The following is a 72089-nucleotide window of genomic DNA, read 5'->3' as shown; positions in this document are numbered from 1 at the left end:
CCAGAAGCGGCTTAGTCATGCTGGCCACATGACCCGGAAGCTGTATGCCGGCTCCCTCAGCCAATAAAGCGAGGGAGGCAACCCCAGAGTCGGCCACGACTGGACCTAATGGTCAGGAGTTCCTTTACATTTTAGACTTGCTAAGTTGTATAAGACTGAATCAGATAAGTGCTGGAGATGCAATGTGGTTGAGGGTATGTTTTTACATATGTGGTGGACCTGTAAAAGGGTTAAAGAGTATTGGGAAATAATTTATGAATGGAAAAAAATGTTTAAAAGCACCTTTCAAAAAAAAAAAAAAACCAACCAGAGTCCTTTTTGTTGGGGATAATTCAGATGGAAATTCCCATGTGTCAAAAAAGGTTATTTATGTATGCTGCTACGGCAGCCCGTGTTTTGTTAGCTCAAAAATGGAAAATGAGTGTGGTCTCAACCAAAGAAGAATGGCAACTTAAACTGATGGAATATGCACAGCTTGCGGACCTAGCGTATAGAATAAGAGAGCAAGAAGAATATACGTTTAAAGAAGATTGGAAAATGTTTTTTGAATATATGGGGGGAAATTGTGTACACTTGAAAACGCTGGCCGCATTAAGATAAATTCGACAGTGTGAATAAGTTTTGATGGAAGTAATAATGGATTACTGAATGGTTTAGTTTATATAAAATATGCAGGGATTTTTGCTATGTAAAATGAAGCATGGACAGAGAAGAAGGGAAGTTATTCATATTTTAAGGTTGTATAAATGAATATTCTAAATTGCAAAACAGAAAATTTAATAAAAATTATATTTTTTAAAAAATTAACTTGCTATGGCTGTGGGATTTTTTTTATTTTAGAAACTGAACAATGTCATGCATCTTTTATCTTGGGGGTTGTATATTGGGGGATTCCTCCCAGGATGGTGTAATATCCTTCCCCATCATGTGTTTTTTATAGATTGTGCAACAACATTACCCCCTATTACTTGGAAAATCTCCCTGGAGCCAAGATCTGACCTCTCTTTTCCATGGGATCATCATTTTGGGACTGTGCTACTGCAGCAAGCTTTTTCGACAATCTGGCTGGCATCTCCCTGTCTCGAAATCCACTGATGAAAACTGAAAAATCTAGGTTGGCAGGATACATATGACCCGCTGACAGACTATGCATATATTTCATTCTCTTCCAGAAGGGAGGCATCAAATAAATTCTCCAGGGTTTATGAGGAATTGCAGTAAATGTCAATGGCATAACGAACAAAAAAAAAGACAATTGGGGAAGAACTAGTTGGCGAATGCGACTTCTGTCTTCTTAAATAAGACGTAGATGTTTCAGTATATTATTAATCACCCTAGTGGAGCCAGGAGTGGAGATGGGGAAATAGGAAGGCTGTGACTGACACTGTAGGCATTTCTTGGAAAAAATCTTAAGCGTCTGCGTTACATTTCAGCAGGTTGCTCACTAATTGAAATTTCTTTTGATCCGCATTATGTGTCAGTTCATGGTGATGCCTTGCGTTAAGGGGAAAAAACAAGCACACAACCTGTGTCTTTTCATACTTGAATCTTTCAGGCACAACCACACTTTCTGAAGGTTTCTTTCTTTTTTTGGAAAACATTTTTATTTGTTTTTTGCAAGTCGGTACATAGAAAGGATTCTAGATTCCAAAACAGCTGACGTAATTTTCCTCTTTTTTTTGAAATTTTTGATGGCAAGCCTAATTCACAATAAGGGGAAGAGAACCCCAACTCTCTCCCCCCTTCTTTTCAAATGTCACAATCACTGTATCTGAAAGGAGCATGCCAGGTGGGTTGCTTAGATAGCATGGAAGTGCTTTATCAGAAGACATCTGCAAATGGAGTAAAGAGAGATTCACACTGTCCATTTAAAACGCGTTTTTAAGTGTATGACCCCCTCTAAAGAATCATGGGAGCTGTAGTTTCAGCCTTGCAGACAGTTTCTAGGATTCTTAACTAACTTCTTAACTAACATTACTCCTTTGTGGGTAATGTCATGTACTTTAAATGTATTTTGTGGTCATGGATGATGTCCAACGAAGGTGGAGTAGGCCCATTAAAATCAATGCTCTTCCACTGATTTCAGGGGATCTGTTCTGAACATGACTAACGTTGGGTGTCGTACAATCAATATCATCAAGCCAAAATTAAGAACTCTTATAAAGTCTCATTGGTTTCAACTGGAGGGACTTAAGAATGTGGCTTTCCTTTCCAATTGAAATCAAGCACTCATTAATCCTTAACTTTGGTTGGATTGTGCTCTAAGTGGTTGCCTCGCTCGTGGTGTTGGACTTGCATCTCCATCTTCTCTGACCAACAGTCTCTTTTTAGAGTATCAGACTATTGAAGGAGCTTGTGATGACCCTGTTCCTTTTCCTCTATGATATTGCACTTCAGCTGAAAGTCCCAGCTGGAAAACCCTTTGTTGTTGTTTAGTCATGTCCGACTATTCATGATCCCATGGACCAGAGCACACCAGGCACTCCTGTCTTCCACTGCCTCCCACAGTTTGATCAAATTCATGTTGGCAGCTTCGAGAACACTGTCCAACCATCTTGTCCCCTTCTTCTTGTGCCCTCAATCTTTCCCAACATCAGTGTCTTTTTCAGGGAGTCTTCTCTTCTCATGTGGCCAAAGTATTGGAGCCTCAGCTTCAGGATCTGTCTTTCCAGTGAGCACTCAGGGCTGATTTCCTTAAGAATGGATAGGTTTGATCTTCTTGCAGTTCATGGGACTCAGAAGAAGAAGAGGAGTAGTAGTTTGGATTTGATATCCTGATTTATCACTATCCCTTCCTCCCCCACAACAAACACTCTGTGAGGTGAGTGGGGCAGAGAGACTTCAAAGAAGTGTGACTAGCCCAAGGTCACCCAGCAGCTGCATGTGGAGGAGCAGAGACGCGAACCCGGTTCTCCAGATTATGAGTCTATCGCTCTTAACCACTACACCACACTGGCTCCTCTACCACAAGAGTCTCCTCCAGCACCATAATTCAAAAGCATCAATTCTTCGGCGATCAGCCTTCTTTAGACAACCTTCATCTTATGCCCCTGTGAATTGGAAAGGACATTTAGATCCAGCATTGTTAGATTCATTTTGGAACATGGTGTTTGGAACCCTAGCTAATAATTTCAGCCTGCTTAAGGCAATAGACTGTCCTGTTGTTTGCATTTGCTAACATGATCAAGGCATGCTTGCTTCACTTCTAACAGAAGCCTTGTCTGATATATAATCAGCAAAATCGGCAGCCCAAATGAGAAAATTTAAAAACGAAGCAGGATACATGAAACTTGATTTTTCAAAGATCAAGTGATAGTAATCTCAACATGTCCTGTACAATTTCAAAAAAACAGCATCACTGGAAAGCCTCAGAATTAATACGCACATGGCTTCTGTGCTAAATGTGAAGACTCAGCAGAATCGATTGTCCCCATTTCTGTTGGCAACCTGTGCTAGTAAACTAAACAACCTTAATGGTTTGATTGAAATCAAGTGATCACGCTGTTCTAAATTATCTTAGAGTGCCTATTGCCTTGTCTTGATTTCCAGGGGTGAACTATCTGTGCTGTTTTATGGCATTTCTAATGTATGCTGGCATAGAGCTGGATAGGATGTTAGTGAGATTGCTCTGAAATAAGTGGTATCTGGACAGCAGCCAGGGGCTTTTCAAAAGAGTCTACTATGAGTGGTAAACGAAACATATTCCACCGAATAAAATGTCCGCTTGTTCATTGTCCCTGGCTCACCCATTTTGAAATAATACATTATTCACTTAGTTTCACATTCAGCGACTTCCTTGTGGCCTCAAAAACTCTCTGTGTTCCTGAAATTCCACACATTAGATTCCTAATGAGAGCTTGATGAGTTGGAAGCCATTTCAAGAAGAGCTCTGAAATATACCTTCTTCTTCTTTTGCAATAACTCGTAGCTCAGTAAGATTGTCTTCCAAAACAGGGTTTTAGCAGTGAGTCCATAAGTGACTGTGGAGGTCAATTTGGGATCCACACGGAATATTGTGCGCTGTCCAGACCCAGTTAAGAATTTGAGTATGCAAGACATAGGAGACAGGAAGTTGTTGAGATTGGGAAACTTCATAGGATCATAGAATTGTAGGGCATTGTGACATCACACGGCCCCAGGCCCCCTCAGCCTGCGCCGCATTCAGATGCATTTGACACCTGTGTGGCTACAGACTCCTATGTATGTGTTGTTAAAAAGAAGGAGCATAGAATGTAAAACTGACCTAGGCCAGGACACCTTGGTTTCATCTTCAGTATTGTTTATTGGCAATAGATCTCCAGGGTTTCAGACCAAAGTCTTTCCTAGCTATACTTGGGGGTCTTCTTCTTTGGCAATCCCTCGTAGCTGAGTAAGATTGTCTTCTATAAACATGGTTTTAACAGTGAGTCTGTAAGTAACTGTGGAGGCCAATTCTGGATCCACCCATCCTTCCACAGTGGGGACATATGTTTCTGGGCGGGAGCTGATCACGGTGTGCATTTGCCAAGTGTGCTTTCCTCTTAGCACGTTTCTCCCTTTTGTCCTGAGTTTGAGCCTCTTCAAAACCCATGACACCTTTGGTGAAGGCTGTTCTCCAATTGGAGCGCTCGCAGGCCAGTGTTTCCCAGTTGTCAGTGTTTATACTACATTTTTAAAGATTTGCGTTGAGAGAGTCTTTAAACTTCTTTTGTTGACCACCACCATTACACTTTCCATTTTTAAGTTCAGAATAGAGTAGTTGCTTTGCAAGACGATAATCAGGCATCCGCACATCATGACCAGTCCAACCAAGTTGATGTTGAAGAATCATTGCTTCGACACTGCAGAGGGGTTGTTTTGTACTTGTTGGTGCAGCACTTTGGTTTTTTGGATGTTGATCGATAGACCAAGCTTTCCATAAGCTCCGAAATATACCATGTACCATGGTGCATGTCAGATATTTGCATGCTTAATCTATGGGGATGTTACAAGCATCAACAAACTCTCTGGATACCTCTAAACCTTGGTTTATTACCCCTCTTAAGGCTCCCAAACTATCTGAATTCCTTAACTTCTTTGGCTCATAGATATGCCTTTGTAAAGGCAAGATTCAACACCTTCCCATCGAACGTGCTGAGAAATAGATTCTCCAATGGACAGATATCGCTCTTATGTGATTGTAATTGTGGGGCACCGGAATCGTTGCATCACATAATTCTTGATTGTGCTTTTCACTTATCGGCCAGGAGCAAGTTTCTTGCTCAATATCTAAAGGGAATTGCCGATGATACGACTGAAGCCAAACTGAGATATCTATTAAATGATGATGACCCCCTAAGATCACTCATGGTTGCCAGATTCTTGATCAGTGTCCTATCCCTAAAGAAGAGAAACGGACTCCTGTGTGGCTCGGATAATCCCTTTAAACCATGATCTATGTTTTAGGATGTAATTAGGTGATATCACCATTGATGTCTTCTGTTAATTTATGAGCAGAGGGCGATGTTTATGTTACAAATTTATTGTAATGTATGATGTTGGTCTTTTGTTTTTGCTTTGCTTTGGTTCTTGTCTGTTTTTTGTAAGTTTTGGCGGTTTTAAATTTGGAGGTTCAAGTACATTATGGTGGTATGGGAAACTGTCGTGTGACGGGCCAATGGCCGTAATAAAGATCAATCCAATCCAATCTCTGGATGATACGTAAGGCACTGGTTCAGATCTACAGCACTGGTGATCAGCGGTAACTGAGATGGGCACTAGACTACCTGGGTTTACATCAGGGGTGGCCAGTGTGGTACCTTCCAAATGTTTTGGAGTACTACTCCCATCACTCTCAGCTAGCATGGGAAATGGCAAAGGATGTTGGGAGTTATAGTCCAAAACATCCATAGGACCCCACATTGCCTATCCCCGGTTTAGATCATTGCTTCAAGACTACGTAAACTAGGTGGCCTTAAGGCAGTGTCTGTCCCTTAGCTTATCAGCTGTCAGGGACTGGGCAGAGGGGGAATGGTGGAGACTGCCTCCCCATCCAAGGAGGAGGAAGAGGAAGACAGTATAGATTTACAACAGTTGTTTGCGGGAGGTCACAGCTCAGAGGGGGAAAGTTGGGAAATAACGGGAGAGGAGGAGGAGGAGGCAGAACTGGAGCAGCAGCTGGCTGACGCATTTTCACTAGAAAGCATTCCAGATCCTCCATCTCCCATAACCCGGTGAGCCTTAAAAGTAGAAGAGCAAATAACTCAAAGACAGAGGGCATGTAGAAGCACCTGTAGAGGAGACAATGAGAATGGCGAATGAGAAAGTAGGAGAGACGGGAGGTGGAGATTCATTCGGGACAACACCATTATCTAAGAGGTTGGGTTCTATAGCCTCTCTCTGTAAATATTGAAATAAAAAAGGACAGCAGGAAACCTTTCTTTGTATTTATACTTTGCTGGGAAACCATTGAAAGCATCACAACATCAGCTTTGTTGTGTGGATATTGCTTCTTGCAGTGGCTAACCAGATATCCACTAGCAGAGCATGAGTGGAATAGCCCTTTCCTGCCGTTGCTCTCCTGTGAATGGTATTTGTAGGCATGGTGTCTCTGATCCTAAATGTAATATAAATGTAATATATTAGGGATGGGTGAATCTGTTAATTTCAGTTTCTCCCAGTTTCTTCTTTTTCCAGTCTTCAGTTCCACTTTTCTACTTCAGTTTGCTTTTTTTTTTTTTAATGGAAGAGTCCTTGTGGAAATTCACCAGCACTTTAGAGTGAATTTTTCCTACTATGGACAATTTTTAATGCATTTTTTTTTTTTTTTTGCAAAACACTTCCATGTATCAGAATGCATATTTGTTGCCATTTTGCATCCTCCATAATGACCTAGAGCTAATGTCATTCTGGACATTGTGTGACACATTTTGTGTCACTGCCACAAGAGAAAAAAAGGGGGGGGGGAGTTTAAAAAAAGTGGACTTCTCTTTCTTGGGGGATGAGATAAAGAACAAAATGGAGGAATTTTCTTAGGGAAATCAATGCTTTCCCAGAAATTTAAGCTCAGGTCCAGTCTTATGCTGACAAATTCTGCAAAAAAATCCCCACCCCACCAAACTTTTGCATTTTGCCAACTTGGCAGAATATCTTTTTGATTTCAAAATTCTAAAAACTTAGAATGCTAAACCATTTTCCAGCGCATTGGCTAGATGGCTACCTCACTGGCTACCTCAAGAAAGGTAGGAAAGAAAACTTGATGCTCAAAACATGGTAGTTTGATTTTCTGGCAAATTCCTCATTTTGATTTGTTTCTGATTAAGACTGAATGGAGATCCAGATCCTTTGTTTGAAACTGTACACACACACACACACACACACACACACGCTTTGTGCTACAGCAGATATTGCTGAGTTTCTTAATAACAAAGGAAATATGGCCAAGGACTATAATAATTTGCGATCTCATTGAACACCTCATTAAAAGCAGCTCCATTCTCTCCCCACATTGCTCTTAGGGGAGAGACGAAGGTGTGCATTAATCTTTTAATTAATAATTTAAAGGAAAAATGATTTCCTCCATGTAGATGAGCTTTTTTTCAACAGGCGATCAAGATGAAACGCAGGGAATCGGTAAGCATTGCAAAAGTAGCTGGCACAGCACGCTACACCTGTACTTGGAATTTGATGCACATTTGCCATGCAATTAAAATTAATTGCACTCTTGTCCAGGAGCTGATTTAAGAAGAGCTTCTTTAGTCCACCCGTAAGGGGATTTCCCAGCATGATGTACTTTGCCACATTTTTGTGTATGCCCGGAATCTGGATAGTGCTGAAGGCTAACATCTTTTGTCAGAGGTTAGCATCCCCCTGAAAAAAACACCAGTCTCTTACATAGTTTGCCATGCCTTGCAGAAAACAAAACAGGATGGTGACTGACTGCAAATTCCCATGTCATTTCCAGTGATGCCCTTTCCCCAACTGAACTGTAACAAAACTTAACAAAAAATATGTTTATGGGTGGCTTTTCTGCAGAACTTGCACTTTCAGAAATGCCACATAATGTTTGTTCAATGCGGAAGTACAGTGGTACCTTGGGTTAAGAACTTAATTCATTCTGGAGGTCCGTTCTTAACCTGAAATTGTTCTTAACCTGAGGTACCACTTTAGCAATTGGGGCCTCCCACTGCTACCGCGCGGTTTCTGTTCTCATCCTGAAGCAAAGTTCTTAACCCGAGATACTATTTCTGGGTTAGCAGAGTCTGTAACCTGAAGCATCTGTAACCTGAAGCATTTGTAACCCGAGGTACCACTGTATCTACATTGGAACTCCCTGCCCAGTGATATTAAGCAGGGACCTTTGTTATGTTGTTTTTACCGCCTGCTCAAAACATCTTTGTTTAGGCAAGCCTCCCCAGATGAAAAGATGTGACCTATATTTTTAACAGGCATTTTTCATATAAAAACTCCTGTTGATTTTATTTATACTTTGAATTTTGCTTAGGCCAACTTGCTTTTAACACCTGATATTATCAGTGTTTCTAAAGCATATTTCCTCTTTATTTTATGTAAACCACTTGTGATGATTAAACAGTATATGAATCCTGTTCAAAAAAGAAGCTGCGTTCCATTACAAAATTCAGAGAAGTACAAATTTCAAAGGACGGCCGTGTTTTGGTTTGCATATTATTTCGGAAAGTGCAAATTAGATAAGATCACCTTTAAATGCAAACTGGGTCCAATTTCTCCCCCATCCTTAATGCTGATGTCTAATTGCTCTTAGCTCTGCTTTATTTTACATTCACATCTATGGACTGCAGTAACAACAACAACAACAACAACAATAATAATAAAACTGTGGGAGGCAGTGGAAGACAGGAGTGCCTGGTGTGCTCTGGTCAATGGGGTGATGAAGAGTCGGACACGACTAAACAACTAAACAACAACAACTGGCTGGGTTTACTCCCCCAATTTGTACAAATTTCCTTTCTGATGGATGTTGTAGATTTAGAAACCTGGTTGGTTTTCTTCCAGATAGCCCCTAGCGGTGGATCTGGGTCCCCATTTCGCCCAGAACAAGATTAACTTGTTTTTGTTCTTCGTAAGCTCATTAGCATGCCATAAAGCAGAGGTGCACCGCTGATCCCTGCTGGAATACGTACACGTGCCTGTGAAAAGTTTGTGGCCAAAGAGCAGCTGTTGTTGTGGGGATTCTTTGTCTGGAGAAGCTGTGCTCTGAAAGTAACAGCTGTGTTTCCTATGGGGAACAAGGGCAAAAGAAAACATGTTTGCCTTTCTGCCTCATTCTGCTGAGTGCAGCAGTGCCCCAGGTGCTTCATCAAAAGTCCCTCTGCTGACCTAAAATGCAACTCCGCTCTGAGACAGCCTGCCCTGCTGCTGTTTCGCACTTGTTTAAAGATGCCCAGTATGGTAAAGGGAGTGAATGTTTTTGAGACAATGTTTTTGGGATATAATAGATAAAGCGGGTGGTGCTGTGGTCTAAACCACTGAGCCTAGGGCTTGCTGATCAGAAGGTCAGAGGTTCAAATCCTCGTGATGGGGTGAACTCCCATTGCTCAGTCCCTGCTCCTGCCAACCTAGCAGTTCGAAAGCATGTCAAAGTGCAAGTAGATAAATAGGTACCACTCCGGCGGGAAGGTAAATGGCGTTTCCGTGCACTGCTCTGCTTTCGCCAGAAGCGGCTTAGTCATGCTGGCCACATGACCTGGAAAAACTGTCTGCGGACAAACGCCGGCTCCCTTGGCCAGTAAAGCAAGATGAATTCCACAACCCCAGAGTTGTTCATGACTGGACTTAACTGTCAGGGGTCCTTTACCTTTTTTCTTATTTAATAGATAAAGCAGCAAGTCTTAACTGACCAAGGAAGAACATTATGTCCGTGTTTTTGATGTTTCAGTGTCTACTGTAATTTAAGGTGAACAAGACGGCAAAGCCCTGCAAGTGAAGCCCTACCAGCTTGGGTAACATTTACAAATTATTTATGGAAGGCACCCTGAATGCCTTGCCTACCGCGTTCTTAAAATAATACTCCGCTATTCTTTGTCTGAGCAGTAGGAGGGAGATGGTCTTCCCTCTAAATGATCTATTGCAATTCATGGAACCAAGGATGAAAAAGGAGAGGCAGAAAAAGGACAGTCTAAAATGATTCTTTAACTAGTTCTTTCAAATTGCACTATATGGATGCCCTTTTAGGGCTCCCCGGGGGGTGGCCTGTAAGCACATGCCAGAAATAAACGGCTGACCTCGAGAAGGAATTTCTTCCCCGTGAACTTCCTTGGGTTATGGGTTTATGACTGTAACGAGTTGTGGAAATCAATCTTCTGTAATCTCTGCCCTTTCTACTTTTACTCAAAGGGCTACCTTCATGCCTATAAATAATCCATCGGTGGTTCTGATTGAAGATAAAAAGAGTTGGCATGCAAAAGGGGAGGGGGGAAGAAAATGGTTGTTGGAGGTGAGATGGTGGTTTTGTACTGTGTTCTCCGGTTAGTTATACAGGAGTAAATGTACAAGCCCCAGAACAATTTGGATTCGTCTTATTGACTGACTTCCTGTTGACTCTTTCCGAAAGCCTGCTAAAATTGATAGTGCTTGCAAGACGGGACTTTCGGCAGAATCAGGAATCCCAAGGTATATCGATTTCTTAAATCTAGCGGAAGAGGCATATGCCGGAAGGCAATGAACCAGTTACTGAGACTGCACGAAAGAATAAAGAGAAGCCTGTATGCACATTCGGTTTGAACTTCTAAGGGTGTATAGTAAGCAAACTGCAACAGCACATGAATCTTTTACCTCACACTAAGTCCACACCCACACTTTTCATTTAAAGCACTATTAGCGTATTGGCCTGAATATAAGCCCACTCCCCCCAAGTTCTGACTGTGAAAAATTAAAGTGCGGCTTAAATTTGTGACCTTACAAAAATTGCCTATTATGATATCGCAGCTGAAACAGACATACGGTAAAACAGAATGGGTGTGAGTGCCTGCAGAATTTTAAGGGAGCGGCTTATATTCAGGTATGTCTCTCCCCCCCCCCCCGAATTTTAAAGGTGTGGCTTATATTTGGGTGTGGCTTATATTCGGGCCAATATGGTATATCACTTTAACAGTCATGACTTCCTTCAAGGAATCCTGGGAGCGGTTATTTGTGAAGGGGGCTCTGAGGTGTTAAGAAACCTCTTCCCCCTCTTCCCCTCACAGAGTGACTGAACAATCTTGCCGGGGAACTTTTGGAATTGTAGCTCTGTGAGGGGAACAACTCTTAGCACTCTTCACAAACTACAGTTCCCAGCAGGGGCACTGACTTGGGTCCCAGATTATGGGTGCCCACTGGTGCGCGGTTTAACGTGACATCATGTTGCGATGTCGCCCGTGCGGCAGCGGCAGCTGGGGACCCTGGAAGTCACGTCTAAGGCCCCACGAGGCCTCAAACACCACTGTTGTGGCCCCGCAAGGCATCCACTATACCTGAAGGAGCGTCTCCACCTTCATTGTTCTGCTCGGACGCTGAGGTCCAGCGCTGAGGGCCTTCTGGCGGTTCCCTCACTGCGAGAAGCAAAGCTACAGGGAACCAGGCAGAGGGCCTTCTTGGTAGTGGCACCCGCCCTGTGGAACACCCTCCCACCAGATGTCAAAGAGAAAAACAACTACCAAACTTTTAGAAGACATCTGAAGGCAGCCCTGTTTAATGTTTTGATAGGTTTTAATGTTTAATAGGTTATTGTATTTTAGTGTTCTGTTGGAAGCTACCTAGAGTGGCTGGGGAAACCCAGCCAGATTATTATTATTATTATTATTATTATTATTATTATTATTATTATCAGATAGGACACCCACTGCTTCGGGAGGCACTGAAAGCCACACCAGAGGCCTCGCGATGGGTGCTCGGGCTCCTAGGGCCCCCTATGGTTGGCACCAGTGGTTCCCAAGACTGTTTGTGGGAAGCTATGGCAATTAAAGTGATACGTGACTAAATGTGAAGTGTGGGTGTGAGCCAACTTTTCACTCTTCAAATGTTCACACCAAGAAAGGATCCCGGGGCACAGGTGAGGCACATCTCTCTTAAGCAGCTCATTTATCTCCTTGATAGCACAATGTCCACCGTGGCTCTGAATGTTTTTGCGTTGAATAAGAACTCTGCTTTCTGAGCGTAATGTATCTCTCTTCTCCCACGTCCCCCCACTGGTAGTTCTGCCCAGCGAAGGTCAAGGCAATCTATAAAAAATGGAATGCTTATTTGACTTGTAGTTCAGCGGGCCTAAACAAATCAGTTTTGATGGCACGGGTTGCATCATTTCAGGATCGTTGCCTCCCAAATGGAGAAAGAGCCCTGAGATATATATGGGGTGGGAAAGAAGGGGAGAAGAAAAAAATATGATATTTTTTATTTTAAAAATGCAGAGCTTCACAGCAAAGGAGCCTGAAAGAAAACATAACACCAAATTGTTTGCAACGTTATTGCTATGAGGTAAGGCCGAAATCTCCATAGTGTGACTACTAAGAAAATGAGCATAAATTGTGTTCTGTTTTTTTAAAATATATATATATTTATTAAGGTTTTACAGAACGAAAAGGGGTTACATAATAAATGACATACAAAAGTGAAAATAAAGAAAGAAAAAGAAAAGAAAACAAGATGAAAAAATACAAAAATACAAGAAAAAACAATACAAAATACAAAATACAAAGATTTTTTTTAAAAAAACAAATCCATTTTTTTCATATCTTATACTTCATTAAATTGTGTTCTGAACTTTGTTAAGAAGTACACACACACACACACACACACACCACCACCGACAACAAAATCCCAAGCAGCCTTAAACACGAAGAGTGAAGATAACAATGGTTCTCAGTTTTCCCCCGAGGCGTTAATGAGGCTTCCTGCAAAATATATAATTGGATATGTCATCTTTTTAGGGTGGCAGCAGTAGTGCCACCTTTTGAATGCTGTTGTATTTGGTCAGCCATGGGCGGTAAGTCCCATGTTATGAGGGTGGTCTTTCTTTACCGATTGCATTCCTTAGCATGAACAGCTTGAAAAGTGTCAGAGTTCCCTGGCTCATTATTTCTATGAAACTGGCATAGCAGCCGCGTCCTCGGAGCTGAATAGAGCATTCCTGGGAGAATCTGACATCGTTTCCCACCTAAATTTAGAGCGTTTGGGAACCAGCCTCTGTCTGTTCTCAGAGCCTCCAGCGAAAGCTAGGGGTGCATCCCTGCGACATTTCAAACAGTAGTTAGATAACACTTCTAAGCTGCCTTATAGCTAGCCAAGCCAATGCATTTTTATAGAATATCGGGCTGTTCATTGAAATTTCAGTCAATCCTGATTATAAGTCTGCTCATTTAATGTTATCAGTGCCTTGCTTTATGCAACAGGCTTGGGCGTCTGTTGTTGTGTTGTTGTTTATTGGTTGTCTCATAACACAGCCTTTCTTGTGACATAGGTAAAGGTAAAGGGACCCCTGACCATTAGGTCCAGTTGTGACCGACTCTGGGGTTGCGGTGCTCATCTCGCTTTACTGGTCGAGGGAGCCAGTGTACAGCTTCCGGGTCATGTGGCCAGCATGACTAAGCTGCTTCTGGTGAACCAGAGCAGCTCACGGAAACGCCGTTTACCTTCCCGCCGGAGCGGTACCTATTTATCTACTTGCACTTTGGCAGGAGCAGGAGCAGGGACCAAGCAATGGGAGCTCACCCCGTCGTGGGGATTCGAACCACCGACCTTCCAATCAGCAAGCCCTAGGCTCTGTGGTTTAGACCACAGCGGCACCCACGCTCTTGTGACATACAATGACTTAATAAAGACACCTTTTGGGGGAAAGTGATTGAGAGGGTTATGCCACAAGTGCTCTCAGATGAAACCGATTATCTTGGCCCATACTGATCTGGGTTCAGGCGTGGCTATGGGATGGAATCGCGTCTTAAAGCATTTCATTCCCATTCCCTCAGTTTTATTGTTTTGTTGCAAACCGCTTTGAGGAGGGTGTTGTTTTACAAACAAGCAGCAAATAAATTCACCTCAGTGTTCACTAGGCCTAAATATGAGTAAATTGCATCGTCTCAGCTTTGTTATTTTCCTGTGTGTGCCCCCCCCTCACACTTTAACCACATTGGATGTTTAAAAGAGCAATAGATTGTAACAGAGTGTATTACAGCAATAGGGCCTTGGAGAGTGATCTCGTTCTGAAGTTTTTGTAAAATCACATCGCCGTCTATTATAATGATAGTTAAAACCAGAGAGAGCGCTCTAATAAATCTCTACTCGTGCATCTGGGATTGTGGTTAATGCTTAATGAGGGAGAGATAGAGAGGCAGGATTTAGTGTTTCTGAAGGAATGTTCTGAGAATTGCAACCATATAAATGCAGAGGAAGGAATAGCCAGGCAGTTAATTCCCATATTGCATCACACGGTTAAAAAAAAGAGAAAATACTGACAAGATGAGAAACAGTAAAAGAAAAGAAAAGCATAAAGTCCTCTGGCAGCATTAAAATATTGCAGGGCATTTCAAGGTTATTAAAACAAATTCCATTCACGTCACTAAAGCTGTTTCAAAATATTCAAGTCAGCAAGAAGCTTCTTCAATGTTTTACAACCCCGGTCGTCTTTCCACAGTTATTCCTGCGCTTCAGTACTTGAGTTTAGTAGATTGGGGAAGGGTGGTGGTGAAAGCATTTTCTTCTGTGGCTAACCTGAATTTGTTAATCAAGAATAAACCGAAAAGAGAGTAAAATGAAAGGCAATCTATCATATCATATAGAACAATGAGATTATGATGCAACAAAAACATTCAAAGCTTCGAGTGGCATTATATGTGTCAGGCAGGAAAGACATTGCAAAGTAATCATGAATTAGGTTTATCCCCTCCCTCCTTGTCATTTGGTCCTAGGAATGCTTTATTACTTACATAACTTCACTTTGATTAAGAATTTTTAGCTCATTCACCTTGACCTTTGAAGCAATGCAAAGAGCACACCCTTGTTCTGGGTGATGGTCTACAGAATTTATTTATTTTTTAAAGTATAAAGTATAAAGTAAAGGTAAAGGGACCCCTGACCATTAGATCCAGTCGTGGACGACTCTGGGGTTGCGGCACTCATCTCACTTTATTGGCCGAGGGAGCCGATGTACAGCTTCCAGGTCATGTGGCCACCATGACTAAGCGGCTTCTGGCGAACCAGAGCAGTGCATGGAAACGCCGTTTACCTTCCTGCTGCATTGGTACCTATTTATCTACTTGCACTTTGACGTGCTTTCAAACTGCTAGGTTGGCAGGAGCAGGGACCGAGCAACAGGAGTTCATCCTGTTGCGCAGATTCGAACTGCCGACCTTCTGATCAGCAAGCCCTAACCTCTGTGGTTTAACCCACAGTGCCACCCGCGTCCCTTTTTAAAGTATACTTTCATCCAAAAACAAAACAAAACAATTTTGTAGCATGGTGGCTGTCGAGGCTCATTGCGTGGCAGCCCAAAATACACCCAGAGCCAAGCGGGGAAGAGGGCACCTTTATCAATGAATGGCCAAATTGTGTTTTGAAGTCTTCAAAAAACCAGATTCCCAAACACTGACATGCCCATGTAATCAGTGCAAATCGAATTGTGGTCAAATTGTCAAACTGTTCACAAGAAAAGGAGACTCATAAATACCTTTGGTTAGTGAGAGTCACTTTTTTTAAAAAAAAGTTTCCATTGCTAAAATAAAGAAGAAAAGAAAAAAGAAGAAAAGAAAAAAGAAAAGGGAGAGAAAAAGAAAGTAAAAAAGTGTGAAAAATGCAATGTAATGATATAATACAATAAATATCCAGTTACATTTCTATACATGTTGTTGCTGCTGCTGTTGCTGTTGTTTAAATTCGTATACCCGCAGGTCTCAGGGTGGTTACAACATAAAATCACAATATAAAAACATATAAACATAATAAAAACAACCCAATAACCCCCAAGAGATAATATTATTGTCCTAATACACATATGATTATTAATACCCTACTGTATTCTGTATAAACTCATTCTAAATATCAATATATTTATCCAAATAAAGTCTTCATCTATAAATAATACGTTCATATGTTGCTAGTGTTGTCATGTCATCAATTATGCTGTAAACCGCTTTGAGATTTTTCTTAAAAATATAAAGCGATATAGAAATGAAATTATTATTATTATTATTATTTCACTGATTAAAGGAGATCCTATTTTTATTTAATATCAATCTTTTGGCCACAGTTAGGGAACATAGAATCCATTTTCATTGTCCAGTTGTCAACTTCCATACAACAGGTATAACATTGAAAATAATATTTTGAAAATTCAGCTTTTTCTGCACAATCATATTTATATAGCCCAGCACTTTCTCACAAAACTTAGTGAGTATAAGGTACCACAAATACATTTCCTAAACAGAGAGCTCATCTTTTGGAAATATGTTCCGGCTATAAAAAAAGGTGAGAGTCATTTATTAGGATCCAAAAACGTTGCATATCAAGTGTTAGGAGGATATCACTGCTGTTGAGCCTGAATGGTACAAAGTAGATGATCAGATTAAGTAGGGTATTTATTTGTCCCTGAAAGGTTATGTGAGGGCAAATGGATGGCTTTGTTTTCTTCTGCAAATAAGTAAATAAGTCCTGCTTTCATAGACATCAGATAAAATTCTCTCAATCTTCCTATCAGTGGTGGTTTATTTATTTATTTTTTAAAAAATAATAAAACCGAGAGCTGAATAACAAACATATTTGCCACTTTGGGTCTCCCCCCGTTTCCTTTATTCTACCTCATGAAATGCTGATTTGGGCTATCACTGATTTTCTACCATGCATAATATTTATTTATTTAATGTATATTCCTCCCTATACTCAGGGCGGCTCACAGAACAAAGCCAGAACACAAAACCACAAAATATGTAACCAAAATAAAAGCAGCAACCCAAAATCCTCTCCGAACCCCCAGATTTTAAAAGGGCATAGGATGTCAATCAAATCAACCAAAGGCCTGGTTAAAAAGGAATGGTTTTGCCTGGTGCCTAAAGGTGTATAATGGAATCACCAGGCGAACTTTCCTGGGGAGAGCATTCCACAGACGGGGAGCCACTGCAGAGAAGGCCCCGTTCTCATGTTGCCACCCTCCGGACCTCACAAGGAGGAGGCACAAAAGAAGAGCCTCAGAAGATGATCTCAGGGTCCAGGTAGGTTCATATGGGTTGGTCCTTGAGGTCTTGCGACTGTGCGCCGTTTAAGGCTTTATATGTCAAAACCAGCACTTTGAATTGGGCCTGGAAACTAATTGGTAGCCAGTGCAGTTGGGCCAGGATCGGTGTAATATGCTCAGACTGTCTTGCTCCGGTGAGCAACCTGGCCACTGAATTCTGCACCGGCTGACGTTTCTGAACCATCTTCAGAGGCAGCCCTACATATAACACATTGCACTAATCTAACCTTGAGGTTACCAGAGCATAGACAACAGTAGTTAGGCTGTCCCTGTCCAGATAGGGGCGTAGATGGGCCACCAGTCGAAGCTAATAGAAGACACTCCGGGCCACTGAGGCCACCTGAGCCTCAAGCAACAGCGAAGAAGAGTTTGGATTTGATATCCCACTTTATCACTACCCGAAGGAGTCTCAAAGCGGCTAACATTCTCCTTTCCCTTCCTCCCCCACAGGTGGGGCTGAGAGACTTCAGAGAAGGGTGACTAGCCCAAGGTCACCCAGCAGCTGCATGTGGAGGAGCGGAGACGCGAACCCGGTTCACCAGATTACGAGTCTTCCACTCTTAACCACTACCCCACACTGGCTTTCAGGAATCTCAGGACCCAGGAGTATCCCCAAGCTATGAGCCGGATCTTTCCAAGGAAGTGTAACCCCACCAAGAGCAGCTGATCTCCTACCCATCTGGTCTAGGGAACCACCCTATTAACAGTGCTTCAGTCTTATCTGATACTGAGATAAGACTTGGATATGGGAAAAATAAATGAACCATAAAGGTAAAGGTAAAAGGGACCCCTGACCATTAGGTCCAGTCGTGACTGACTCTGGGGTTGCGGTGCTCATCTCGGTTTATTGGCCGAGGGAGCCGGCATACAACTTCCAGGTCATGTGGCCAGCATGACAAAGCCGCTTCTGGCGAACCAGAGCAGTGCATGGAAATGCCGTTTACCTTCCTGCAGAAGCGGTACCTATTTATCTACTTGCACTTTGATGTGCTTTCGAACTGCTAGGTTGGCAGGAGTTCACACTGCTAGGTTGGCAGGGCTAGGTTGAACCATACGCCCCACTAGTTTTGTATGGGTTTTCTCATTCCACTAGGGCAGGCTTCCTCAGCCTTGACCCTCCAGATGTTTTTGGCCTACAACTCCCATGATCCCTAGCTAGCAGGACCAGTGGTCAGGGATGATGGGAACTGTAGTCTCAAAACATCTGGAGGGCTGAGGTTGAGGACTAGGGGGATATGTGTGCGAAAACCTGATCCTAGGCACTTAGTGCCTTTCCTGTAACTGGATGTGGTGAGGAATTATCAGAATGGAGGAGAGCTATTGAATTACTGTGGACCCCTGATCCCCTCCCCAAAGTATGTCAGGACTGGGAACCTGCCACTCTGTTCTGAGCTGCCTCCATGTGGTGAGTCATTAGAAATGCAGGTTGGTGAGATCACCAAATGACATATCTGTGGAATACAGCTCATTTACACTGCATTATTGCAAACAGTATGCTTAACAATTTACAGTAGCTTGGACAACAGCCCAGATTGGAATGATTTAGTGACTTGAGAGTTGCTGCGTCATTAAAGTTCAGACGATAGACTTGGACAATAGCCTGGATTGGAAGATTGGAATGGAGTCAGGGAAAGCTGTGCTGGCAAATAGACAGTTGAAAAAATATATACACACAAATAAAGCTGTATTCGATGGACGAAAGGATATATGATTTCTGACATGACAGAATTGTAGAACCAGGGATGGAGAACTTTAAAGCGTTAACATCAGAAGGCGGAAAATACGAAAACAACGAGAAGAGGAAGGAATGAAGATTTGGAGATATGCTTCAGAGGTCCAGATGATGGGGAGGCTGGAAAAATTAATAATTACAATTTGGATTATCATTGGTCGTTTTTTAAATTTTAGTTTATTATTTTTAATTGGATTATGATTTGGATATGAGATTGGCTGTTTTTTATGGGAAAATCAATAAAAATGTTTTTTTTTTTAAAAAAAAAGGACTGCAGGTTGGTGCATCTTCCTGGGTAGGTGAAATCTCAAGCTCCAAACAGCAATGTTCACCAAGGCTGGCCATTGGGACCCCCGAGCCCCCTAGGGAGAAAGTGTTATAAAGTAACTTTATAACACTGTGACTTTGCCTGAACCCTCAGTTCTGATTCTCTGATTCAGCCCCTGCCTCCTGTCCCCCCATGGCCCAGCCTTAACGCAAAATGACCCTGTGCATGTAACCTGAAATATACTCGGGGTCGAGTGTGGATTTCATGCTCTTTATTCAGCTCATGGTAGTGAGGAATGAAGTTTCCCCAAAATATCTGCTTTATATACATTATTTACACAATGGGCCGCACGTGATTGGCTAATTCTGGGAGTCTCCTGTAGGCCAATCAGGTTGCGGATTCACTTCCACCTGGAGCTGGATTGGGTGGCTCCTGCGGACCAATCATACTGCTGCATTGTTCTAGGACCAATCAGACTGCTGCATTCTGAATCCTATTGTTCTAGGACCAATCAGACTGCTGTCTTTTGGGTCCTATTCAACTCAGTACATAACATAATATGACCGTTCTGCATAATTTGGCACAAGACTCGCATTATTGGTATACAGCTGGAACGATCCCGCCAGAGACTGCGTCGAATAGGAATTCGAACAGCACCTGAGCTTATGCAGTTGTCTGTGACGTAGGAAACACCTGTCTCCTGTCCTTAGAGCTGATTTTTAAACACATTTTTCATTAAATGTGCTCAAATCTTTCTCCTCCTCACCCTGAGAGACTTGACTCGTTGACATAACAGTTTCCATCCACGACGAGATCACAGAGCATTTTTAATCTTAAACTGGATAGAAAGGTAGAGGTTACTGCTTAAAGGGGGAGACCATTAGTATTTCCGAGGGTTCCCACGTATTCATCACGACTCTGATACAGATCAGTATTAATAATGGGAGCAGCCAGACACAATCCATTTGCTGATGTTCTCTCTCCCTCCTTCTCTCTGCTCAGACTGCCTTCTCTCCCCCCCCCCACTACTCCCCGCCTCCAGACATTGCATGCTCTGGTCTCCAGACAGAAAAGCCAGACAAGGCTATTCATCAATGCAGCTATAATCTGTCTGATTTTATTAGCTTTTGAATTTTATCACCAAAACGTATGCGGGATGGGGGGGGGGGGAGAGGACGTAAAAGCAGGCATCATACAATACTTCCATACCTATGTATCCCCCTCGGTGTTGCAGCCCAGAATGAGGCCAAAATAACACAGGAAACAATGAGCAGAAAATTTCCATGATATTTCCCTTGCTTCTGTCCGATTTATGTGCTTCATGCTCATCTGTGATGTATCCTTTGGAAAAGTGCAGAACTGTTGTTGAGAGAATTCTCTGGCATGCATTTTGATTTTCAATTCCATCACTTTCTAAAATGTGGGTTTCTTGCGTTTCCTTTAGCAGGAAACAAAATCCAACTCATTTTCTTTTGTTTCAAGGGGTGAAATAGTTTCTTTTAAGGAATGTGTGTGTGTGTGCAGGCTTCTTCAGAAGTAAAAAGCCGCTGTTTTTCCACTGTAAACTCATGTCCTCGTAAGTACACCATCTCATAGCTACTCATTAAGAAGCAGGCATGTCAGAGAATTCTGCTGTAACTGGGTGCAAATATGGAAATTATCACTGTTTCAGTGTTTGGGGATGAAATTCCTTGAAGTGAATGCAATCCACATTTGTTCATTGTGGGTTATTTAGAAATAAAATAAAAAAACCTGCAAGATTATACATAATTAATGTTGGATTTTTTTGACATGACACTTTGTTTGACGTTCTGTTATCGTGATGCTCAATAGAGGTTTAGAACCCTGCAGGGAGCTGGCTAATTGATAGGCCATTAGTTGCTTCGTTTACTTTGAAAGAAAACACACAGGGATGTGAATAATGAAAGGTATTTATTTTGAGGGCTGGGCACAGCCTTCGCCCCCCACCTGATCCGGACCCCCAGATGACCCCTGATCTGACTCGGGCCAACCCAGGGAACACCTGACTCATATCCAGCCCTGAATCAATTTGTGGGGTGCAGCTAATGCTTAACCCTAGCTAACATATGGTTGAGAGCAGGGTTGGGAAAGGAGACGCTGGTGCTGACCTTTAAAACCCTAAACACCCTCGGCCCAGTATACCTGAAGAAGCGTCTCCACCCCCATCGTTCTGCCCGGACACCGAGGTCCAGTGCTGAGGGCATTCTGGTGGGTCCCTCGCTGTGAGAAGCCAAGTTACAGGGAACCAGGCAGAGGGCCTTCTCAGTAGTGGCACCCGCCCTGTGGAACGCCCTCCCACCAGATGTCAAAGAGAACAACAACTACCAGACTTTTAGAAGACATCTGAAGGCAGACATGTTTAGGGAAGCTTTTAATTTTTAATAGGTTATTGTATTTTAGTGTTCTGTTGGAAGCTGCCCAGAGTGGTTGGGGAAACCCAGCCAGATGGGTGGGGTATAAATAATAAATTATTATCATATTATTATTATCTCCCTGCCCAACCGCTCTGCAGAGAGCAGGAGGGTCAATCCTGATGGGTGCTGTTTTGCTAGCACATTCCCTATGGGGCAAGGCAGATACCTGCACCCTGCAGGACTGAATCCCCTACTCACGAATCCTACTAGGGCAAGGCTGACCCACCCATGAGGATCACATAATACATTCCGCATTTGTACAAAATCCGTCTTTTAGTGTGGCACCACCCAGACTTTGGAACTCCCAGCCTATTGCATACCCTGCAAGTGTCCTGGAAAAAACAGGGACAACCCATTTTTTATCACGAGAGAATGGCAGGCATTTTGTTTGTTGTGATCTGGTGAGATTTCACAATGCAGTTTTCCCATAAAAAAACATATTTGGGGGGGCATGATCTCACGTGATGCTCCAAAATGCTCGTTTTTTTGTACTGTGCCCCCCAAAACTCTATGGGGGGCATGGCATGAAATCACGTGAGATCACAGCAGCCAAAATGGCCACTGTGCTCTCACAATAAAAAATGAGAAGATGGTGAGGATGGTGGGAAAATGGGAGGGTGGTGTCGCAAATTTGGCCTCAAAGTGTTGAAGGGTATGCAATTGCCATCATGCAAATACCTTCACTGTGCTCTTTTTGGTGTTGGTAAGAACATTTTCATTGAGGCACAACAATCCAGATGTGTAGATCTTTGTTCCTTACTTGTGCCTGATGTCTATATTCACTTATTCCTTCTTCCCATTTTGTGGTTTGCCTCCACTGTCAAAATTTATTATTATTAGAAGAAGAGTTTGGATTTGATATCCCGCTTTATCACTACCCGAAGGAGTCTCAAAGCGGCTAACATTCTCCTTTCTCTTCCTCCCCCACAAGGCTGAGAGACCTCAGAGAAGTGTGACTAGCCCAAGGTCACCCAGCAGCTGCATGTGGAGGAGCGGAGACACAAACCCGGTTCCCCAGATTACGAGTCTTCCACTCTTAACCACTACACCACACTGGCTCCTCTTAAGCCAGCCCTGTACAGTGGTATCTCGGTTTTCGAACGTAATCCATTCCAGAAGACCGTTCGACTTCCGAAACGTTCAAAAACCAAGGCACAAAGGGTGGTTTGCAATTTCAATTGAGAAAATTGACAAAACCTTGGCGGAAGCCGTTCGACTTCTGAGGCGCATTTGAAAATGGAAGCAACTACTTCCGGGTTTCCGTAGTTCGAAAACTGGAATGTTTGGCTTCCAAGATGCTCGAAAACCGAAACATTCAGCTTCTGAGACACTTGAAAACCAAGGTACCACTGTACCAGTGTGTGCTTTGCCAGTGTGTTCCTGAAGCCGGTAGGATTGTATTCTCCACTCACCAGCCCGTAAATGGAGGGTTCAGTCCTTTTCACTTTTACTGTATGTTTCTGTCCGCGGAGTTTATAGGCAAAGCTCCTTCTTCCTGCCTTGTGTCTTGTTCCCTGACAGCTCCAGATCACTCCAGGAGGCAGTCTCCACCCAATTCAGCTGAATAAATTCGGTTTGGTTTGCATTGTAATGCACATTTCCTGAAACAATACATGAACCAAACCGCAGCTCTCCTTTACATTTCTGTAAATTGTGTGATGCAGATTTCTGACCACAAAGTGTGTAGAATAATTAATCCATTTCAGAAAATTTATATACCACTGGATTGTAAAAAAAGAAATTTTAAAAAAAATCAAGGCGGTTTACACATGTTAAGAACACTGTAAAATCTGTAAAAATAATTTCAAAAATCAATGATAAGCTAAAAATAATATTAAAATAAATGCATTCAGAAGTCCTTGTAAAAAAAAATGATAATAAATTTCATTGCCAACCAGCCAGGTGTTTGCATGCATGAAATATCACTATTAGAACCGGCCTTGGACGTATCTTCTGAGCTGTCAAATTCTTATCTGTAAAATAATCTCTCTTGCAAGTTGTAACTTCTTAATATTTACACAAACAACTGGGAAGAATGTAAGGGGCCTAAGGATAAATGGATGGATCTTTTAGTGAGATTACACAGCTGCGCTTAAGAAACGCACGCAGGAAGAGATAAATGCTCGCACATCCCACATATTTACTGGGCACATACGAATGATTAATAATAATAAAAAAGGACAAGGGTGACATTTCTAGAAAAATGGGATGGTATTGGCCCACTGGAATGATGATTTCCAGAGAGGAGCAGTTCTGCATGGAAAGTTTTAAATTCCCCGTTTATAAGGGCTTGCTGCGCTTTTCTGCAATGATTGGCATCCTAGCCAAGCCACATGCTTTGAGACACGGTCTTTGGCCACGTCAAATATATATCTGGAATATATCTCAGCTATGGGGAACTTCTTCATTTTCCAGTCCCAGAGCTGCATTCCCCTTTGGACGATGTTTCAGAGGCTTCATGTTGGCGATGGATGTGGATAGAGGGGAAGGTTGGTGTTGCTAGAGGGAGAAGTGGAGTGGACAAGTGAGGCAAGTCTTACTTTTCTGCAGTAGGCAACATGTCAGCCACACAAAAGTCTGTCAGTTTGCATTGCTTAGTAAACAAAGTATAATCCAGAATGCGGCAGCAAGACTGATGACTGGCCGCCAAGACCACATAACACTTGTCCTGAAAGACCTACGTTTGCTCCCAGTACGTTTCCGAGCACAAGTCAAATTGTTGGTGCTGATCTGTAAAGCCCTGAATGGCCTTGGCCCAGTATAACCAAAGGAGCGTCTCCACCACCATCATTCAGCCCAGACACTGAGGTCCAGCTCTGAGGGCCTTCTGGCGGTTCCCTCATTACGAGAAGTGAGGTTACAGGGAACCAGGCAGAGGGCCTTCTGGGTAGTGGTGCCCACCCTGTGGAACGCCCTCCCACAAAATGTCAAGGAAATAAACAACTATCTGACTTTTCAGAGGACATCTGAAGGCAGCACTGTTTAGGATAGTTTTTAATGTTTGAAGTAGCTGATTTGTTCGACAACTAAGCAGTTTGAGAACCAAAGTACCACTGTATTGTGGAGTTTGAGAAGTTACTCCAAAACTGGAAAAATCCACTTTTCTTTAGCTGGATAATTTTCTTCATATTAGCTATTTATTCAAACATAGTTGCACAAAAGGTAGGATTGTTGCCACCAGTTACCAAAAATAGTTCTGAATTATGCAATGTGGACTAAAAAAGAAAAAAAAAAGCTCACACAGAGCGTTCCTCTCTTTAGCCTTGCTATAATCAGAGACACGATATTAATAAATTGCCAAATAGACTTTTCAGGATCATGATTTTATATATCAAATCTGCTTTGCGTTGGCAGCTGAATTAAGTGGACAATAAACACAGGATATTAAAACAGTCAGATTTATGCAGGATCCAGCCAAAGAATAAGAATTACCTCGAGTCATTAGCACTTTCTTTCTAGACTCAGCAATTATGACAGTAATAACCACTAATGTAGGGCCGTGAAACAACTGCAACATAATATATATTGATATAAATAAATCCTTTTTAAAAAGGTACAATTTTGCCCAAATCATTACCACAACCCCCAAAACTGCATTCAGAAGTTTATGCTGAATGAAGTGATCTGTTGGCATCTGTCTGTCCTGGAAGACAATGGATGAATGTGCCTTTGTGGGTGAAGTCAAACCACTGGTGCCAACTCTAGGGGGCCTGGGTGCCTGGGCCCTCACATTTTTTTTTTGTGGGGGCTCAGCTCCCATACTGTGGGGCTTCAACTCAACTCCTGGTTTCATGACGCCTCATGGGGATTCAGACGTGACTTCTAGGCCCCAAGCACCTTTGGAAGCAACATCTGAGGGCCTGCTAGGCCTCCAACATGACTTCTGGTAGAAACCAGAAGTTGCGTCGGAGGTTTCGCAAGGCCTCAGAAACACCGTTATGTCATGGGCACCATTGGTCACCCATAAGCTAGGGCCCAAGCCGACGCCCTTGAGTCAAACTGTTTGAAGATTGCAGTGCTTGCTGTGGCTGTAGAGACTGATACGGGAGAGACATGTTTTGTTGTAGCTGGGCTGCTGCAGATGCACCATGGCATTTCTTCTGTCTACGCTTCTCTAGGTGATCATTCCTCCTCTGGTCACTGCCATGGATGCCCAACCTGACTGTCTGTCTGCAGTCGTCTGACAACCCCGAAGAATGGCAACCACTGAATCACAAACCGGACTTTGGCAAACTTGTATAGACTGGTCAATCCTGGAGCGGAGAGGGGTAGGTTGGTAGAATTCCTGCTGCATGATTGCAGTCATGGGATTTTTATCTATCACATGACGGTGTATGTTTTGACTCCACAGAGTGGAAAGTGACGGAGACAGGATGCTTGTGTTACTGTGTTCCGTGAAGTGGGGCTATTGTCCTTTGTTTTTTCTTTTTGCTGTCTGATGCTAGAGAGAGAGGGAGCCATGTTGCAGTGCTCTCTGTGTGTTTATATGTTAATAAAGTAGATTAGCAAAAGTGCTGAGTTGCTGAGGTCTGTTACACAAGCTGCGAAGACTCTGTGGATCCCTAAGTGTGCCGGTGTTGGTTGGCATCAGTCACTGTGATGTTCAGGCTGAAGAAAGATAATGAAGCTCCCAAAAGATCGACCAGGAGGGAGAGAACATGCCAGTTGGGCATGTATCTCAGCCAGGGTCATACTTGAGTGTAGGACGAGCTCCTGACATAGGTTTCCTTCCTTCCTTCCTTCCTTCCTTCCTTCCTTCCTTCCTTCCTTCCTTCCTTCCTCCTCCTCCTTATTTATTAAATTTATGTACCGCCCTATATCCGCAGGTATCAGGGTGGTTTACAAGATAAAATTACACATGATCAAAATATAAACAGAAATAGCCAAATAACCCTTCACAAAAACATAAAAAGAGTTTAATTTTTTAAAAACAACAACACGCAATTAAAAAGTAGTTCTTTTGTAGTCTATCAGTCCCCGCCTAGGCCTGGTGGAGAGAGGCAAGAGCAGGACCGTCAGACTTTCAGCATGTTTTCTTTCTCTCTTTTTTTTTGTAAGTGTGTGTGTGTATCCATCTCCAGTACGTTTTCCATTGTGCAACAGCTGATTCTTATTTACACTCTTTTGTACAACCCTATTTAGTAATGTGCTTGCATTTCCCTCCGGTGCAACAAGCAAACTGCTAAATGACTCAGTGCTACATTGGATATGATTCTCTGGTTCAGTGGTGGCATTCATTTGGAAACCAGTTGCGAGGTAGCGCCAACAGCTCTTTGGGGCCCTTATAGACGTTCTTTCCCCCTCACCAAAATTGCAAGAAGCTTCTTTGAGTAATGCTCTGAATGAAAATCTCCTATGGATAATCCAACAGCTGTTAGGACGGCCACAATTGCCTAGAGAAGAGCGAGAGCTTCAAGTCTGTCCTATATTCAGACCATCATTTTGCGCTATTTGCCTTATGTTCTTAAAAGAAGCAGGGAAGATGCACCTGGAAATGTCTCCCTGAGTCATGATGAGCATTTCCATTTCATCGTGAATAACTTCCAACTGCATAACTCAGATAAAGCCTAATTTGTCTTCCAAAAATCGCAGGGAAGGAGCTATACATTCAGAGCGCTGCAACATGATTTATATCACTGCATTATTATTGTAACTTGCTCAGAATCAATTTGAGAGCGCACGCTAAAGGGAACATTGATTGCTTGCTACCGGCGCTTCACTTGCAGTAGTCAATACTAGAACATAGACTTGTCCTGGGGTATGTATAATTATGCTACAATTGTATGATGAACATATTTATCTTCTATGAAGTGCCTGATCAAATGGCTAGTTTATGGAAATTTTCCTCCTGCTCTGTCCGCAGCAGCTATGACAAATTGGACTGTCTACCTCTGTGGTTTTAGAAGAGCTACCCTACCAGTCACACCCTCTTATGCAGCTGAGCTAGATTAATGGAGATATAAATTTAACCCCTATGGTTTTGGGAAGACATTTTGTATTCTCGACTCGCGGCACTAACCTCAAATGACCTCTATTTGTCAACCATTTACTGTTCTCACTGAACAGCTGGCTGATAATGCACCAGAGTTCTTTCATAAATATTGCTTTTAAAATGTCTTGGTGCTGGTTTTTAGTTACATTTTTTTTTGGGGGGGGGGTAATAGTCAGCCTGCATGTCCAATTTGTATTGACTTAACGCCACCTGAGTTCTGGCTGAAGGTTTTTAAGCAGAAGCTGGATGGGCACCTGCCATTACATGATCTAGCTCAGTGGTCAGCAAACTTTTTCAGCAGGGGGCCAGTCCACTGTCCCTCAGACCTTGTGGGGGGCCAGACTATATATTTTTTTTGTGGGGAGAATGAACGAATTCCTATGCCCCACAAATAACCCCGAGATGCATTTTAAATAAAAGGAGACATTCTACTCATGTAAAAACACACCATCCACGGGCCGGATTTAGAAGGTGATTGGGCCGGATCCAGCCCCCAGGCCTTAGTTTGCCTACCAATGTTCTAGCTGATGTATGATTGCAGGGGGTTGGACTAGAGCAGCCTTTCTCAACCTGTGGGTCCCCAGATGTTGTTGAACTACAACTCATAAGGCTCATAAGGCCTCAACTCATCTCTGGCATTTGCTGGAGCAAGCGGCTCACCAGGAGCTATCCTTGGTGCTGCAACTCCTTGCCAGCCTGGCTGTCTCATGGCATGTGGGTTCTGTGTCAAACTCAAGATAGCTGTGGCAAGCTCATAGTTGTGGCAAGAGTTCATCCAAAGAATGTTCAAACTCTTGTGCCTGAACCAGTCTGGCGGTCGCATTCTGGATTAGTTGTAGTTCTGAGACACCTTCAAAGGCAGCCCCATGTAGAGCACATTGCAGTAGTCCAAGCGAGAGATAACCAGAGCATGTACCACTCTGGCGAGACAGTGTTCACGCAGGCAGGGGCTCAGCCAGCATACCAGACGGAGCTGGTAGACAGCTGCCCTGGACGCAGAATTCATATTCACAACTCCAGTATAATGAGCTATATATAAATTCCACTACATTCACTTTAAATTTACTGACGGGGTAAGTACCTCTTTGGCTTGCTTAAAATATGAAGGGCATATTTGTGTGCACACACACATGGCACACCTCTGAACGCGTTTCTTCCAGAATGTATTTACCCCAAAGTCAATTTGCTATGTCAACATCTTTCTTGCCCTACAAGACCCAACAGGCATATATTTTTTACAGTTTAACAAGCTTTCTTATTAGCCTTTGAAAAATGGATTGGGTTATTGGCGTGCACAAAATGTATTCAATTAGTCTTGATTTTGTGTATTTGATTTAAAGGTTTTTGATTATTTGCTCCATGTTCTGAACTGACAAGTTAGAAATGGAATGAAATTAACCTGTCAGGGTGGATTAATGAACTGATCTGCCCCGTCGGTTTATGATTTACACAAATTTCACCACAACCTACTTTGCCGCACTAATATCTACAGCTGAACCCCGATTAAAGGTACATGCAACCATATTCTCCAAGTTTATTTCTTAATTGACAGTAACCACCTGGAGAGAAGGAAGGGGGTACAAACAAACAAAAAATGTGCAAAACGTAGATTAAGCGTGCATCTTTATAAAGCCCAAGCCTTTTACATGATAGAATGACCTTGTCAATATTTAAATTAGTATATAAATCAAATAATTATAAGCTTTCCCATTTATATTTATGTAGGGCTTTGAATCTCATTTATATCAGGATTAATTTATGGCTAGTCCAGTAGTGTAAAAATGCTGCTTAAAAGAGGAGGGATTTAGTCAAACAAACCTTAGACGTGGGTAAGTTAATGTTTCTCCAGGGGGTTCTGTCACATACATACCCTAATCCAATTCCTGTCTGTGTTTGGCATATGGGGCTGCAATAGCTGCAGAGGTTTCCCCATTCATTTCAAAAGAAAGGGAACTTCTGTGGGACATAACCTGCTTCCTGAGTGGGAGCAAGAAAAGCAATGCAGTTTTACTTCTGATGTATTATTATTATTATTATTATTATTATTATTATTATTATTATTATTCCCCGCCCATCTGGCTGGGTTTCCCCAGCCACTCTGGGCAGCTCCAAACAGATGATGATAAAGATTAAAGCGATAAAACATCAAACATTAAATACTTTCCTAAACAGGGCTGCCTTCAGATGTCTTCTAAAAGTCAGATAGTTGTTGATTTCCTTGACAACTGACAGGAGGGTGTTCCACAGGGTGGGTGCCACTCCCGAGGAGGCCCTCTGCCTGGTTCTCTGTAACCTCACAGTGAGGGCCAGAAGGCCCTCAGAAGTGGACCTCAGTGTCCGGACTGAACGATGGGGTGGAAATGCTCCTTCAGGTTTGATTTCTGTACAGTGGTACCTCAGGTTACATATGCTTCAAGTTACATACGCTTCAGGTTACAGACTCCACTAACCCAGAAATAGTGCTTCAGGTTAAGAACTTTGTTTCAGGATGAGAACAGAAATCGGGCTACAGCGGTGCAGCAGCAGCAGGAGGCCCCATTAGCTAAAGTGGTGCTTCAGGTTAAGAACAGTTTCAGGTTAAGTACGGACCTCCGGAACGAATTAAGTACTTAACCTGAGGTACCACTGTACTGCCTTTCATCCTAGGATCACTGAGCGACTTACAATACAAAAATGCAAAAACACATCATATAGTATCAAACAAAAATAACAACCCCACCAAGTTTAAAAGGCCATAGATTGTTTAATTGGCAAAAAGCCTGGGAGAAGAGAAAGTTTTGCCCTCTACCATGTAACAAGGGCTCAGGTGAGTCTCCTTTGGGAGAGCATTCCACAGACGGGGGGCCACTGCAGAAAAGGCCTGTTCTCATGTTGCCACCCTCCAGACCTCTCGTAGAGAAGTCACATGAAGAAGGGCTTCAGAGGATGGATGTGGGGTCCAGGTTAGCAGTGGCAGAGCAAGCTGATCGGGCATCTGGGGCGGCGCATGTGCCTGATGCTCGGGGGTGGGGCTTGCTGCCTGCGGGGGTGGGGCCAGCCAGGGCAGGACACTCTGTGGGGCCTCCAAGGATTCTGCCTGCCTCCTCCCACTCAGCCGCCCTACAGCTGAGGGGGAGGCAGTGGGTGGACTGTTCAGGCAGCACAGAGTCTGCGTGCACCCAAGCCACCACTTATCTCCCAGGAGAGACGTGTGGCTTGGGAGCGCTGCAGGCCCCGCGGTGAGTACCGCCCGGCATTTTGTCACCCCCCCAGAGGTGACGCCTAGGGCGGACCGCCCCTACTGCATCCCCCTTCCTCTGCCCCTACATGTTGGTCCACATGGGCAGAGGCAGTCCTTAAGATATTGTGCTCCTGACCCGTTTTATAGGTCAAAACCAGAACTTTGAATTGGGCCCAGAAGCTAAAGGCAGCCAGTGTAGCTGGGGCCAGAATTGGCATTATATGCTCAAACCATCTTAACCCAGTGAGGAACTTGGCTGCCAAATTCTGCACCAGGTGAAGTCTCCGAACCATCCTCGGAGCCAGCCCACATGTAACATGTTGCTGTAATTTAACCTAGAAGTTACCAGAGCATAGACAATACAGTAGTACCTCGGGTTACAGATGCTTCAGGTTATAGACGCTTTAGATCACAGACTCCGCTAACCCAGAAATAGTACCTCGGGTTAAGAACTTTGCTTCAGGATGAGAACAGAAATCATGCTCCGGTGGCACGGCCGCAGCGGGAGGCCCCATTAGCTAAAGTGGTGCTTCAGGTTAAGAACAGTTTCAGGTTAAGAAGACTTACAGAACGAATTAAGTTCTTAACCCGAGGTACCACTGTAGAAGTTAGGCTATCCCTGTCCACATAGAAGTGCAGCTGGTCCAGCTGATAGAAAGCTCTCTGTGCCATGGAGGCCACCTGAGCTTCAAGCGACAGCAATGGATCCTTCAGAGGGAGTATAACCCTGTCATGAGCCAGCAACCTCCCATTCATCCAGTCTAGGGAACTACCTACTAATAGTGCCACAGCCTTATCTGGATTGAGCTTCAGACCTTCCAAAATAGAACTAGCACACTCCCAACCTGCTCTTGCCAGGTCAGCGGTTTGAATCGCTGCGGTGGGGTGAGCTCCCATTGCTCTGTCCCAGCTCCTGCCAACCTAGCAGTTTGAAAGCACGCCAGTGCAAGTAGATAAATAGGTACAACCGCGGCAGGAAGATAAACGGCGTTTCTGTGCGCTCTGGTTTCTGTCATGGTGTTCCGTTGTGCCAGAAGTAGTTTAGTCATGCCGGCCACATGACCTGGAAAGCTTTCTGTGGACGAACACCGGCTCCCTCGGCCTGAAAAGTGAGATGAGCGCGGCAACTGGACTTAATCATCCAGCCTTTGACTGGACTTAATCATCCAGGGGTCCTTTACCTTTTACCTTTGTTACAAGAGGTATAAAGGTGAAGGTAAAGGTATCCCTGACCGTTAGGTCCAGTCATGGACGACTCTGGGGTTGCAGCGCTCATCTCGCTCTATAGGCCGAGGGAGCTGGCGTTTGTCCACAGACAGCTTCCGGGTCATGTGGCCAGCATGACTAAGCCGCTTCTGGTGAACCAGAGCAGTGCATGGAAACGCTGTTTACCTTCCCGCCGGAGCAGTACCTATTTATCTACTTGCACTTGACATGCTTTCGAACTGCTAGGTTGGCAGGAGCAGGGACCGAGCAAAGGGAGCTCACCCCGTCATGGGGATTCAAACCTCCGACCTTTTGATCGGCCAGCCCTAGGCTCTGTGGTTTAGACCACAGCGCCACCCGCGTCCCATTTACAAGAGGTATAGCTGAGGTTTATATAGTTGCTTGGTATAATAGGACAAATTCCTCATTCATTGATTGAAAAGATACTAAATATGGAGTATGTAAATTGCCCTCAGAATTTTATTCCTTTTTTAAAAAACCAAGTGCATTTCTTTATTTGTTTTTTTCATTTAAAGTGCAAGCTGAAACAGGGGAACTAAGGTAGCGAAAAATAAAATGAGTCCCAGTACATGAAGCTGATGTTTACCTCAGCGCTGGATTTAGGGCAATGGAGGTGGTTCCTTTGTAAAGGGTGCCAAGCTAAGGGGACACAAAATACAGAAGATTCGTAATTGAGAAGATCCAATTGGAGGTGCCAAATTTTGGCCTCACATAGGGCACCATATTATGAAATATTACCAAAGTCTGCCCCCACTTACCTAACATTACAATCCTATGCATGCCTACTCAGAAATGAGGCCTACTGAATTCAGTGAAATATACTCTTGGGTTAGCATGCAGGATTGCAGCTTTGGTATTATTTTCGACAATGGGTATTATTTGAGAAATTGTCCGGATGCTTAAACTGTACTCCACTGTTTATTTTCTGGAGAAAATAAACCAAAAAGGTGCTATCGTCAAAATGTCTACATCTGCAAATTGTTTGCTTATTATCAGTTCATAGATGTTTTCTTTTGTCATCCGACAGCAAATGGAAAATCCAGTACGCCCTAAAATATTGATTGATGGGTGTACCTCAACAGCCATTAGACAGCTGTTACGCTGCCGTAAGAATCTGATTTCATGGAGCAATTTTCTAATCAAAAGTGGTTGGTTAACAATAAGGTCAAAGAAGCAATTAGTGAAGAAAAATACATAACACGGAAGCCATTTACTACGATGCATGCTGACATCGACGTGAATTGTAGTATTGGAGCCATTAAGGTGACCTGGAGTACTCTATCACGCTTTGGCTGACCCTGACAGACTTTGACCAGCTATTTGTTGTCATATCTCCTTGATTGAGCTACATGACAAATACACACAAACCCCGATTCTCAAATGACACCTTTTGTGCGAAGGCGCAGCGTTTGACCTTTAAGTGGTAAAGGTCACTGGGTCATGTGATGGAACATCTGCTACCTCCGTTGTCTCGAGGCAGCAATTTTGTTAACTAATATAGCATAACCTTTCATTTCTAAGCGATGACATTCATCCCTCGCTAAACTATGTCAGGTTTCCAGCACAGAAATAAGATATATTTTTTTAAGGTCCACCCGCTCCCCTCTTTTCATTTATTATGTGCACCGTCAGGCAATATGCTTTGCCTCAATCACTCAGTGACTTCGGGAGATAGTAAATGCCAAACTACTTCTCTGTTCTGCATGCAGGGCGATTAGAAGCAAGGAAGAAAAGGCTCCTTTTAAATAGAGATGTAGAAGAGATTTTCCTCTGCCCCCTGGATGCATCCCAAAGAGCTGAGGGTCCCATTTCTCTTTTGCATCTCGAAAAACAGAGATCTTTAATTCCCCCCATCCCAACCAGATGGCGGTATTCTAGCATCACAGCAGCTTTCAAAAGCATGAACATGTCATTCAAGACAGTCAGCAGTGTTTTGGCAGCTGAGACTGTGTTTCGTATCTGGAATATTTAGGGAATTTAACACACCTGTGCTGATGCTGTTATGTTGCTCACACTGTTTATCAGTCTTTGAACAGACTCTGAGTAAAAGTCCCGGGGACATATAGATCAGACTAGAGGGGTAGGGGAGATGTAACTTAAAAAATCAAAAATCAAAAATCTTTTGAGTGTGGTTCTCATAATGCCAAGGTTGCAAGTTGCAGGTTTGATCGCCATAAGGGACAGCTGCATATTACTTCCATCGTTTGCCAAATGCAGTCTTTGTCACCTAGTGGGAATATGGCTGACCAAGAGATAGGGCTTTATCGTCACAATCAGGCATAGGCAAACTTGGCCCTCCAGATGTTTTGGGACTACAACTCCCATCATCCCTAGCTAACAGGACCAGTGGTCAGGGATGATGGGAACTGTAGTCCCAAAACATCTGGAGGGCCGAGTTTGTCTCTGCCTGTTCATAACAATCCATGCAAATAGGGTAATATTAAATTGCTTCCCTTTGTTGTAGAGGTTTGTTATGCATGCAATTCTCTTGTTTTTAGCACCTTCCTTCCATACTGGGTCACCGGAAGCCTACATATGCTTACTTTGCATTGTTCTTTGCCAACAGGAGTGTTCCTGGAGGACACGTGGGCCTGACTTGGTTTCTATAAGCTCCCAAGTTCCTCTCCCCATTTATAAAACCCTTCTACCAAGCTTTGTACATTTCAGAGAGCAACTACTCCTGCATTTATATTTTTGTTTTCCCACATCGCAAAGATGATTGGAACTGAAGGCACAAAATATAATCCCTTCTCCCACCAAATCTCATCTTTTAAACCACAAAGAGAATGAGAGCATGTGTTGTGGTGGGGTCTGCCAAGCCATCCCTCTGTTGCCAGGCAGGGCTGAATATGCTGACCTGGGGCAATGATTGGATGGCTGGGTTGTTGGGGCAAATTGCATGGTGCAATGTGGTGGGTGGGATCGAAGGTTTTAAATATTGGGGCACTCAGCTTATTGCTTTCTCTTTTGCTGAGTGCATCGGATCACCCTCTCACCCACCCTGAGTTCAGGGTATTTTGGTTGACCTTGCTATGCCTGTCATGGGGTCGTCTGCTGTTGCGGCAGGGGCCTCGTAGGAATTATGTCCATATGGCTGATTGGCTGAGCCATTTGGTTTTGGCCTACTACGTAGCAAATCGTCACAACTTGTAAGGTTGCGGTTAGGCATTGGTTATAAATTGGTTGGAGGAGGGGTAAAGATTGGCTGGGCCTGCCCCTCCAATGGTGCTGGAAGGGAATTCCGTTAAAGGAATCCAGGGGCTTGCCACGATTTTGTCCGAGTCTCTGAAATGGGACCAGGGCCGGCAAGCCCTGGGGAGCACGTGGGTGAACAGTGAGGGCCTGTGACTCAGCTCCATTGCTCCCCAATATTGTTTTCCCTTCACTGGCTTCCGAGGGAGTTCAGAAGTCAGTTCTGTCCCAGGCGGGGGGACAGATAGTCTTAACCAATGCCTAAGCAACCACTCACAGGTATGTAATTTAATAACGTTGTGGCCAAAATTATGCCAAAAACCTTAAACAAAAATTATGAGTGAGTTGTGAGTTATTTTGAGGGGTGGCCTGGGGACCTCAACACGCAACTGCAGTGTTACTCACATAATGATTTCCAGCCCTGTGTGTTTTATAAAAAGGGACAAATTAGTGTTTTATAAAAAGGGACACTTTTTTTTTTTAGATGAGGGGCAGTTTTGTAGTTGTAGCACTGAATTGCACCATGCTCATTCATTCTTTCAGCCATCCACCATTCAATTTCTTGACCACCCATTATATATTGTCAGCTTGCGCAGTAAAACAATAAAGGACATCGCAAACATATCCAGTTAAACTAGATGAAAAGCATTGCATCTGCCCATATTTAGATTCTGCTAAAGCGTGTTCTCACTAAAAGGAGAGCACGGGTTGCGGATGGGGCTATACAAGGCACCCCATGATTGCTAGGCAAGTTAAAGCCAGGGCTTGTTAGATGGGAGGATCTGGTTATCTGGGGAAAGTTGATGTTGCAAACTTAGGGGTGGGGTCAGTGGCTATTTAAGCAAGGTCCACAGCTTTCTCTTTCTCTTTTGCTGTGGACATCGGATCTCCCGCCCGCCCTCCCTTGTTGGGCTTCGCTTGACCTTGCTATGCCTGTCATGGGGTCGTTCGCCTTGGTGCGGGGGCCCAGTAGGAATTTACCTCTTGGCTGATTAGTGTGTGCCAATTGGGTTTTGCCTACTGCGTAGCAAATCGTCACAACTTGTAAGGTTGGCGGTTAGGCATTGGTTAAAATTGGTTGGTGGAGGGGTATGGATAGGCTGGGCCTGCCCCTCCAATGCTGCACGGGTATTCCGTTAAAGGAATTCTGGAACTTACCATCCCCTTCGTCCAAACCCTTGGTGCAGGGTGCGGGCCGTGTAAGTTCCAAGGAGCATGCGGGGATTAGCTGAGGGTCTGTTTCGCAGCTCCAGTTGACCCTGATCTTGCTCTTCCGCACTGACTACGGAGTCAGGGCTGTCCCCAAGGCGGGGAGGACAGATAGTCTAACCAATGCCTAAGCAACCACTCACAATTTGTATTGATAATAAAGTTGTGGCCAAAATTATGCCAAAAACCTTAAACAAAAATAATGTGTGAAGTTTGAGTTATTGGGTTTGGGGTGTCTTGGGGACCTCAGCACGCAAAAATGATGCACAACGGTCCCTGGACTCAGTTCAGCCTGGGCTCACCCACAATGAGCTACTTTGGGCCTGAATTAGGGTTGTTGTATTTTGAAAAGTAAAAACCAGGACACCCCAAAAGTTTCCCCTGTTCCCCCCCTCATGTGACTTATTTGGTGGTACTAATGACAAGAAGGGCTGCTATACTAGATGTCAAAGAGAAAAACAACTACCAGACTTTTAGAAGACATCTGAAGGCAGACCTGTTTAGGGAAGCTTTTAATGTTTAATAGACTATTGTATTTTAATATTCTGTTGGAAGCTGCCCAGAGTGGCTGGGGAAACCCAGCCAGATGGGCGGGGTATAAATAATATATTGTTGTTGTTGTTGTTGTTGTTGTTGTTGTTGTTATTATTATTATTATTATTATTATCATCATCATCGTCTGTGTTGTTTAATTAGGAGCAGGAACATGACCCTTGGGGAAGGTAGTTTCCTATGGCAAACAATTATTATTTAAAAAAAACAGAGAGCCATCATGGGCTTAATAGTAAAAGCAGTCATTATTGTAGGGCTGTTGTGTATACTTGTCCTTAAACTCACATGGTGCCTGCTTGGAAAACGCTTGAAGTCTGAGTCCTTCTGGTTTCGCATATGCCCCCCCACACCTACTCCTTTCAAATCAGCTTTGTTTCTGTGATTTTTGGTACAAGTTGAGCAGAACTCGAGCTGACAGCTATTCCCCTCCCCCATTTACCATCGCTCCCTAACCCCTGCACCTATCCTTCTGATATTTTTCTGGAGTACTCTCTGACATATGCTATTTTCATATATATTGGTTTTCGCCCCACAAACAACACAGGAGCTGTTTTAACCACTCACAACTGTAAAGGCTGCCCTTATAAGAAAACAGCTGTATCTGTCACTCTGAAATTTGGCAGTTGTCATCTCCTTGTGAGAAGCTATCATGCCTGAAAATTTCATCTAATCCTTAAAAAAACAGAGGGAGACGGTTTCAAACTTTTAAACCCCCCCTTTTTTACAGGTGATATGCATAAAACCCTCCAAACATATTTGTCTGAAATTCAGTAGATATTATCCATTTAGACTGGGTTACTTTGCCTGCAAATTTTATCTGCTTCTGTCAAAGAGAAATAAAGTTACAACAATTTTTGTTTTTCTCATAATAATGACTAGTGAAATGAAAAACCACCAGATTTCCTGAATCAGGATTTGGAGCCATATTGGTCCTAATGGATTTGGTCTCTTATGCAAAATATTAAATTGGGGTAAAAAAAACAACAACCCTAATCATCTGTGCACATCCCTACTGTGTGCATTTTTGAAGTTTCACAAATACGTCAACAGGGCACAAAATCATCCCAAAGCGGTATGCATTTTTGGGTGTTTGGAGTCTGACCAGGAACTGCTCTTTCACCTTTCACCTTTTATTATTATTATTATTATTATTATTATTATTATTATTATTATTATTCTAGTTCGAAGATAAAAAATCAAAATTCCAAATTGAGTTAATAGACTGTAAAGATAAAATTTTATCAAGAATGTATAGTTTATTGCTAGAATGGTATACAAAAGATGAAGAAGTAAAGGAATCAATGATAAAACGGGCAATCGATATTGGGCATAACATTGAATTGGATGCGTGGAAAAGATTATGGAAGGAGGGTTCGAGATGCACAGGATGCATGGCTTTAAAGGAAAACTTGCTAAAAAATGATGTATAGATGGCATTTGACACCAGTAAAATTAGCTAAAATGTATAGAAAAAAAGAAAATGTTGGAAATGTAAAAAGGCAGATGGGGACTATTTCCATATGTGGTGGACCTGTGATAAGGTAAAAAAAAAAGGGGAATCAATTTATAATGAACACAAAAAAATTTTTAGATATACTTTCCCCAAAAGACCGGAAGTGTGTCTATTTGGTTTAATAGGAACAGAAATTAAAATGGGAGATCAAAATTTGTTCATGTATGCTACAGCTGCCGCGAGAACCCTTCTGGCCCAAAGATGGAAAGTACAAGATATACCAACTATACAGGAGTGGCAGGCGAAGTTGACAGAATATGCAGAACTTGCCAAACTGTCAGGGAGGATCCGGGACCAGGGAGATCAAAGATACCAAAATAACTGGAGTAAATTTATTGAATATTTAAAGAAGAATTGTAAAGAGGTCAAGACACTAGCAGGATTGACATAATACCTCCAATGTATAATAGTACTAATATGAGAATGATGTGCGTAGTGGAAAGGGGTTAAATATACCAGTTGTGGGGAGGGAGGGGGGTCGCGACTCGGCAGAGTCAAAGGGAATGTATGGTGTTAATACAATTTGTTGGAAAAGAATATGTAAGGAAAACAATAAAAAAATACTTTTTAAAAAAGGAACTGCTCTTTCACTTTCACATTACACTCAAATTCAAATAAGTATTCCTGGCAGAATTTGACATACTGGATGATGTAGAATATGCTACTTGGTCAGTTCCCCACCCCCTTCAGTTTGTGTTGCTTTGTTGAGCAGACCATAATGCAGGCACTGCCTGGGACCCAGGTGCATGTATTGACTAAAACGGCTCTCTAAAGTAATAACTAACCAAGTGCTCTACTGGGAACGTTGTTCTTTCCTTTTCCATTTCTGCTGTAAGGGGAAAACAAATTAAATTAGTATTATTTATTTACCCGTAGCTGTGAAAAGTGCACATCCAAACTCATAATGGCATGAAAATAATTTAGCACGTGCTTTTAACATTAACTAATACTATATATTCTTATTGTTTATGTGGATATATGAATTGTGGACCTCTTCGGTTTCCCAGCAGTGGAAAGCACACACACATTCAATTAATTCTCTGCATTTGAAACTGTCGACTTTTACTTGAGATATAAATATTGCTTTTCAGTGTTGAAGGAAACAAGGGTCTCTCGCCCTCTTTCTCAACAAGTTCTTGAGGAATGAAGTCACAGAGGAAAGGTGTGTGTGGGGGGGTGTCTTCTTTTCAGCCTGAGAGTCACATTGCCGCCTGGGCTGCCTTTTGAGGGCTGTATGCCAATGGGGGCCAACGTTGCTAGCCCAAAATGGGAAGAGCAGTGGATGCAAACTTTACCTTGGTTCAGTAGTAGAGTTTCTACCTGCACGTAAACACTCCTCTCTGTTCCTCATTTGGACACCCACAGGAGCAGTGCGGCGTGTCAGGAGCTCAGCCTACACTCAAGTAGGACCCTTGCAGAGACACTTGCCCGACTGGCAACTCAGCATTTTGGCTAATCTACTTTATTTACATACAAACGCAAACAGAGCACTGCAACATGGCTCCCTCTCTCTCTAGTATCAGACAGAAAAGACAAAAGACAAAGGACAATAGTACCACTTCACGGAACACAGTATCACAAACACCCTGTCTCTGTCACTTCCCACTCTGTGGAGTCAAAACATATACAGTCATGTGATAGACAACAATCCCATGACTGCAAACATGGAGCAGGAATTCTAACACAGCGATCTGCGCATGGGGGTGCCGTGGAGATCTGCTCAGGGGGAGGCATGGTGATCCGCCCAAGGGGGTGGTGCAGCAGGCTGCCCATGGAGTCCACCTGGAGGATGCAAGCTTCATGCTGCTGTTTCGGGCAGTGCAGGGCCCCAAGCCACTGAGTCACTCCCAGGAGAGATGCGTGGCTCGGGCTTGCTGCGGGCCAGGCTGCGTGGTTAGTGTCACCCCCTGCAGCATGCTGTTTTGTCACCCCCTCAGGGATGACACCCGGGGCGGCCTGCACCCCCGCACCCCCTTCCTACGCCCCTGAGTTCAAGGGCACATTCCAGCCAGCGAAATGAGAGTGCAAACAGAGTTGATGAGAGGAGAGGCTTGTGGAAAAAACCTGGAAGGCTGCCTTTTTGCTGCTGGGCCTGAGGTTCCCCACCACTCTCCTACAGCGATGAAGATTTGTTTTTAGAATGACTGCGCCAGCTTAGCCATGAAGATACTGCCACATGTTTGCATGTATCCATTTGTATTGATATGATTGTTTGGTAGATTCATTGTTGCAACCACTACATGCAATACATGCACAGAAATCCCAGCAAAAGAAGAATGGATACAAAAACTTACGGAATATGCAGAAATGGAGAAAGCTTACCGGAAAAATAAGAAATCAAGATAACAAACTTTTTATAAAAGAATGGAAATGGTTTATTGAATATTTACAGATAAATTGTAAACAGATAAGAGCACTGACAGGATTATGGTAAGAAGCTGCAGTTTCCTAAGAGCATATATTTAAAAAAGACGAATACATGAGCAGATTAAGTTAATTTGGATATGCGGAATATATTAAAAATAATTTTAAGGGACCACAGAAAGAGGGGGGAGGAAGTCAAGTTTTGAAGTGTCACAATGATCATAAAATCAGTGAAATGTATAAACCTGAAAAGTATATTTTTAATATTTTTTTTAAAGAAGTGCAGTGTTTTCGCATGGGTCATTCCTAGGAAGCCCCACAAGATTTGGTCATGGCCATCAACGTAAGTCCAATTCAGGCATTCTGTTTCTTTGTGCAATGAAAATCCTGTGAGGAAAAGCAAGGACATGTTGGTGAACTTTTTGGGTATATCCCCATCCCTCCTCCAACCAGCTGTCCAGAATCTGGTAAGGGCAAACATCTGAGGTGGAGAAACCTCTGCATTCATGGAGGCTCTTGGCAGAATTTAGATCCCCAATTCTATACGGTGCAGAAATCCCTCCATCCATAAAGCAGGCTCCCTCCTTCAAAAAAATTCACCATCAAACTCACGAAAGCCAGGATGGGGGAAAAGGGATGCTGGAGGGTGTGGAATTTTCCAGTGCACCCCTGCTCTCCCTCACATGATTTCTATCACGCAAAAAAACAGAATGCTTGAAAAGGGCTGTCGATAGTTTTAAAAGAGGACTGGAGAAACTCACGGAGGATAAAGCTGTTATTGCGTACTTGTCGTGATGCCTGTATATCATCAGCAGCTATAAGACTCCAAAAAACAGCTGCTGAGGGACAACAGCGGGCGTTTTGCACTTGTGCCCCGCTTGGCGGCTTCTCATTGGTATCCAGCTGGCCACAGTGAGAACAGAAAGCTGGAGCAGATAGACTTTTGGTTTCAACCAGCAGGGATCTTCTTATCTTTTTATGTTCTTAGCTGTGAAAACACCGGGATCAGATGATACTTTGTTTCCGAGACAGCTGCGTCCATGAGGCTGCTCTGCACATTTCACATTCAAATATTCAAATTGGAATCAAGAGATGCCATTGGTCACGTGATCTGCTTCCTGCCGTGCTAGCTTTGACCTAGAAAGGCCATCACAGCTTGGGACTCCCATTATTGAAGGCGATAACGCCACTCCCTATATCACCCAACACAACACAATGATCAAGCCCTCTTTCCACTAGCCTCGACCATGGATAATGCTACCAGGGTTCCCATTTTAACCAGGATGTCTATCGGGCTTTGCAGACCTTGAGGAAGGGAAGCAGGGTTAGAAACTGGCAAGGTTGCACACATACCTCATTGCTGGAGCATAAAGCCCACTAGGGCTTTACGTAGAGTAGATGCAGAAGAGGCTCTTTTGAACTGCAAACCTTGGATCATCCTGTAGCTTAACTAAACAAAAGCCTTTGTACAGGATATTGATGATGGGAGTCTTTCCTCTCCCCGTACTTCCTCTTCATGTTTTCATCCTAGCTCAAGAATTTATTGTAGCCATTAGTCTTCCGAATGAAAAATTCTCTCTCCAGTTTTGATTTTATGATAAATCTGGGGAAGTATATTGCTAACATATGAAAGGATGTATTAAAAGTTGTTTGTATCAAGAAAGAAAATAGCTACAGGCCTTACAATGGAAAGGTGATGATATATTTGTTGTCACCGAGGGAATTGTTGGATCATAGGCACTGCAGATAAAAATCTCATCTCGATCAGAAATGCTATTTCCTCCTTGCAATACTGAGTTTTACCCAGAATGCTGGATAGTTTCCAAAAAAACCTGACAGAGAAAAAAACAAACACCAAACCAAAAGTAAGTGTGTTGAAATTTAGCAAGTATTTTTTTTAAAAAAAGAATTCATTGTACTCATTTATTCTAGAATACGTTTCTAGTTACACAAAAGAATAATATATTTCAGGGATCCATTTTTAATGCAATAGGACTATAGGAGCCATGTACAAAGTCCGACTTGTGGGCTCAATCTGGCCCACTGGTTGGTTTAATCTGGCCCGCTGGTTGGTTCAACAACTTTGGGGTAAGATCCTAAAAAACAACTCAACAACATTGGTTGGCCCCCATGCATGTTCACTTCATCATATCTGGCCCTCTTTGAAAAACGTTTGGGCTCCCCTTGACTATGGGAAAGATGCATTCTGATCCATCTACTTATTTATATATTAAAATATTGGCATGCCACTTTTCTGGCTGTTTGGAGGAGTTTACAATAAATACTTAAAAAAAAAATACAGATAGAACAAACATCGAGAATATCCAACAACATATTTAGTAGCCACAGAACCCAAAACCAGTTGCATCGTTTTGAGCAAGAGGCATCTGACCTCCTGTAAGTTCCAGAGTTTTGAAGCTGCCACTGTAAGGACCCCTACTCTGAGCTGTGATTGTCGCTACTGCCCACAAAAATGAAACTGACAGAAAAGCCTGCAGACTAGATTTCAGGCAGCAAGTGGGCTCATACATGGAGTGATGTTTCTTGAGGCACGAAAACAAATTAACTGAGAAAGCCTCAAAAACAAAAATGCAAAATAAATAGCAAAAACCAAAGCACCAGACTTAATGTGTTCTAGAAGTCCGTTTGATTTCCAAAATGTTCAAAAACCAAGGCGCAGCTTCTGATTGGTGCAGGCGCCCTGGTAACAATAGCCGACAGCCGCACCAGATGTTCAACTTCCGAAAAACATAACACTTGTTTCTGGGTTTTCAGCATTTGGGAACCAAGGCGTTTGTGAACCAAGATTACCACTGTATTGTAAAGTGGAATCAGTTCACATATTCAGCTGCTAGACATTGAGCGATCGACTGCAGAGAAATTGAGTGATATACATGCACAAGTGAATGAGACCTAAACGCGTCCTACCTTAGGAGCTGAAGCTATGAAAAGCCATGAATGAGGACTTAAAACAAATCATTTTAGGCACCTTTCGCTGCGGGTGTCATTGCCAGTTCAGCCTTGAAAAAGAATCCCAAATAGTCATTAGCCTACTTTAATGAAAACTGCCGGTGAAGGCTGCCACTTGTGTATTAAATCATTATTTTTTTCATAATTTGATATTAATCCAGTGTTCTGTTTTTTGAAAAAGAAGAAGAAAGAAGCAGCTATCATTACTCGGTGATTATATTTTATGCGTTCACAAATGTGCAGAATGACAAAGTATGTTTTCGTGCCAGATTCACTTGTTATGCCCTTGTGCTTTTATAGTAGCAAAATGGCTTATAGTATCCTTTTCAGAAGGAATTAGAGCAATTGCGTTTTTAAAAATAGCATTTCTGTCTAAGCAGCAACCGATAGTACTGCAGCCACGGCTTTCTACACAAAGGCTGGAGAAATATAATAATCTTAAATGGAAGAAGCAATAATACGATAGTGAGACATTCTGAGTAGCTGGGCTTAAGCTGGTGATTACTGAGGATGCTAATTTTGTGGCAGTGCCAGAATTTTATGTTAATGCTATTGAACAAAAGGCTAAAGCATTTTTTAATTTAAAATTACTGAACTATAAAATTGAAGTATTAGATTAGGTGGACAAAGGGAAATACGATGTCAAAAGTGCATTTCTGTCACTTTCGCTTGAGCTGAACTTTTGAAAGGCGGCGCCTCGTTGTTTTCAGTCAGAATTCTGCCCTTGCTGTTTTGAATGGTGCCCATCAAAGATGATTCATATTCAGCTATCTGATCGAAAGCATCACCTGCATATGGGTAACATTGTGTGACTCCACCCACATTTTATGGTGGGTAGCTTTGCAACCCGTGGTGATCTGGCAGGGGGTACGACATTGGCTGTCCTGCTGGCACCTGGTCATGCCAAACAGTAGCGGAGGAAGCCGATCGGGCGTCTGGGGTGGCGAGTGTGCCCCACACCCAGGGGCAGGGCCAGCCTCCCATGGGGCCAGCAGGTGCAGGACGCACTGTGGGGCCTCCGAGGAGTCTGCCTGCTTCCTCCCACTCAGCCGCCCTACAGCTGAGGGAGAGGCGGTGGGCGTCTGGGGCGGCGCGTGTGCCCCACACCCAGGGCCAGCCTCCCATGGGGCCAGGCAGGGCAGGACGCTCCATGGGGCAGCACAGAGCCTGGGGGCGCCCAAGCTACCGTGTCACTCCCAGGAGAGACGCATGGCTCGGGCGCTCTGCAGACCCCATGGTGAGTCTCACCCACCATTTTGTTACCCCCCTCAGTGGTGACACCTGGGGCGGACCACCCCCACTGCCCCCTTCCTCTGCCCATGGTGCCAGGGGCACGGGCCAAGCTGTCCTCTGGGAGCGGGCTTGGCTGACCAATCAGCACTGGCTGGGCATGCTCCTGGAGGGAATTTAAAGGGGGCCACAGCAAGGTGGCCACCCTCGTCGGTTCTCCCACCTTCCCGCCCCCTAATTCTCCTCTTGCTCTTGATATGACCTTGCTATGAACCATGTTGGCCGCTGTTTTTGGGGCCGAGCAGGGATTTCCCCCACTTGGCAAATTGGCACAGGCCATTGGGTTTTCACCTACTTCATAGCAATAACCACAACTTTGTGAGGTTAGGCAGTGGGCAAGCCTTTGGTTGGTTGGGGGGGGGAGGTTGTAGCCTCCGCCTGCCCCGCTTTGTTAAGGGTGTCCTGTTAAATTGATCCGGGGAGACTGGCTTCTGCCCGATGCCCAGACGGGGGCTAGGGCCATACCACTCCCACCAACAGGGACCCCTGGGGGGGGGAGTACCCCTATTTGATGTGGGTCATAGTGCTCCCGCTAATGGTGGTTTACCCTTAGATGCTCTCCCAGCAGATGAGCAGGAATGATATAGTCTGGCTTCATCCAATGTGTATGCCAAACCGCTCACACCTGTAACCAATGAAGTTGAGGGCTATTTGAACCCATAAACCAAACACCATTGTCTCTGTGTTTACTCATTGCCTAGGGAACTGCGGGTCACAGGGTCTTGGCACATAAATGCCATCTCTACGTCACAGTAAGCACTTTACATATCTTGGTATAGGTGTGCTATATAAATAACAAGTATATTAACAATCTGTGGGCTGGGAAAGTGGGAATATTTGATGTGAAGAACATGGTCCCATAGCCTACCACAGGTACACCAAATGTGAAAGATGTGGGATTATCCACAAGCAGGCCTCCTTAAATTTATTCTGAATGTTCTCTGTTTCTCTTGATTTCTTACAATTCTGATACGACCATGAAACTTTCATAATCATACCCTCCAACATTTCTCAGATGAAAATACGACATTCTGTTCTACATCAAGAAGCTTCTCCTGCGTTTATCTCTCTGCACATATTTATGTCATGTACACATCTACATCGGTCTCCTTGAGCCAACTGCAGCCTCTCCACCTCACCTATCTCGTAAGATTGTTATAAAGAAAAAAAAAATCAATGGATAAATAGAATGAAATAAAATTTTAGCTGTAAGCTGTCTTGAGTAAGGGAAAAAAATTGGAAGAAATAATAATAATAATAATAATAATAATAATAATAATAATAATAGTAGTAATAGAAACCGTGAGAATAATAGAAACCGTGAGAATGATCAGGAACATACTAGAGACTAAATCCTATTGAACTCAGTGGGGTTCACTTCTAGGATTGTGGTGTAAGACTGCACAGCCTTTACCCAGTTATCTGGGAGTAAGCTCCAGTGGGACTTACTTCAGAGTAGACATGTAAAGGCTTGCAGTGTAAAGCTGAATTTAGAATTAAGGAATAAACACACCACACATTTCCTTAAAAAATTGTTGACTTCTGAATCATGGGAATTAAAGAATCTAAAGTGGATTGGTTACATTTTTCATCATATTTACTCAAAATTAAGTTCCGCCATGTTCAATGGGCTAACTCCCAGGTAATGCTATGTTAGGGCTGCCATATCCAGAATACTGCAGTTGGCAGAAATTTCTGGGCAGAAATTGGGAAAATGTTCAGGAAAATCCGGACCTATGGTAGCCTTTGTCAGCAGTGCCATTTTTGTCATTTCCCCATAAAAATAGCTCCAAAACTGCATTTATTTATTTTTTTGTCATTTTACCCAAAAAGCTCAACAACTTTTCTGTCCGGATTTTCACTGTTTGAAATATGGCAACCTTAGGCTATGTAGAAATCCAGACCATTCATTCATGCCCTATTGAGACTGGCCGGTTGGTTTCTCTCTTACTTCATTGGTTTAGCAAAATCTTTTTTCAATGTCATTCATACCTTCCAGACACTTGATAGTACTTCTGCACATAAAGTTGTAACATCATATTTGAAGATACAATTTCCCCCTAGCTTTCTGTTTCAAAGCTAATGGAATGTTTTTTGTTTTTTTTTAAATCATACTTCCATTCTTTTTCCCTTTCCCTTGAGATCCAAATGAACAAAGGACCTCTGAAATGAGCTGGATACATGTTGCATCCCAAGAGCTAATGTCAGATGTAGAGGTTTAGATGTAATTAAATTAGCCAGCACAAAGATAAAGGATGCAGAATGGAACTGATGGCATTTATATCAAGAACAGGGCAGCTCCTCTCTTATGTATTAGCAAAGGTAGAACACACCCCACTTTGATGAATTCTTGCAGTTCATTAAAACACAGTTGCATTGAATGTTAACCTGTGCAAAGCAGGTTATTGGGCCAAGAAAAAACCAGAGCCATCTTTCCCATAGGGTTTGGTGGTGCGTCGCACCAGGGCGCTGGCCTCTCAGGGGCGCCCCAGCAAGTCGGGGAGCTGCACGGCTTTGCCGGTGGCCTTCCCTTTCCCTGCATGCACTAACCACAAGGCTGGCGGGTGCACAGCTTCCCTCCCAAGTTTCTGCAGGGAATGCTCTCCTCCCAAGGAGGCTTGGGAGGGGCGCATCTTCACTCCCAAGCCTCTGCAAGGATCGCTCTCCCACAGCATCATTGGGGAGGGTTGCACCCCCCCCCGGATAGCTGGCAGTGCGCAGCTACGGCCACCCCAACACTATCCATGGTAATTTGAAGGCGCTGGGCAGATATTTGCACCCCGGCGCCACATCTGCTAAAGAGGGCCCTGGAAGAAACTCAGTATCATTTGGCTTTGGAGTGGGTAGCTTAAAGTGCTTGAGGTGGCAGAAGTTAAGACATCAACATGGTAAATCAGTCTTTTTTGAGAAATGCACTATATTCTGATCCATCTCTGATAAAGTGTGTTCTCCTTCATGGAGAGCACGTGTTGCGGTGGGGTCTGCTGAGCCACCCCTCTGTTACAAGGCAGGGGACCTAAATATGGCCTGGGGCAGTGATTGGTTCACTGGGTTGCTGGGGTAAAAGTTATGTTGCAATTTTGGTGGGAGGGGTAAAATGTTTAAATACTCTGCACGCAGCCTGGAGCTTTCTCTTTGCTGTGTGCAACGGATCACCTGCCCACCTGCCCTTGAGTAAGGGGTTGTTGCATTGACCTTGCTATGCTTGTCATGGGGTCGTCTGCCATTGGGGCAGGGGCCTGGTAGGAATTTTGTCCATCTGGCTGATTGGCTGGGCCATTTGGTTTTTGCCTACTGCGTAGCAAATCGTCACAACTTGTAAGGTTGTGGGTAGGCATTGGTTATAAATTGGTGGAGGAGGGGTTAGGATAGGCTGGGCCTGCCCCTCCATGGTTGCTGCGGAAAGGGAATTCCGTTAAAGGAATCCTGGGGCTTGCCATCTTTTCGTCCAATCCCTGGAATGGGACTAGGGCCGGCAAGCCTTCGGGGAGCATGCAGATGAGAATTGAGGGTCTGTGACTCAGCTCCATTTCTCCCCAACTTGCTTTCCCCCGCACTGTCTTTCGGTGGTGCCCGGAAGTCAGTTCTGTCCCCAGGCGGGGGGACAGATAGTCTTAACCAATGCCTAAACAACCACTCACGGTTTTGTATTTAAATAAAGTTGTGGCCAAAATTATGCCAAAAAGCTTAAACAAAAAATTAAGTGTGCGTTGTGAGTTATTTGGGGGGTGGCTTGGGGACCTCGACACGCAATACCCAGTTCCCAATCACTGCAGCACTAAACATCCCTGGTGTAGCCTGATGCTGCTGGTGCTGCTGAGACTCATATATTCTTATTTATTAAATATGTATACTTGGATGGGCGGTGTAAATAATAATAATAATGATATATAATCATCATAATTACTATCATTCATCTGAAGATCAGGGGGTGGTTCACAACATAAAGATACAAAATGAAAGCAAAATACGCTATAAGAACCAGAACCAAAACAAAACCAATAAGCCCCACTCACAAACAAATTTCAAAAGGACACATGTTAGCAATTAGTAAGACAGATTTCACTCTCACGTGAAAGTGTCCATAAATTTTGGTGGCTCCTTTGTTAAATGTCCTGATTCAGTAAAGGATATCAAAGCTCACCTGTCGCGGAAGTGTCCAGGTTTTCTTAATGGAAATATTCATGGAAGGCTTGACTGCTGGATAACTATATAGTTTAGAGGAGGTGTCCATTAAAATCTCCATTCAAATGTGTTCCTCCTCACGAATATCATCAAGCCTAGGGCATCCCATCAGGGATCAAAGAGACAGTGAGAAAATGAGGAATTCACATCATCCTGCAGTCAATCAGATGGGCAGAGCAATATTGGCTGGGCAGTAGAGAGACATGAATGAGTGTGCTGGTCCCCAGGGTTAACTGTACAGTGAGGTCCAAGTCCAGTCCAAGATTGAGGAGACTGTCCAACAAAGCTGAAGTTTGTTCCAAGGCAGGGAGTCGGGTGAGGTCAGGAACTCTGGCAGAAGAGCAGGACAGGGTGCAGGCAGGAACAGGCTACTAACAATGTTGCTCCCACAACCTGGGACTGGGGCTGGCTGGCTTTTATCTGCCCCAAGGCATAGGGCGGCCCCGATCCTCTGGTGACTCGCCTCTACTGGCCTGGAGGCGAGCACTCCTCCTGCGGGAACTTAGTTCCCACCGCCTCTCTGCCCTGAGCCTTTGCAGTTCAGGAGAGCCTGGAGGGTTACCGGACCCAGAGGCAACCTCAGCTTCCCCTGACGGGGCTGTGAGTGGAACACCTGCAGGCAATGGGTCCTCCATCACCTCAGGAGCCAGAGCAGACTCAGCTGGTGCCTGCACCTGAGGATCCAGCACAGGTGAGGACCCTTCAGGCTCAGGCCCCAGCCGTGGCTCAGCTGGTTCTGGAGGCGGGGACTCCTGTGCAGGCTGGAATTCCTCAGGTTCAGTCTCCAAGTCTGAATCCCAGGCCATCACAATGAGTGGCATCACAGTCATTGCATCTGCAGTCCCACCAGTCATGCCAGCCAAGATGGAAGGCAGAGTGGGCAGGCAAAACCCTGGAGCTGACTTACCTACCAGGCCCACGTTGGGCCTCATGTTGCTGAGTGATGGCAATGGAGGTGATCCAGTGGACCCTGGGCTGATCCAGCCCCTCCCCACCTACAGAACACTCCATTTGGGGGCTTTCCATGGACTATCACTGGTAGGAATCCTGCTGGCAGTACTTCTGCCCACCTATACCTCCAGCAAGCAGAACAGGCAGCTCCATGCTGATGGAGTGACGTTGGCATCACTCCATGGACAGAAGCTGGCAGAGATGGGTGGAGAGAGGCCTCTGGTGGATCAGTGGTTCAGATTGCAATCTATGCTAGATGATGGCATGCTCTATAGTCATGGACACCAAAATGGAAATAGACTGATTTCCCATCCATTACTTTGAAGCTCCATCTGGAAATGTGTCAGGTCCCACCTAGCTGTAGCTTCTTACTTTATCACAACTCAAGACACCTGTAAGTCCAGAACTACAATTACCAAAGTATAGAGCAGAGGTGGGAAACCCTCTAGATGTTGTTGGAGTCCCATCAGCCTCAGCTAGTGTTGGCAAAAGATAAAGATGATGGGAGCTGTAGTCCAACAACGCCTGGTTCCCAATCCCTGCTATAGAACATTTCTGAATTAGTGAAGACCTGTACAGAGAGAGAGGGGGGGGGAGGGATAATCAAGGATACGAAAGAACGTATAGAATTAGAGCAGGGCTTTAAACCTTATTACTTTATAATGAAATATTTCACTTCAGCTGGATCAGCAGTTTACCTTCAGACAAGAGCAGGGGGGGGGGAGTTTAAATTATCCGGGTTCATGAATGTGTGAAAGACTGGAGCCATTCTTTTCATCCTAGTGAAACATTTACAGTGCCCCCAGAAAACATATTCTTGTTAAATGAGATCAAGGGAAAATTGGTGTCAGGCCTTTAAACCCAGCTGAGCTTCCCCAGCTGAAACGGCAAATAGCTCCAGCTGGACTGTGAATGAACTTCGGGTCATCAGCTGACAGTACTATGCCGCGCCAAGCTCGACGGGCTATTTCGTAAATTACTTGGTTCCTAAGCATGAATATAGACTAGGCTTCTTCTTCCCAGAAAGAACACCCTACATAACAAGGGGAAGCCCAGTCTGGCCCAGGAGGAAAAGCTGCAGAGAACTTGCTTGCTTGCTTGTTTTGGCCCCATGACAAAGGCAACTGCCCTGGGACTGCAGCGCTATTTTTCAAGAAAAAGAGGTTCTGGAAGTCATCAAGAATGAACGCCTCCCTTGTTGTCTTACAATGGCAATAGTGCCCACCTGAGAGGTGCTGTAACTTCCGACTGAAGGAAGTCCTACCTGGGAGTGCTGAAGAAGATGAAGAAGAGTTTGGATTGATATCCTGCTTTATCACTACCCAAAGGAGTCTCAAAGCAGCTAACATTCTCCTTTCCCTTCCTCCACCACAAGAAACACTCTGTGAGTTGAGTGAGGCTGAGAGACCTCAGAGAAGTGTGACTAGCTCAAGGTCACCCAGCAGCTGCATGTGGAGGAGCGGAGACGCGAACCCGGTTCCCCAGATTACGAATCTACCACTCTTAACCACTACACCACACGCAACGAAGCTCTGGCCTCTGCCACTTGGTCCAACAAGACATGCTGTTCATTGTTAAAGTAAGAGTAGCGAAAACACAGCTAAGACGCTCAAATCATATATATGACTGACACTCTTCTTTGGAAATTAAACCAATGTCCAGACTTTAACATTCAAAAACTTTACTTGCAGAAACTTGCAGTTATAGATCATGGGTAGGCAAACTAAGGCCCGGGGCAAGATCCGGCCCAATTGCCTTCTAAATCCGGCCTGTGGATGCTCCGGGAATCAGTCTGTTTTTACATGAGTAGATATTTGGGGATTAAAGGCTGGTAATGAATGGAGAGGCATGAATGAATGTGACTGTTGGTGTTCTTCATAGATATTCGCTGGCGTACGCCTGTGGGAGATTAAAAACAGTGTTTGTATGTGTATGAATATGATATGTGAAAGGAAACAAGTGGATATTTATGAATAGATGAAGACTGTGACAGTGGGCAGGATGAAGTTAGTGGATGAAGTCTCCAGGCTGAAGCCAGTGGAGGCAGCTGGGTGATGTTGTTGGATGGTAGTCTCTGTCAGGAGATCAGCCTACACTTGAATAGGACCCTGGCAGAGACACATGGCAGAGACTGGCATGTTCTCTCCCTCCTGGTTGATTGTTCGGGAGCTTCATAAGCTTTCTTCAGCCCAAACATCACAGCGACTGATGCCAACCGACACCGGCACACTTAGGGACCCTCAGAGTTTGCGCAGTTGCATAACAGCAACTCAGCATTTTGGCTAATCTACTTTATTTACGGGAGGGACGCGGGTGGCGCTGTGGGTAAAACCTCAGGGCCTAGGACTTGCTGATCGCATGGTCGGTGGTTCGAATCCCCGCAGCGGGGTGAACTCCTGTCTTTCAGTCCCAGCTCCTGCCCACCTAGCAGTTCGAAAGCACCCTTAAGTGCAAGTAGATAAATAGGTACCGCTTTATAGCGGGAAGGTAAACGGCGTTTCCGTGTGCTGCGCTGGTGCTGGCTCGCCAGAGCAGCTTCGTCACACTGGCCATGTGACCCGGAAGTGTCTCCGGACGGCACCGGCTCACGGCCTCTTGAGCGAGATGAGCACGCAACCCTGGAGTCGGACATGACTGGCCCGTACGGGCAGGGGTACCTTTACCTTTTTACTTTATTTACATATAAACACACACAGAGCACTGCAACATGGCTCCCTCTCTCTCTAGTAGGACCCTTGCAGAGACACTTGCCCGACTGGCAACTCAGCATTTTGGCTAATCTACTTTATTTACATACAAACGCAAACAGAGCACTGCAACATGGCTCCCTCTCTCTCTAGTATCAGACAGCAAAGAGAAAAGACAAAGGACAATAGTCCCACTTCACGGAACTCAGTAACATAAACATCCTGTCTCCGTCACATCCCACTCTGTGGAGTCAAAACACATACCGTCATGTGAAAGACAAAAATCCCATGACTGCAATCATGGAACAGGACTTCTAACAGTCTCCCCCCTCATTATCTGTGCCTTTCCCACCAAGGGATGTCTGAAGTTGGTGAGATTTTCTCAAGACCACCCGAAAAGCAAATAAGTGAACTATAGCACATAAGCGAGTCAGGTTATATTTCTCAACAAATGGCTTCTAATTGCACCTAGCTGTAGCATCCACTCTATCTTTTTCTTCAAAGACAGATAATGGAAGATGAAATACCTGAGCTTTATGGTGTGCCTCATACCAGTACACAGGTGGGGTGAGTGAGGAATACTGTATTTTTCACCCTATAGGACACACTTTTTCCCCTCCAAAAATTAAGGGGAAATGTGTTTGTGTCCTATGGAGTGAATGCAGGCTCCTTGGCTTCAGCGATAGCAACGCGAAGCCTCTGAAGCGTAGAGGGAACGCTCCTTCCACGTTCTGGAGGCTTCGCGTTGCTATCGCTGAAGCCTGGAGAGCGAGAGGGGTCGGTGTGCACCCACCCCTCTCGCTCTCCAGGCTTCAGGGATAGCCGCCTGAAGCCTGTGGAGTGCAGCGTGAGTTCCCGCTGCGCTCCGCAGGCTTCAGGTTCCTTTCACTGAAGCCAGGAGAGCAAGACTCTCCTGGCTTCAGCAGAGAGGGAGAGCTGTTCAGCGCCCCTTCAGCCAAGCGGGAGGAGAAATGGAAGAGGCTCCGTTTCTCCTGCCGCTTTGCTGAAGGGGCGCTGAGCAGAGAGGGGGAGATGTTTTTTTCCCCTTGTTCTTCCCTCTAAAACAAGGTGCGTCCTATAATCTGGTGTGTCCTATAGAGCGAAAAATACGGTAATAAACAAATTTGTGCTGAGGTGCCCCACAACTGTCTGGCCTGGGGAGGTTGTGCTGATGTCTCTCCAGCTGTTGCCATTGGCTGCCATCTGCCTGTGATGTCACAAAAGGACACGGTGGCTGAGGGGAAAGAGTGATGTGACATCACTGGCTGCCTAGGTCTCAAGCTTGGGCCCTGAAATCTGAGGTGCTCCTGCCCTGGCAACCCTATTTCCACCTGTGTCTTGGATTTTTAGTTCATAGGCCTGAGGACAGAACTTATGGCTCTCTTTGGACTGATGAGGATCACTTTGGGAGACTATATTTGCCTGTCAGGTGCGATAAGGCTACAACAGAATATGTTAAATGGACAAAAATGGTTTTCGCATGCTGCAGAAAGTGCTGAAACAGCAAGTGTTTTCATACTGCTTCTGGGGAAAGAACATTGTTTGTTTTTTAATTACATAAGGGGTCAGAACATTTTTTTAAATCACTTTTATTTTTATCTATGTCATTTTAAATTGTGATTGATATTAATGCTGTATTCTTAGTTTTAGATTTTATGATTTATGTGGAAATTGTTTTCCATTTGGTTGTGTACTTTTTGATGTGTTTTATCTATTGTTTATGACTTTTGTTATGTTGGTACTTATGTTGTAAGCCACCTTGAGCGTAGTTTTAACTAGGGAATGACGTTATACAAATAAAATGATGGTGATGGTGGTGATCTATTTATATACGGACCCTTTCTCCATTCAAGAAAATGAAATTTACAAGTGAGTTAAATGGTGAAGGAGAGGTGATGGCTTATTAACACCTTTTAGCTAAATTGATTGTCAGGGCCAGATTTAGGTTTGATGAGGCCCTAAGCTACTGAAGGTAATGGGGCCCTTTATATGTATTTTATCAAAGTAATTGTTGAACTGAAATACAATTAAGAAGATGTATATTAATAGTAAAATACAATTAAGAAGAAGTATGTTAATTGTGATAGTGATATTTTAGGGAGCAGGCTAGCAGGCAGGGCCCATTAGTTACATCATAGGAGCCTACACAGCACAAAACACTGTTGCTGGATGTAGGTTTTATTTTATTTGTTTTTTATCTTATATTTTGGAAATGTGCATCCAGGTTTTTTTCTTTATTTTTTTTGGGGGGGGCCCAAGAGAGTGGAGCCCTAAGCTATAGCCTGTTTAGCTTATACGTAAATCTGGCACTGTTGATTGTGTGCATTTCAATACATAAGGATGGGGTCTGCTTTCCAGTCCTGTCCTGCTTGTGAGCCAAAGGCATTTGCCTCACTATTTTGGAATCAGAAAACGGGGGCAGCTGGTCCTTGATCTTATTCAGCAAGGTAAGTTATCTTCTCCTAAAACCTGTGCATTGACTGATGCAGCATATGCTTTGTTGTTGTTTAGTCGTTTAGTCGTGTCCGACTCCTCGTAACCCCATGGACCAGAGCACGTCAGGCACTTCTGTCTTCCACTGCCTCCTGCACTTTGGTCAAACTCATGTTTGTAGCTTTGAGAACACTGCCCAACCATCTCGTCCTCTGTCGTCCCCTTCTCCTTGTGCCCTCCATCTTTCCCAACATCAGGGTCTTTTCCAGGGAGTCTTCTCTTCTCATGAGGTGGCCAAAGTATTGGAGCCTCAGCTTCACGATCTCTCCTTCCAGTGAGCACTCAGGGCTGATTTCTTTAAGAATGGATTGGTTTGATCTTCTTGCAGTCCATGGGACTCTCAAGAGTCTCCTCCAGCACCAAATAAGTCTTACCTTCAGATAAATGTGAGTAATATTGCAGGCTAAGGTTGAAATACTGTATGTACTTATCTGGGGAATAAGGCCTATTGAACTCCATGGGACTTCTTTTCTGAGTAGATATTCTGCAGGATCGCACCGTAAGTCACTGTTAGACATTGTATGGGGTTGCATCGTAAGTCGCTCTTTGTTTTTTGACCCTGAATTAGCCAAATGTATGATCCAAGCCAAGTGGGGATCACATTGTGAACCTGGTGCCATTGTAATACAGGCAACTCCCAATTTATGCAGGGGTTAAATTCCAAGGCACTGTATGTGTCAGCTTTCATAGCCAAAATGTTATCATTGGCTATGAACTACCTGTGATATCACAAAAGCACATGGCAGCTGATTGGATATAAAGGTGGGTTGTACTAACTGGACCAATTCCATTTATCTGTTGTGGTATTGCTGAGGGGAAGCAAAGCCAATTGAGAGAGATGGCACAAGAACAGCGCTTTTTTCTGGGGGTACGCAGGGGTACGCATACCCCTAAACATTTTGTGAATCTAATGGGGGAATTTTTTTTTTTAAAAAAAATTAGTTTCTTCTCTAGCACGGTGAATCGTTAGTTTGGTTGCTACCTCTGATGAACGAGGAAGTTAAGTCGGTTATGATACATTGGGGTAGAGATTTTGGATATAATATACAACTAGATGATTGGGTAAAAGTATGGAAGGAAAATATAAAATTTACTGCGTTAAAGGAAAATGTTATGAAAATGATATATAGATGGTATATTACACTGGTCAAATTAGCGAAAATGTATAAAACCTGTAATAAGTGTTGGAAATGTAAAGAAAAAGAAGGGACATTCTACCATATGTGGTGGGAATGTAAGAAGGTGAAGGGTTTCTGGGAGATGATATATAATGAACTGAAAAAGATGTTGAAATATACATTTGTAAAGAAACCAGAAGCTCTTCTGTTAGGAATAGTGGGAAATGAAATAAATAGAAAGGACTGTAAACTTTTCCAATATGCAGTTACAGCGGCAAGAATATTAATGGCCCAAAGATGGAAACAGGAGTTAGTACCGACCCTGGAAGAATGGGGAACGAAAATGATGGACTATGTAGAACTGGACAAATTAACTGGGAAGATTAGATATCAACGAGACCATAAGTTCATTGAAGACTGGGGAAAATTTGTAGAGTATCTGAAAAATATATGTGATGAACAAACAACGTTCGTGGGATTTCAAGAAGCTCTGTGAAAGGTTGAGGAGTATTGTAAAAAAGAAAAATAAGATTGGGAAGGTATATAAAAAGGCAGTGTTAAATTTAGAAAATGCGTAACTAAAATTTAACTACGGATGATTGGCAGATAAGCTGAAGGAAGTCCATAATATATAATTTGTGATAAACCTTTGGTATGGTATCATATGTATATTGTATTGAAAACTAATAAAATTTTATTAAAAAAAGAGAGAGAGAGATGGCACAAGAGCAGCGCTTTTTTTTTCTGGGGGTACGCATACCCCTAAACATTTTGTGAATCTAATGGGGGATTTTTTTTAAAAAAAAAATAGTTTCTTCTCTAGCACGGTGAATCGTTAGTTCGGTTGCTACCTCTGATGGCAGACTCATTTCCTGCCACAGTGTTTCCCACGTCTCAGGCGGAAGCGAGCGTTTAATGTGTGAAGCAGTGTGGAATGTGGATGTGTGGTGTTTTACTGATGAAAGTTTGGCCTCATTGAAGGGCAGTATTTCAATATGAGCAGGAAGATGTTAGTGCACGCAGCCTCATGCCAATGTGGAAGTTACTGTGAGCTGTCAGCTGTGTAATATGAGGTAATGCATGTTCTTTGTACTTTTGTCCGTTTACTGTATTTATTTCCCCTGATTTGAACTATAAAATGGTGCTTTTCTTGAGTCAAAATGAGAGTACCCGTAAACATTTTTTTTTAGAAAAAAAGCACTGCACAACAGCAATGTTAACGTGAATGTATGTATTGATTTAGAAGTTTAAAAAGATGCCTTTCAGAGCACATTGCCCTCACAAATAGGCAAATATGTTTGCAGGCATTGCTGGAAAATCATCAAAAAGGGAAAGATCCATTTCAGTGCTGCAACTCATTTTTTCTAGTTGTTTTTTTTTTAACAATTCAGCTCTAATTTTGGTCTAACCCTAATTTTCAGTGCTTTTTTCCTCAACATGAATAATATCTAGGTGAATTCGTATAATTGCTCAAAGTACAGCAGTACCTCGGGTTAAGAACTTAATTCATTCTGGAGGTCTGTTCTTAACCTGAAACTGTTCTTAACCTGAAGCACCACTTTATCTAATGGGGCTTCCCTCTGCCACCGCGCCGCCACCGCACGATTTCTGTTCTCATCCTGAAGCAAAGTTCTTAACCCGAGGTACTATATCTGGGTTAGCGGAGTCTGTAACCTGAAGTGTCTGTAACCCGAGGTACCACTGTATAGATCAATTCTCTAGACAAAGGCAATCGCTGTGAAGGCAAATATTTGCATGTATTTTTGGATTTTAGAGAAAAGCCAGTCACACCAATGGCTATTGCCTCCTCTGCTGTATTACCTTAATGATAATCTGCAATGGCTTGGTATTAAAAAAAAATTGCACTCTGGAATTAAAACAGCTGTGCAGCGATGCACAGAATGAGCATTGAAATGTGAAAATTAAACTGTAAGCTTTTACAGAAAGTGGATTTTGCTAAACCCTGTCAAGCCGCGGGTGATTACAAATGGCTCTACTCCCCTCTCACAAACAAATATTTGAATGCACTTAACACTTAATTGCTGGCTTTGTTCCACTTTCACAGAGTATGCTCATGACTATTCTGAAACAGGCTCGGAACCAGTACCAAGTGACTATTGCTTGGCACCGGACTTTCCGGAGTTCAAAGCATGCTCAAGGCTGCTTACAAAATGAAAACAAAACAAAGCAAAAGAAAGAAGTACCGTATTTTTCCGTGTATAAAATGCCTCCTATTTTGGGGGACTCCAAATTAAGAAAAGGGGGGGGGGGGAGATTGCCCAGAGTTGTTGAGCTTATTTTAGGGGGGATTGCAGAAAATCGCTCAACTGCACACATTGCAAAAGCCACCTATCTGTCCCTTCACTGGCAGAAGCCGCCAATCGCCCGCCCAATTGTTGCAGCAACAGCCAATCAACACCAGCCCTTGCCACAACCACCAATAACACACCCAATAGCCTCCGACAATCTCTGGCTTGCGGCAGCAACCAATCACACATCCCCCCTATGTGCTGTCCATGTATAAGACGATCCCCAGTTTTTAACCTAATTTTTAAATAAAAGTACCTCGTCTTGTACACGGAAAAGTACGGGAGTTACGAACGTAACCAAAAGTAGTCATCCAAAAGTAGATCAAAAAGCACACAACCAAATTGAACTATTTGCACATAAATCACAAGATCTAAAATAAAGATACAAACCATAATATCAATAACAGCAGCAACCCACCCCTCAACAACCCCCACCCCTAAAGAACACCCCAGCCCAAATTCATGTAGAAAGAATTTCAGATGTATAATGAACTGATCAATGCTATTGGTTGCTCAACAAATGGGGTATATGAATAATAATAATAATAATAATAATAATAATAATAATAATAATAATAATAATTTATTTATACCCTGCCCATCTGGCTGAGTTTACCCAGCCACTCTGGGAGGCTTCCAATCAAGTGTTAAAAACAATACAGCATTAAATATTAAAAACTTCCCTGAACTGGGCTGCCTTCAGATGTCTTTTAAGGAGAAGATAGCTGCTTATTTCCTTCACATCTGAAGGGAGGGTGTTCCACAGGGTGGGTGCCACTACCGAGAAGGCCCTCTGTCTGGTTCCCAGTAACCTCACTTCTCGCAGTGAGGGAACCACCAGAAGGCCTTCGGCGCTGGATCTCAGTGTCTGGGATGAACGATGGGAGTGGAGACACTCCTTCAGGTTTACAGGACCGAGGCTGTTTAGGGCTTTAAAGGTCAGCACCAACACTTTGAATTGTGCTCGGAAATGTACTGGGATGTTTTCTGCAGTGACATCAAACATGATGGGCAAGAAACACATCTCTAAATACCTAAGGCCGAGCAGTGGAAGCTAAGGTTGACTAGAGATCATATCCACTGCATATTTACAAGGGGTATCACATAATTGAAGAGTTGGAAGGGACCCTGAGGATCATCAAGTCCATGGGTAGGCAAACTAAGGCCTGGGGGCCAGATCCAGCCCAATCGCCTTCTAAATCTGGCCCGTGGATGGTCCAGAAATCCGCGTGTTTTTACATGAGTAGAATGTGTGCTTTTATTTAAAATGCATCTCTGGGTTATTTGTGGGGCATAGGATTTCGTTCATCCCCCCCAAAAAAATATAGTCTGGCCCCCAACAAGGTCTGAAGGAAAATGGACCGGCCCCCTGCTGAAAAAGTTTGCTGACCCCTGAGTCCAACCCCCTCCAATGCAGGACTATGCAGCTGTCCTTACGGAGCTCGAACCTGCAACCTTGAGGTTGTCATCACCACCCTCTAATCAACTGAGCTATATTATAAAGGTAAAGGTAAAGGGACCCCTGACCATTAGGTCCAGTCATGGCCGACTCTGGGGTTGCGGCGCTCATCTTGCTTTATTGGCCGAGGGAGCCGGCGTACAGCTTCTGGGTCATGTGACCGGCATGACTAAGCCGCTTCTGGCGAACCAGAGCAGAGCACGGAAATGCCATTTACCTTCCTGCCGGTGTGGCACCTATTTATCTACTTGCACTTTGACGTGCATTCGAACATTATAGTGGATATTATATATTTAAAAAGGGAGGAAATCAACAGAAACAATGAAAACTTGGTGTGCGTGAGGCACTAACATGAAATGTATCCTGTATTTTAAATCAGTCTTGCCAAGCAGATAAAATAGTAGGTATTATGATAAAAAAATTCCTATTAATTACGCCTGCCTTCCCTCGGTTAGTGTGCTATCATAGTGATGATTCTTGTGAGTGGCCAATGATGCTCTACAGCATAATCCTAACCTTGTCTATTCAGAAATAATTCCAATTGAATTCTTTTCGTCTTCGAGGTAACTTGGGCTAGGATTCCACCCTGAGTTCCTTCCCTTCTTCCATTTAACTTTATGACAGCGACGGCATACTTCGGCGGGTTAAAAAGAAGTCTCTTATATATTCTTGGCTACAAAACAAAGTGGATTACCAGTGTCCAATGCAAAAATACTGCTCATATAAGATGGGCGGCAAAAAATGACCATCTGTCATGTATTATTTTAGTGTTAACCTCTGCCTCATAAAGTAAGCTCTCCTCATGTCTCCCGTTGCAATGTAGAACTATTTTCAATTCTCTTCATGCCCTCTGGGCATCAGCATGATTTGGAAACCTAATAAAGAAAGTCATCAAAGAACAACTCATGTGCCCAGAATTTGTATTACTACACTACAGGGAACCCAAGTGGTGTGTTATCCTTTGACCATATGTCTTCTAAATCTCCATTTATTGCCAGAAAATCAATACGGTCTTTTTTTTCTAGTAGAAAGTTCCACTAAACATGAAATGCTGTACCAAATTGGCATATTGTGCTGAAGTGCTTTCTCCCAGGAAACATCTGTATATCTTGCCGTAAAGGTTATTTTTTATTTATTTAGTACTTTTGTATCTTACCTTTCCTCCAAGCTGTTTTAGCCTCTCTATGATTCCACAAGTAGGTTAGGCTATAAGGGTAAAATAATAATAATAATAATAATAATAATAATAATAATAATAATAATAATAATAATTTATACCCCGCCCTTCCCGTTTCAGAAAACCGGGCTCAGGGCGGCTAACAACAAATTTAAAACAAATAATTGATGCAACAAAAAACAGCATAAAATACAGTATAAAACATGAATAACAATAAATTCAGAATTCAAAAGTCAATTTAGGGGGGAAATCCATCCAATAAACATTAGATGATCACCAGGGCTAGCTGGCTAAATTAGTCCTATTTGGGCCAACGAGGGGTTCAGGGGAGAATTAGCTGCGGGTAGGCAATTGTCCAAGGCTACTAAGAGATCCTCATAGAGGAATGCGGTTTTGAAACTTGGTTTCTCACATCCCAACCTAAGATTGCAGTCCTATCTCCATTTACCTGGGAGCATTCTCCTTAGAATTCAACCGCAACTCCAGTCCTGGTTAGAAGAGCAACTGCATAGATCCATTTTCCACTGTTGGGTTTTGTCGTTTTAAGGCTTAAATGATGTGTGCACATTTTGTGAGACTAAAGATGGATAAGGCTAAATTGCAGTTGTATGGCTGATATGCAGGAAATAAAGAAGGGGATGGAAGAAGTTCACCTCATGGAGAAAAAAACCGTTGGGTTATGTGTCCATGGTCTGAGGTGCGTTGAAGCCCCTTCTGCGAGAAGAGAGGGATTCACCTTTTCCTGTACGGGATAAAAGCTAAGATATAGCAGTGACAGAGGATTTTGTAGTTTTCTATCTCTTTTCTTTTCTTCTAGCTTCTTTCTTGCTATTATGTTGTTGTTGTTGTTTAGTCGTTTAGTCGTGTCCAACTCTTTGTGACCCCATGGACATGGACCAGAGCACACCAGGCACTCCTGTCTTCCACTGCCTCCCGCAGTTTGGTCAAACTCATGATGGTAGCTTCGAGAACACTGCCCAACCTTCTCGTCCTCTGTCGTCCCCTTCTCCTTGTGCCCTCCATCTTTCCGAACATCAGGGTCTTTTCCAGGGAGTCTTCTCTTCTCATGAGGTGGCCAAAATATTGGAGCCTCAGCTTCAGGATCTGTCCTTCTAGTGAGCACTCAGGGCTGATTTCCTTCAGAATGGATAGGTTTGATCTTATTGCAGTCCATGGGACTCTCAAGAGTCTCCTGCAGCATCATAATTCAAAAGCATCAATTTTTCGGCGATCAGCCTTCTTTATGGCCCAGCTCTCGCTTCCATACATCACTACTGGGAAAACCATAGCTTTAACTAAACGGACCTTTGTTGGCAAGGTGATGTCTCTGCTTTTTAAGATGCTGTCTAGGTTTGCCTTTGCTTTTCTCCCAAGAAGCAAGCATCTTTTAATTTCGTGACTGCTATTATAGTTGTACCTCTACTTACCGTATTTTTCGCCCCATAGGACACACTGGCCCATAGGACGCACCTAGTTTTTTTGGGGGGAAATAAAGGAAAATTTTTTTATTTCCTCCCCAGGTGCACTGCGCTAAGCCCGAAGCTTGGGGCGTGCTGAGCTCAGTGCGCCCCAAGCTTCTCGGTGCCGGCAAGGTCTCCGCTAGCTGTGGGAGAGCCGCACGGCTCTCCCAGGGCTAGCGGAGCGCTACGCTAATCCCAAACCTTAGGGCGCGCAGAGCTCAGTGCGCCCCAAGCTTCTGGGTGCTGGCAAGGTCTCCGCTAGCCCTGGGAGAGCCGCGCGGCTCTCCCAGGGCTAGCGGAGCACTGCGCTAATCCCGAAGCTTGGGGCATGCTGAGCTCAGCGCGCCCCAAGCTTCTGGGTGCTGGCAAGGTCTCCACTAGCCCTGGGAGAGCCGCGCGGCTCTCCCAGGGCTAGCGGAGCGCTGCGCTAATCCCCAAGCTTGGGGCATGCTGAGCTCAGCGCGCCCCAAGCTTCTGGGTGCCGGCAAGGTCTCCGCTAGCCCTGGGAGAGCCGCGCAGTTGTCCCAAGGCTAGCAGAGCGCTGCGCTAATCCCGAAGCTTGGGGCGTGCGGAGCTCAGCGCGCCCCAAGCTTCTGGGTGCTGGCAAGGTCTCCGCTAGCTGTGGGAGAGCCGCATGGCTCTCCCACGGCTAGGGGAGCGCTGCGCTAATCCCGAAGCTTGGGGCGAGCGGAGCTCAGCACGCACCAAGCTTCTGGGTGCTGGCAAGGTCTCCGCTAGCCCTGGGAGAGCCGCGCGGCTCTCCCACGGCTAGCAGAGCGCTGCGCTAATCCCAAAGCTTGGGGCGCGCGGAGCTCAGTGCGCCCCAAGCTTCTGGGTGCCGGCAAGGTCTCCACTAGCTGTGGGAGAGCCGCACGGCTCTTCCACGGCTAGGGGAGCGCTGCGCTAATCCCGAAGCTTGGGGCGAGCGGAGCTCAGCACGCCCCAAGTTTCTGGGTGCCGGCAAGGTCTCCGCTAGCCTTGGGAGAGCTGGGTCTCCCACTGCTAGTGGATAGCTTCCTGAAGCCTGGAGAGCGAGAGGGGTCGGTGCGCACCGACACCCCTCGCTCTCCAGGCTTCAGGGAAAGCCTGCATTCGCCCCATAGGACGCACACACATTTCCCCTTCATTTTTGGAGGGGGAAAAGTGCGTCTTATAGGGCGAAAAATACGGTATGTATTCCTCTGGATACGAAGTCTTTGGGTTACGGTCACGAACAACCTGGAAGTGTATACTTCCGGGTTTTGCTGCACACACATGTGCAGAAGTGCTCTGTGTGCCTTGCACATGCGCAGAAGCGTGCCTCTATTTACATAATTTTCAGGGTGCGAACGGACCCCCAGAATGAATTAAGTTCGTATGTGGAGGATCCACTGTATTCTGTGTGGATTGGTTCATTTTTTTAATTGTATCATGAAAAATTTCAATATAACTTTTCAACACCCCCCTATGGGCGTAGCCTGGGGGAGACAGCTGTCCCCCAATCAATAAAAATCAATAGCTAACTGAGGTCCTGGCCCCCCAACAAAAATCCTGGCTATGCTCATACCCTGCCCCCCAAAGCAATAATTAAGAATTAAAAATGCATCCTTGGGAGCCAGATTCATGAACAGTAAACAGAATCATGCCTCGTGAGCTGTTAGATCAGGATGTGTGCTGGTCCCGAGGGTTAAGTGTGCAGCGAGGTCTGAGTCCAGTCCGAGGTCAATGGTGCGGTATGGAGGCTGTCCGTCAAAGCTGAAGCGGGGTCCAAGGCAGGGAGTCGGGTGAGGTCAGGAACTCTGGCAGAAGAGCAGGACAGGGTGCAGGCAGGAACAGGCTACCAACAATGTTGCTCCTGCAACCTGGGACTGGGGTTGGCTGGCTTTTATCTGCCCCAAGGCGTAGGGCGGCCCCAGTCCACAGGTGACTCACCTCCCCTGGCCTGGAGGCAAGCACTCCTCCTGCGGGAACTTAGTTCCCTCTGCCTTTCTGCCCTGAGCCTCTGCAGCTCAGGAGAGGCTGGAGGGTTACTGGACCCAGAGGCAACCTCACCTTCCCCTGACGGGGCTGAGAGTGGAGCACCTGCAGGCAATGGGTCCTCCATCACCTCAGGAGCCAGAGCAGACTCAGCTGGTGCCTGCACCTGAGGATCCAGCACAGGTGAGGACCCTTCAGGCTCAAGCTCCAGCCCCGGCTCAGCTGGTTCTGGAGGCAGGGACTCCTGTACAGGCTGCGATTCCTCAGGTTCAGCCTCCGAGTCCAAATCCCAGGCCATCACAGGATGTCTGTGGGATATGTAACATGGTACTAGTACTTTGTAATGTGCCCCTCCAAATGAATTTGCCTCCCAGCGTGTATGTGTGCAGAGGGCATCTGTAAAACCCAAGCATATTTTTTCTGCTCTGAAATGAGCAACTGCTGTGGATGAATGAATAATCCAGCAGGGACAATATTAATTTTAATATAAAAGGGGTTTTCCAGCATCTAATCCCCGTGGAGTAGTTCAGCCTTTAAGAGAAGAATCCGTGACCCCCGCCAGCGATCTTCCAGCTGAACGCCACAGCTTGATCTCTGACTTTCCAGCTGGATCTCCTCTGCAAAAGAAGAGAGCTCTTTCACACTTGACTCACCCGACAACTGTGAAATTGCGCTGTTCTGAAGGCGCACGTGTTATACAATAGATGTTAAAATGCAAACAATCCCGGAATGATCTCTGGGGTCCAATAATCAGAAGTGCAATTTTGTACAGGGGAAGATTACGTTCCTCAGTTGCTAGATAAAGTTGGAAAACTCTGTAAGGAATGAGTGATTGAAAAAGAACACCAACTGGGGGGCCTTTCTACACTTACCACTTATAGTGGTATATTTGCTCTTTCCCAAACCGGAATTAAGATTGCCGGAAGAAATATCAACAACCTCAGATATGCAGTTGACACAACCTTGATGGCAGAAAGTGAGGAGGAATTAAAGAACCTTTTAATGAGGGTGAAAGAGGAGAGTGCAAAATATGGTTTGAAGTTCAACATCAAAAAACCCCCGAAGATCATGGCCACTGGTCCCATCACCTCCTGACAAATAGAAGGGGAAGAAATGGAGGCAGTGAGAGATTTTACTTTCTTGGGCTCCATGATCACTGCAGATGGTAACAGCAGTCACGAAATTAAAAGATGCCTGCTTCTTGGGAGAAAAGCAATGACAAACCTAGACAGCATCTTAAAAAGCAGAGACATCACCTTGCCAACAAAGGTCCGTATAGTTAAAGCTATGGTTTTCCCAGTACTGATGTATGGAAGTGAGAGCTGGACCATAAAGAAGGCTGATCGCTGAAGAATTGATGCTTTTGAATTCTGGTGTTGGAGGAGACTCTTGAGAGTCCCATGGACTGCAATAAGATCAAACCTATTCATTCTGAAGGAAATCAACCCTGAGTGCTCACTGGAAGGACAGATCCTGAAGCTGAGGCTCCAATACTTTAAAAAAAACACCAATTTTTTTCAATCCAATTTATTTATTTAGTTTTTTTAAAAAAAAAACAACATTGATTTTTATCCACCCTGCTTCTAGACTTTCGGCAGTAGGTGAGAATGAGGGAACAAGTTTGCCGTTGCAGAATCACGAGGAGAAATAAAGGGGATAACCTCTCACCGTCAATGTAAAACATATGGATGTCCAGGTCGTTTCCGCGAGATCCATAATTAAAGCTTTCTCAGGGGAGATGACAGAACATTTTAAATCCCGATGGCTGTTTTCTGAATTGTTTTGGCAATCTTTTCATTTCGTTTTAATATTTCTGGGAAATATCATGTCCAAGGTAAGCACGGGACAAATTATTGATAGCTACCTGTCTGCTTATCGGTCTATGGAAAAGGGAAACTTAGCACGGTTGTTTAGAGCTGGGATGGGGTTCAGTCAGATGTAATTTTAGCCTTACTGCTGATTCCCTCGGGGTGAGGCACCTGCTGCTGTGCATAGTGATTGTGACCCCTTGAATGTGTGTGCGTGTGATTTCTGTAATAGACAACAAAAGAGATTAAGGCCGAGCGAGGTCTAAGAGAGGGCAAGAACCAGAATTTTGAACAGATGGTGTACAGGGACTCACTGGCCTGCTGAAAGCCAGGAAGTGCGGAGAAATGGCAGGCAGTAATTAGCAGGAGATGTTAAAAAAAGGAAAGTATCCATGATCTCCCAGAACATCTGCTGAAAAAGAAGAAAAAAGGAGGCTCTCTGACCCTGATTCTTAATGAGCATAATAAAAAGATACAGTATAATGACAAAGTGAGCACTGCTGTGTACAGAATTATAGTGGGTTTTGAAATTATTTATTTGGTTTGGTTTAAGGAGGGGCTGGGCACAGTATTGAACACATATATTCAGAATAGGAAGGAAAACACTAGTTGTCTTGTTACAGAACTGATATGTTTTCTTCTTCATTAAAGTGGGGAAAATATTATCAGCCTATGAGCGTTTCCAGTGGTTGCACTACAATCTTTCAGGATGTGTAATGATCTTCGCATATTTAGGCTTGGGGAAATAATTTGGTCACAGTTTTGGCATGTGATAGGTTTGCGCACAATTCTACCCAAATCAGAAGGCTTAAAAAAGTAAATTGCTGGAGGCATCATTTGCTTGCGATCTGGGAAGGTCAGGCTTAGGGCTGGGCAGCAAACTGAAGATAATTGCAGAATTGCATGGAGGTTTGTTGGTGCAGTCTAGATGTGTTGAACTCGTTGACAGTCTCTCATCAAAGTAATGTGGAAAACCACAGGTATGGCAATAGTTAAAAATACATGGGCTCACGATAAGCTTGTTGTTGTCATTTAGTCGTGACCAACTCTTTGTGACCCCATGGACCAGAGCATGCCAGGCACTCCTGTCTTCCACTGCCTCCCGCAGTTTGGTCAAACTCATGCTGGTAGCTTCGAGAACACTGTCCAACCATCTCGTCCTCTGTCATCCCCTTCTCCTTGTGCCCTCCATCTTTCCCAATATCAGGATCTTTTCCAGGGAATCTTCTCTTCTCATGAGGTGGCCAAAGTCTTGGAGTCTCAGCTTCAGGATCTGTCCTTCCAGTGAGCACTCAGGGCTGATTTCCTTAAGAATGGGTAGGTTTGATCTTCTTGCAGTCCATGGGACTCTCAAGAGTCTCCTCCAGCACCATAATTCAAAAGCATCAATTCTTCGGCGATCAGCCTTCTTTCCTTTTCTTCTATCTGTCTCCCTTGTAGCGGTGAAAGTCTTTAAGCTTTTCAGTCAGGTCCCTATTATTGCACTAGCCATCTTCCTGAAGAGAACGAGGGAGGTGGGGTCACATTTATTTGACCTGCAGCAGAACCAGGGGCAACCTCCAAACCAGTAAGGGAGACAACTTGCCATAGCTTTTAGCATCTCCTGGGTAGTGAACACTGTTGTCAAACTAGAATCTATTCAAGGCTTCCCCGAGTTGCCTGGCGACTTACTGTAACAACTTCACTTGGGTCCTCTACCCTGGGAAGATAAAGGATCTGCTCCCTGATCTCTGGGACATGTGATCTGGGGCTGATGGGAACTGAAGTCCAAGAACATCTGGAATCCCATAGGGTTCCCATCCATGCCTTAAGGCAGGCATGGCCAAACTTGGCCCTCCAGCTGTTTTGGGACTACAACTCCCATCATCCCTAGCTAACAGGACCAGTGGTCAGGGATGATGGGAAATGTAGTCCCAAAACAGCTGGAGGGCCAAGTTTGGCCATGCCTGCCTTAAGGAAATGAAGTACAGTGGTACCTTGGGTTAAGAACTTAATTCGTTCTGGAGGTCCGTTCTTAACCTGAAGTACCACTTTAGCTAATGGGGCCCCTCGCTGCTGCCGCACGATTTCTGTTCTCATCCTGAAGCAAAGTTCTTAACCCGAGGTACTATTTTTGGGTTAGCGGAGTCTGTAACCTGAAGCGTCTGTAACCTGAAGCATCTGTAACCTGAGGTACCACTGTACATATTTCACACATCCAATCCATACTGCTTTGTTGCTTTCCCTGGATATCAGAGGATGGCTCTCACTGGAACATCAGCAACACAGTTACCAGCAACACGCAACAGATCCTTCTCAAGTCATCAATGATGATGAGTTACATGACTTCCCCACCATTCCTCCCCTATGTTGAGCAGGTCAGGCAACTTCCTGGCTCTGCTCTCCCTCTCTCTCCCCCCCCCTCTCTCTCTCTCTCTCTCTCTGTCCCTTGCTGAATGCAACTGGAAGTACAATGAGATAAACTGCTTCTGGCAGCATAATGAAATGAAGTGGACCTTTGACCCAGAGAAGACCGGGAGAGACATATGGGATCATTGAATTTCCTTTCCTTTCATCCTCACTTGGACATCCTGCTCACCTGACGCAGATCAGCGGATTTAAACACTCTCCTGCATGCTCACACCAGGCTTTCCTTAGCTGGTCCATTTTTAGTCTTTGCGAAAGACTATCAAATTTCAGTGAAAGGACGGAGGAGAATTAACTCTAATTAGGAGAGAGTGGGTTAGTGAGCCTAAGACCACCCTCTCCTCCAAATCCCACAGAGAGACAGATCTCTCACAGTGATGAAGGAAATGCTGTGATCGCCTGTGCTCCAGAGGCCCAGCTTGTTTTAACTTGAAGCCAGGGATTCAGTGTCGTTGCTCCCATGCTGTGGACCCCTCTTCCAGCAAAGATTCAACAGGCTCTCAATTGTCTCTTGAAGACCTTTGTATGCTAACAGGCCTATGAAGCTGTTTAAGCTTTTGCAAGAAGAGTGGGTTGTATTGATGATTTTTTATATATTTGTATTATACTTGCATGGGATGTGGGTGGCGCTGTGGGTTAAACCACAGAGCCTAGGACTTGCCAATCAGAAGGTCGGCGGATCGAATTCCCGCAACGGGGTGAGCTCCCGTTGCTCGGTCCCTGTTCCTGCCAACCTAGCAGTTCAAAAGCACGTCAAAGTGCAAGTAGATAAATAGGTACCGCTCCGGTGGGAAGTTAAACGGTGTTTCCGTGTGCTACTCTAGTTTGCCAGAAGCGGCTTAGTCATGCTGGTCACATGACCCGTAAGCTGTATGCCGGCTCCCTCGGCCAACAGAGTCGGTCACGACTGGACCTAATGGTCAGGGGTCCCTTTACCTATTGTACTTGGATAGTGTGCTATATGCCGCCTTGATAGTTTCATGAAGGGTCGGTCTGTAAATATTAATAGCAACAATAACAACAACAACAATTTTATTATTTGTACCCCGCCCATCTTCCTGTGCTGCCTTCAGATGTCTTCTAAAAGTTTTGTGGTTCTTTATCTCCTTGACATCTGATGGGAAGGCATTCCACAGGGTGGGCACCACTACCGAGAAGGCCCTCTGCCTGGTTCCCTGTAACTTCATTTCTCGCAGTGAGGGAACCGCCAGAAGGCCCTCGGAAGTGGACCTCAGTGCCCGCACTGAACAATGGGACAATAAATACTGTAGATAATTGTCAAACACTCTCTTTTTTTTGTATAATCTCTCCAAATTTGTATTTTTACAATCACACATTTTGATAAGGAATGCCTGATGAATATAGATGATATTCACCTAAGTCAGGCTTCCTCAACCTCAGCCCTCCAGTTGTTTTGAGACAACAATTCCCATCATCCCTGGCCACTGGTCCTTCTAGCTAGGGATCATGGGAGTTGTAGGTCACAAACATCTGGAGGGCCAAGGTTGAGGAAGCCTGCCCTACGGTATACTTAGAGAAGGCCCATAGGAATTTATGAACATGACTCAGTTAAGTCCATTAATTTCAACAGATTTGAGCAAGACTAAGTTGAATCTGTAATCTTTGTGAACCCTGACATGAACTGCCTTGGACCTGCATTTCTCAGGCTAATGTGCAGAGTGGAACTTCATTATTCACCAGCTTTCGCACCTCCTGAATATTTCAGTGCAGATCTCGGCTCAAAAAGAAATGTCAAAATACATTTTAAGATGTCCTAAACTGCCCCCCACCACCACTAAAGATGTAATAAAGATGCAGATGGCTTCACTTTGCCCTGATAAAGAGCTCTGGAGAACTTGAAAGCTTGCCCATATTTTGTGCCACTTTGGTTGACCTAATAAATATTGCTCTACTGTGGATTTCTAAATTTTTAAAAATGGCATTTTAAAATAGAAATGGGTATTTTGAAAGAAAAGCTTTTTTAAAAAAATTACACATTAAAATGTGAATTTTTGCCTGAATTGAAATAATGCAGATAAATGTGGAAATGGGTGAAATGTATGTGGAAGTGAGATGTCATAGAAATAGACTGATTTGCCCACCCATAGTCTCATCTCAAGTATAATCACTTTGGAGGCAGCTGTTTTGGTAGTAACTTGAATGACATCAATCGTCTTCTGGAAGAGCACTCAGGAGATAATGGACTCTTGCCTCTGATGAAGAATTGCGAAACTCAAAATGTATTAGGTGAAACAACCAACCACATATTAGGTGATATTTTTCTGGGGGTGGGAAATTTTAGCATATGTTATTTGCTCATATAAATTTTCTTTTTATTGCAAACCACCTTGTGAGACCTTGCCCTGAGGCTGGAGTAAAGGTAAAGGTAAAGGGACCCCTGACCATTAGGTCCAGTTGCGGATGGCTCTGGGGTTGCAGCACACATCTCACTTTATTGGCCAAGGGAGCCGGCGTACAGCTTCCGGGTCATGTGGCCAGCATGACTAAGCCGCTTCTGGCGAACCAGAGCAGCTCACGGAAACGCTGTTTACCTTCCCGCTGGAGTAGTACCTATTTATCTACTTGCACTTTGACCTGCTTTCGAACTGCTAGGTTGGCAGGAGCAGGGACCGAGCAGCAGGAGCTCACCCCGTCGCAGAGATTCAAACCCCCAACCTTCTGATCGGCAAGTCCTAGGCTCAGTGGTTTAACCCACAGCACCACCCACGTCCCTGAGGCTGGGGTAGAAGTAAGTAAACAAGGTCGTCACATTAAATCATGGTCTTTTATTCAGCACCTTGTAAGTTTTGCTTCTTTGTATGTGTGTGTGTGTGTGTGTTGAAAGTGGGGCTCCTCTCACTTTTTTCATGCTGGCCTGAACCCACCCTACATGCTATCTCTGAGCTGAATCCAATATAACCTTTT

General features: G+C 44.1%; 1 long non-coding RNA gene across 5 annotated transcripts; it reads right to left on the bottom strand.

The window, feature by feature from the left end:
- Positions 1–26788: 26788 nt before the first annotated feature.
- LOC310825656 lies at positions 26789–46031 on the bottom strand. 5 transcript variants are annotated; one of them, XR_014555390.1, is made up of 7 exons: positions 45451–46031; positions 44529–44653; positions 43824–43915; positions 39317–39360; positions 32652–32704; positions 29489–29595; positions 26789–27019 (listed from the first exon to the last, which is right to left on the bottom strand). It is a non-coding gene; the product is annotated as an uncharacterized lncRNA (long non-coding RNA). The 5 variants fall into 5 exon arrangements; XR_014555391.1 differs by lacking the exons at positions 26789–27019; positions 29489–29595 and having other exon boundaries at positions 32600–32704; positions 39317–39357; positions 45451–46007; XR_014555392.1 differs by lacking the exons at positions 26789–27019; positions 29489–29595 and having other exon boundaries at positions 32600–32704; positions 45703–46005.
- Positions 46032–72089: the final 26058 nt, after the last annotated feature.

The sequence above is a fragment of the Podarcis gaigeae genome, assembly GCF_964106915.1.
Source record: "Podarcis gaigeae genome assembly, chromosome: 10".
Classification (NCBI taxonomy): Eukaryota; Metazoa; Chordata; class Lepidosauria; order Squamata; family Lacertidae; genus Podarcis; species Podarcis gaigeae.
Note: the sequence above shows the minus strand (reverse complement) of the source record. Positions and strands in the feature narration are given on the sequence as shown.